The sequence below is a fragment of the Marmota flaviventris genome, chromosome 1 (genome assembly GCF_047511675.1).
Source record: "Marmota flaviventris isolate mMarFla1 chromosome 1, mMarFla1.hap1, whole genome shotgun sequence".
Lineage (NCBI taxonomy): Eukaryota > Metazoa > Chordata > Mammalia > Rodentia > Sciuridae > Marmota > Marmota flaviventris.
Window position 1 is genome coordinate 133,510,119 of NC_092498.1, and position 72,089 is coordinate 133,582,207.

Here is a 72,089-nt window from a genome sequence, read left to right on the forward strand (position 1 = left end):
GGGCACGACTTGGTTTCACAGTCATGAAAGTTGGTGTCGCTAACATGTTAAGACTCAGGGATGGGCTGTAGTTATCACTGCTTGGCCTAAAATCCCTTCGAGAAATGCGTGCTCAGGAGAGAACCTGCGCAGGGTAGATGCATTCTGACCTCCTGCCTGCTCCGCTTCCCACCAGGGAGTAAAGTTATGTAGGTCCTTAAATTAAAATGGGTTTGGGGGATTCAGGCACTCACGGTACAAAGAATCAAACACCTTACTGAGTCTAGGCAGGAAACTAATACGTTAATAGATCTTTGCATTCATGTTTTCTCTTTTTTCTTCCCATTTCCATAAAAGCTTTAGTCACAAACAAACTATATTGACAAACACAATTAAAAAGAAAGAAAAAGAGTTTATATTTTGTCATCTTTTGAACTCCCAATGCTGAATTTCTCTATTTTATTGGCAATTAGATGGCACTAAAAACTGAGAATGGGTCATAATGGAATAATCAAGAAATTGATAATCATCATATGGAGCAGAAATTAAATTAAGAGCTTGAATTTTGAAGCCCATTATGTTGTCTACACAACATTAAGTTATTCAGATGGAATTTTTTAAATTCAGTGAATTCAGCATTTAGTGAGATGACAAATTAATCAGGTTTTCCTCCCTTGACTCTTTCCCAAACACGACTAAAACTCAAATATTGATTATATTTTGAGCCATAAACCCAAGAGACAAAGAGAAGGGAAGAAAATACAAAAGAAAAAGAAACAGGAACAACATGGAGAAGACGCTGAGCAGCAGGTCGGGAGCAGGAGGCACTCAGCTCCCTGCAGTAACCACGGGGAGGGGCCCCGGGGCACCCCTCATGGTGCTAGATTCTGCTCTACACAGTACAGCAGGGGCCTCAGGCTTGGCTGAGGTGGAGCCTTGGTGCTGCACCCATCAAACTAAGATCTGAGATCCTCAACCCACTCCTCAGCTGCACTCCTAAGGGGTGGCAGCCTGAGCCACACCCTTCTGATGCCCAGCCTACAGGACAGTCATATAACTCGGGCCTGGACAATCAGTGCACAGAGTGCCATTGAGCAAGTGACAGACTTCTGCACACAGAAATGTGTGCATGAATTTACATATGACAACAAGACTTCTGAAGACAGGGCTTGGCTTGGAGGCCAAGGGGTGCTGTCAACCTCACAGCCTGGCATGGGGATCCTAGAGTACTGTCAACCTCACAAAGTATTCGCTTACTCCAGGGACCTGTGGGGGATGCTTGGGAAGGGCAGAGTTTTGACCACCCTATGTCCTCGCCTAAGAGATGATTACATTCCTCCTGTTAGGACAAGGTCCCATCAGCTCCAGGAAGCCCAAGCTGGTTGGCCAAGACTCTGATTTCCCCAGCCACACCACCCTGAAATACCTGAAACCCTGACTGACCCCCTGACATGTCTAAATACTGCCCTTGGCTAGCCACTTTACCAGGCCTCATCTCCAGTCTGGGGCCCATTTTCCTCCTGCACCCCAGTATCATGGTTCCTGTGGACAGTGCACAGCAACACCATCAAAATCCCAGCTGGTCTGGATACATCTGAGGACACATCGACACATGCTCTCTGCTGAGGTTCTCGGAGAGCGGAGGTTGTGTTGGATCTGTCACATTAACCAGATTTGCAATTACAGAGCCTTCCAGTGTGTCAGGATCCCCAGGTCCACTAGGCAGAACTTGGCACAGAATCAACCCATTCCTATGATTATAGAAAAAAGTACACAGCAGAGATACAGGAGGAGAAGTTAAGAGGAAATCAGGAATGAGCTTCCAGAGCCCTCCCAGAGGGCCACACACCAGCTCTCAATTCCTCCTGCCTCACAACAGCACATCCGAAGTGCATCTACCATTACAGACGCAGTATCAGGGATTTGACTGTGAGCTGGTCACCAAGGCGGCCTCTTCCAGCACTTACCAAAATCCCAGACTCTCAAAAGAAAAACAGGAGGTCACCATAAACCACGGGGTGTGCATGAATAATTTTGACACAGTGAACCATTCTCAGGGAATGGAGGGAAATTCCTGAGATCCAAGTTCTAAGATGCCTTCCAAAGGAGAGCATATTAGGACACAATCACCACCACCATCAACACCATCATCACTATCACCATCATCGTCATCCTTTGGGTGCAGGGGGTTAAACCCATGGCTTCACATTTGCTAAACATGTGCTACACCATGCTATACCACATGCTATATCACTGTGCTACACCAGAACATTTCCAGACCACATATCACTCATGGTAGGACAATGTGGCTCATAGAAAACAGAAGAAGACTTTGGGGAAAGGTTTTACGGAAGAAATAGCCTAGGGAAGGGAGGGAGGGTCGGGGGCTTGTTAAGAGCAAGAGTGAGAGTGACAGTGAGAACTAGGGTTAATTGACTGCCCTATCTGAGAAATTGAGAGAGTTTACACAAGGAGCCTGGAAACTTCCACAGAGATATTATTTTTCTGCCCCAAAGGATGCCACCTGCAGAATAAAGACATCAAATATGCAGATATCAGAAGGGAGAGCACTGTCCCTAGTCTTCAAATGTCATCAGCAAGTGAAGGACTGTTAACGGGGTTGTCATGACATAAAGCAGTCAAGTTTGCTAAAGAAGCTGTTCTCATCAATACCCTTGGGAAATCACTTCTAAAAAAACACGAATAATGATATGGATTCCACCCTTCAGAGGACCCTTGGTAGAGGTCTGGTATTGGACATTGATAATCTTCACACGATGACTCACTTTTCAGACACTGGCCTCGATGCACAAGAGGAGAAAGAAAGAAGTGCCATAGCCCTATGCTCTGAGAAGTCGCTTTCAGAACAGCTCAAGGGCTGAGCTACTTGCTTTGGAATGTGTCAGTGATCAGAAAAAGGTGTGGAAAGAAATGGACACAACCTGCATGGTATTTCCCAAACTGAACCAATATGTGGCCCCCCACTGAGACATGAAATAATACCGTGATGTCCTTGGAACATAAATCACTGGTGTGGAAAAGCCCAAGTGACTGGTTGTAACATGAAAGTCAGGTGTCACGATGTCAAAAAGAGAGATGATGTCATAACTGAGGGTGCCTTTGAGGTCTCAGGGGTGTCATAGTATAGAACAGGAGAAGGCTGAGTCCCCAGGTGACCCTGCAAAGCAGAGCAGGTGGTGTCTGAGGACCCTGACTGATACCGTGAGTCCATGCTATTGCTGGTCAACTTGCCTTAATGACCACAGGTGCCGTGATGACACTCACAATACACAATCATAAGCCCAGAGTAGCGGGGAGCGTCCTGACATCATAGAGAGGGTGATCTCAAGGGAAATCACTAAGGCTTCAGAAGCCCCTCATTGTCTGCTATGGTGTCCTTCACATTTAAGATCACACTAGTGACGAAGTGAGGAGGTTCATCAGGAACAGGTTACAGGACCTAATGGAGCAAGAGCTTAACTGCTTCTGTAATCCATGTGCCTGTAAAAGCTTTGTGAAACTTCCATCAAGAAAAGGAAGTAAACTCCCTTTTTTCCCCAGGCTTTAATAGGCACTGTGTTGTTTGCATATTTACAACTTTTCTGATTGAAAAAAATATATATATATATATTTATTTTCTTTACAGGTCATTTACTTTCCTGTGTTAAACTAAGAAGATGCAAAATAAAAGCCTAAGATGCCATTCACTCTAATATGTACTCAATGCAAATAAACGTGCTTGAGCCGTCAGTGGTTTGTCTAATGGTGCAGGAGGAGGGAGCTCCAAAATGCCCCGTTCTTCAGGTCAGAAAATGTTTTGGGAGGCTTTGATAATTGACCTTTCCCTGAGATTGGCATTTCTAGTTCACTTGTCCAATTGTTCTCTGGGTACTAATCACTCATCCCTTCTCATGCATAAGGAAATGAGGTTGCAAAACTGTTAAATGTCACCAATGCAACTGAGCATTTACCGAGTGGGGATTTCCACAATGCAATGAGGCAACAGGGATCTGCTTAGTCCTAAACTGAGGTTCTCTGGCCCTTGTCCACTTACGGTCAGGGTGAGACCAGGCTCCTGCTGGAAGTCTTTCCATCAGCTTCACAGCTAGCACGTCCCCATGGTGAAACTCCACAGCCTGGATTTGGATGGTGTAGGTGTGGCTTGAGGCTCCAGATGTCGCTAGTGCATACATGTGAACTAACCACACACTGGCCCATGTTCAAGGAGATGCACTTTGGATCTTATCTCTCTGCAGAATGAGAGAAGAAAAGTGTGTCGCCATCTTTAACCTAACACAACGCCTGAAGGCACAGCCTGTTCCTCACGTATTCCTTCTCCTGGGTCCCCTATGCAATGAACAACTGCAAAATGTTTCTAGCTCTGAAAACTTTTAATGCACAAAGAAGCCTCTCACAGCTCACAAGCCTTGAACACTTTACGGTGCCTCTACAGTTTAACTTTCACATTGTAAGACCCTGTATGATAGACCCCAGAACTACTTCTGGGTCACTGTTCTTCCTTCAGAGTGCAGACTCCCACCTGGCCCCAGCTTTTCATGAAAACATCTCTGTGTCTTCTTTGTGTCTGTTTTTTCTTCATCTCCCATAACCCCTATTCGAGAATCCTTTGTTGATGCTGCACGGGTCATGATAAGAGCTAAAGATTTTTTTTTTTTTTATTCCAAGTGTGTCAAGGTTTAGAAACACTGGTCATTATTTAAAGAGTTTCACTTAAAGAATATTCCCCTGGTCCCCAGGAAATGTCATCTAATGAACCTGACAAAAGTCCAAGTTTCTGGCCACTCAATTCCATCTTTTTTCATGTGTTAATTCCAGTGGTGACTTTAAATCAGGCAGGAGAGACACCTGGGATAATTTTATCTAGATAGAATGATTCAATGGAGCTGGGCCCATGTGCACACATATAACCCCAACCGCTCGGGAGGCTTCGGAGGCCGAGGCAGGAAGATGGCAAGTTTGAGGTCAGCCTCAGCCACTCAGTAAAACCCTGATTCAACATTTTAAAAATTTAGAAAGGGCTGGTGGTATAGCTTAATGTTGGAGCAGCCCTGGATTCAATCTTAAGTATTTCAAAACAAACAAACAGACTGCTCAATGGACACTGCTTCATGACTGTTTGAGCAGTTCAGGAACATAAACTCAACAGTCACAGTCAGATACAGAGTGCCTGTGAGCACCTCACCTGGACAGACTGCAGCAGGTCTGGTCTTTGTCCCCTCAGTCCCAATTACTAGGGGGTTCATATTCTTGCTCTCCATGCTTCACCTAAAGTGGCAGTGGATATGCTTCCAGCAGGCAGGGATAAACCCTCCACTTCCAGAGCAGAAACATTGAAAGATCAGGATTGCTTCCAGATGCATTCCTTTGGATGTCAATCACACCGCAGCTGGAGCCGGTGCAGGGACACAGTTCCTCTAGCTAAATCTGATGTGCCATCTCCTGCTCAATAACTTTGAATATAAATGTCCTATTTATATAGAATGTTGTCTCTGAGCTGTGGGAAGCACGGTCCCTGCTGCTTTAGGAGATAGCTGATGCTCTCCAGGCTCTTGACAGCCTAATACACAAAAGCACCTATCACATGCATGTCCTGGGAGAGGAGAGCCCCACAGCAGGCAGGCCAGGAGGTTTGCTTCAAGTTTGGAACTGAACCGGCATAACTTCATTGTGACTTGGTCTCAGTGACGGATTAGGCAGATAGCCTAAGACAATCAGTGCTTAGCATTGCCCTGGACATAGAGACTAGTTCGAGGCTGCAGGTAACCCAACCTGGGTCAGCTGGTGAAGTCCAAACTTCCCCTGTCCTGGGGCAGGGATGGTCAGGACAGTGTGGTTCCAGGAGGGCTGTACTGCAGCAGACCTGAGCCTCAAAGGGAGGTGGGGAGGACAGGCTAAGAGAACTTCATGACACCCAACCTGACCTTGGGCTAGACTCCAGAGTCCTCTTTGTCCTTCAGTTTAAAAATAGAATAGTTGTGTCAGTTAAAACAAGTGACTGATGAAGCAGACAACCCCAGATCTCCTGGCTTAACACACAGAAGACCATGTGGTCACTCAAGGGCTTCTTCTGGGTTTAGGCCCTTCTGTGTGCTGTGGGCTACTCAGTGCTCTGATGAAGCTCCCGCAGCCAGCAGGAAGCTGGGCGAGCGGGAATGTGAAGGACCAAGTGCAAGGCCTCGTAAATCAACAATGATGGCCACAGCCTCACTCAATGCACGTCCCCTTGGCCAGAAATCAATCTTAGCAATGAGAAACATCCAGGCATGGTCCAGGAGGAAAAGGAAGAGAGTCCCCTTACTGTGAAGCCAGCCGTGCTAGGACAGTGTGACCCACTCACTGGTGTGGGGGTGTTGAGAGGATGTGAGGATATAATGTAGTCACGCAGGTGTTCCCTGGCCACCGGGGTGCTGTTACACAGGGCCAGTCGCTCTGCACAGTGGCATTTTCAATGGACACTCTGGAACTCGTCACTTGGTGCCAGCAGCATCTCTGCAGTCGTGCCATCCACATGGGCTCTAACTGTGGCCAAACATCTCCTTGGGGGCAAAGTTAACCTCACTAAGAACCACGGACACAGGCTAAGTGCTTACTCCTGTAACTTAGTGTACCCGAGGGCTGGGCTTAGTAAGTGCATTGTCGCCATTAGCTGTGAGAACTAGATTTGAAAGTGTTCCTAGGACTACTTGGGGCTTGGAATGACATATATCAATGTTTCCTGTGCTGGAAACATTGACGCCAACACCATGTACTCACACAGATTCATCTTTTTATAGATGAGCATTTGATGTAAGAGCAGGAGCCATAAATGGCAATAATGTAGCTATTTACTCATTTATTACATTTTTTCAAAGCAGTTCGGTATTCCTCTCTGGATGATGATGCCTCTCAGTGCAGTGTAGACATCGCAGTCATATTCGCTCTCTGATCATGTAACTGCCTAGAGAACCAATATTTGATTTCCCCCAAGTCCCTAAATTATTGTTCTAGGATTAATGTGCAGGTAGGAATAGATCATAGCCAGGTAGCAGACGGAGAGACAAGGAGATATATTAATATTTTTAGAGCATCATAGAAACTGGCTTCATTTTGACAAAATCATACATGCAAGGAAAACACAAATAGCCCAATCAATAAATGGTGAAAGACCTAAACAGACACTTTAATTTTTAAGGATAATAGACAGACTTGCTTCACTGAGTCAGAAAAGAGTGCACATATCATGACTCTTGTTTCAACATGGCACCTCTCCTCAGCTCCAAGTGGTAGGAGGATGTGAGCCGAGTAACTGTTCATGCAAGACTCTCACCCTCAAGTCCAGGACTGAGATCCTAACAGTGGAGGCGGGAAAATCTACCCATCCTTGAAGGTCCCCAGTTATATACCAAAAGACAGTGAGCCCTTCAAGGCCACCAAAGGCACCCGGAAGCCAGTCAGGGAAGCCCCCACTCCAGGGAAAATCTCCAAGAGCACTCACTCACCACCCAAGACTGTTCTGCAACGTGAGATCCCTCCTGCTCTGAAAGTCTCCTTTCACTTCCTGCCCGAGTCTCTGCCAGATGTGCTGCTCTGACTGGAAGGACCTGTCCACAGCTTTGAGAGACTGTGCAGGTGTCCTCGCCTTTAGATGCATCTTACAGAATAAACCATCTCAGAAGTCCAGAAGGGAGAACAGGAAATTCCCTTCAGATCTCAAAGGAGGAAACAGAATATATTTTTAAAAATCCTCAGTGCACAGGATTGTTCCCAGAGGAGAGTTTTGGGATAGTTTTAACTCATCAGCTTTGGTCTCAAAGCTCCAATGCAGAAAACAGTATTTTTCAGATGAAGATGCCTCAGGTGTCTCTCCTGATGACAACAGCAGCTCTCAACCCGTCTCTTCTAGGTCAGCGGCTCTCAGATTAAACACCTCTCAGTAACATCTGCTGCACTTCCTCTAAATCCCTGAGCAGCCTGGGCCCCACAAAAGCCACTTGCAGTATCCTTTGCTGCTGGACTAGAAAGCTACTGATGTCGGCTCCGCAGAGCTGGATCCCGTGAGGGGCGAGGCCCTACAGTGTGGGCAGGTAGTGCTCTTAGAACATGAGTCCTGAGTTTCCTTTAACCAAATTTCAGGACTTATGGTGCTGACTGGCCGCCCATGTGCTTGTGTGGGGACAGGTCAATTGCTGATTTTTATGACTGCCTGCCAAGGGCAGTCAGCTCTGCATGGAAAGCCAAGGGTGAGGACCAGGAGGAAAGGTTTTCCTGCTCAGGACTCGAGGTGCTGTAGGAACCAGGGGAGGAACCTGTTCTCCTAAGAATCAGACCTGCCACTAGTCTTCAGACCTCCCTGTTGGTGGGACTCAGGACTTCTGGGAAGAGTGGGCCCCATGCTAATGTCCCCTAACTGTATCCCCTGAGTGGACACTCAGACCATGTGCAGCTTTGACACCCTGCCAGGACCTGAACCTGGGCTGAGAGTCCTAGAAAGAGCCCACCCAGGTGGAAGCAACCCAGACACCCACTTCACCTTCACGTGCCCCCCCCCCAGCCCCAAGAAAGATTCCATCTCTTCTTTTCCCTGCCCTTCCCTTCCATGTCTGTCTGCCCTTTCTCTCTCATCCAGGGCACTTGGGCTGCTTATATCTCCCTCTCTCTTGCTTTGCAATCAAGGTTTCATTTAAAAATGCTTATTTTTAATTTGTTAATCATATTTTAACTTTCTTTTTAAATTTTGTTTTTGTGGTTCTGAGTATCAAATCCAGGACCTCAGGTGCTCCAGGCAACCACTGAGCCCCAGCCCCAGCACTAACTTTACTTTTTGATGAATACATTATTTTTATATATATTTAGGAAGTATAATGTGATATTTAATTGGAAAATGATGGACTCAGAATAGTATATTTTTCACCTAAGTTTTTATCATTTCTTAATGGTGACTACATTCAAAGTCTTCTATTTTGAGATTCATATCGTGTCACCCTCCCATGCCATAAGCACAGGGTTGCTTACTCCCCTTTAACTCTTGACTAACCCCCTCCTCCTCGTCCACTCTCTTTTCCTTACAATCTCTGAAAATTACTATTCTACTCGAAGCTTCTATGATCCCACTTTTTTAGATTCCACTTTTTTTTAGAGATGAGGTGGTGCTCGTCTTTCTGGACCTGCCTTATTTCATTTAATGTAACGTCCTCCAGGTCCATCCATGCTGTCACTTGTGCCACAATTTCATGGTTTTTATGGCTGAGTAGTATTCTATTCTGTGTATGCACCACGTATTCTGTATTCATTTGTCCACTGATGAATAGTAAGAGTCAGGCGATCCCTGTCAATGCACTGATGTCATTCTTCACAGAGCTAGGAAAACAATCCTGGTATGCTTATGGCACCCTACAGAAAACTCCAAATAGCCATAGAAACATTGAGCAAAATGAAAAATGTTGGAGGCATCAAACTACCTGGTTTCAAAATGTACTACAAAACCATACTAATCAAAACAGCATGGCACTACCATAAAAGCAGACCCACAGACCCACAAAACAGAGAAGGGATCCCAGAAATAATTCTACACATTTATAGTCAATTGATATTTTTATAAAGGAGCCAAGAATACAGATATGGTTTAGGTATAAGGCATCCCCCAAAAACTCATGTGTGAGGCAATGAAAGAAATTTTAGAGATGAAATAATTGGGTTGAGAGAGCCTTAACCAAATCCGTACCTTAATCCACTTAATGGATTAACTGGGTGGTAATGGGCAGAGTATGGGTGGAAGGAGTAGGTCACTTGGGGTGCGCCTTTGGGTATGTATTGTCCCTGGTGAGCACAGCTCTCTCTGCTTCTGAATCCCCAGGCCCTGAGCTGCTTTTCTCTGCATCTTTCTGCCATGACATCCTGATTCACCTCTGTCCCAGAGCAATGGAGGCAACCATCTAGGGACTGAGATCTCTGCAACTGTGAGTGTGAAATAAATTTCCTCCTCTAAAATCGTTCTTGTCAGGTCTTTTGATCACAGTGACGTAAAAGCTGACTATGCACAATGGAGGAAAGTCAGTCCTTAAATAATGGCTCTGTGGAAACTGAATATGCACAAGAAACAAATGAGACCCTCAGCTCTCCCCAGTTACAAAGATCAACTCAAAATGGGCTCAAAGCTTAAGTGCAAAACCTGTGAAACTGACAGAAGAAAACATGGAGAAATATTTAGGACACTGGTCTGGGAACAGGTTTTTTGGATATGACCTTGAAATCCTATCAAACCATTTGTATATCCATAAGACACTCATTAAAAAAAAACTATAATAAATAGCAGAAGATCAGTGGAGTAGAGAGAAGGGAACAGGAGTAGAGAGAAGGAGGAAAGGGGGCTGGGGGCTGAATTAGAGCAAATTATAATAATCCTAATAATCCATGCTTTGACAATCATGACAAAATGAATCCTAATATTATATATAACTAAAAAGAACCAATTTAAAAAAGAAAGAAAAAAGAAAAAAAGCAACAAAAGTAAAAATTGGCAAATGGGATTACATCAAACTCAAAAATTTTGACACTACAAAGAAAACAATCAACAGGATGAGAAGACAAGCTACAGAATGGGAAAATATTTAGAAAGTTAATTAGAAACTATACATTTGAGAAGTGGGTAATATATCCAAATATGTAAATGATTCAAACTCAATAACCAAATAAGCCAATTTAAAAACGGACTAAAGGGCTTAATAGACATTTCTCAAAAAAGACAACTGGCTAACAGAACTGTGAAATACTGCTCAAAAATTACTAATCATCAAGGAAGGAAATAAAAATCATGATGAAATGCCACCTCACTCCAAATGAAATGGCTATTATGACAGAGGACAGCATGCTACTGAGGACTTGGAGAAAAGGGGACTCTCACCCATGGTTGGTGGGAATGTGTGCTAGTCAGCGATTCCTTGCTGTGGCCAGCACCCCTGCTAAGAACAACCCAGAGGAGGAAAAGTTTATTCTGGGCTCAGTCCAGGTCAGCTGAGTCCACGGCTGTGGGTGGAGGTGAGGAAGAACATCATGGCGGGAGGGTGTGGGGAGAGAGCTGCTGAGCTCAGGGCAGCAGGAAGCAGAGAGGGGGCAAGGAGCCAGAGACAGATGTAATCCCAGTCATGGCTCCAGAGACCTGCTTCTCCAAGGCCCTCCTTGCCTGCCTACAGTTGCCGCCCAGCAGTTCCTTCAGATTATTAATCCATCACGTGGATCAAGGCCCTGGTGAGATCAGAGCTCATCCTCCGAGCCTCCCACCACGGAACACTCCTGCATGATGCATGAGCTTTTCAGGAATGTGACCCAGGTTCTGTTTTTCGGACATCCTGGTGACAGATGTATCTGTGAAAGGCTCTGCACAGACTGTTGTCCTGCTACAAACTTCCTCCAAATCCATTCAGCCATCAGATGCTCCTGGGCAAATAAACACAGGCCTACTATTGGTCCACGCTCTAACAACAAAACAGGATAATCCACATAAGTCAAAAAGTAAACAAATATAAACAAAAAGTAGTAAAACCTCTCAAACCCTGTGATCTGGAATTTTCAACATCCATAATTTTGTAAAATCCAAAATGATATCCTCAAAATATTGCTATTAAAAAGAACTCACTTAAATTAATGATTGAGATGATTATCGCATAAAATTAGCTTCTTCTTTCTTAGCCCAAAAAGATTCTTTTATCAGAAAATGTTGCTTTTTGCATGGGAGAATAACTTGCTGTTCAAACATGAAAACTTGTTTATGCATATCCTCATTGTCCTTCACAGGTCATTTATGCATAACAAGAGGAAATTTATGTTACTTAGCTGGATTTGTTAGTGGCGGTTTGGCAGTTAATTATGGTGCAATTGTGTTAGGAGCCAATAGTGGCTGTAATTGGAGGTCAAGTTTAACTGTGGCTTGAAACTGAAATGACATGTCCCAGGGGGCAGTATACCCTGGGACAGGGGTATCTGAATGTCACCTGCTACCTGCTCTTGGTGGCTGTTTTTCCTGCAAGACTTGGATGGTGTCTTGTACACCTAGTTCCATGGAAAGCAAGACAGCTCCACAGAGAGAGGTCAGCCTGAGCACAGAAGCAGACTGTGTCACTCAAAGTCAAGTTTAAAGAAGACTTCATCTGCTGCCAAGAAGACCAAAGCATGCAGATGAGGGGGAGCTGAGGAAGGCAACCCCAGGACCTTTGCAGTTCCATGTCTAAGCCCAGTGGCTGCTCTTTCGTGCTCTGCGGCATCCTGCTTCCACCACAGCCTTCCTGGGTCTTTGCTGAATGAGGTCATCTCTTTCACAGGCAACTATGAAGTGCAAGCTTCACAAGGGTCCAGCACATGCTGAGCTTGTGAACTGACCCATCTGGTCAATTGAAATGAAGCCCAAGGAGTCTAGAACTTGACACGGGTCAGCGTAGAGTGTTATTCTCTGAAAACAGTAGAGCTCGTCGAGATTCTTCTCCTAAGAGCTTGCTCCAGAACACTTTTTACTAAAGAATCTTAGACATAGAAAGATATTTCTAAGGTTGTCTGCTTTTACATATCACGCAATTCAGCAGTACTTTCTATAATGTCTCTAGGGACATTCCACCCACTTTGGGGACTGCCTTGGGTCAGGTCACGCTCTTCTGCTAGGCAGACAGCTCCTGTGAATCCCGAGGAAGGGGAGGTTCGACGTCCCTTGGAAGCTGGGAGGTGAGATCAGGAACTCCCTGCCTGTCTCCTGCCATCTCAGACTCAGGAAGAGGTGCTGGCCTTGGAATCTGGGAGCAGGGCCCTGAAGACAGCAGAGGGCTCCCACGCAGACCCACCCGCCTCCACTGGGCCTGCGGGCCCCCAGCCACCCTTTTACTCTTCTCCTGGCTTCTGGTGACTACCATTCACTTTGGGTAAAGCAATGTCTGCTAAGGCTGCATAGCCCTGTTGCTGCAGCAGTCAGAGTCCGCCAACCACTACCTCAGCGGGAGCTCCTCGTGTCCCTGTGTCCTGCAGGGAGCTCAGTGCTCAGGTAAGCCCAGCTCAGCCTGCGGGGTTCTGGTTAGGGAATCCTTTCTCGAGGGCTTCCGCCTGTGGTTTAGAGTTTTGCCATTTGCAAATTTAAAGTAAATGTGTGCCTCACTCACCTGCCAACTCCAAGTACATAGAGGTGCCAGAAATCAGATAGTCAGGTATATAGGATGAGTGAGAGAGAAAAGAAACAGAGAAATGATGGAAGGGGAGAAGTAAAGAGAAAGATGATAATCTAAATGGTTCAGGGCTGCCTTCGGTCCACACTGTGAGCAAAGGCACTTGATCAACACAGAGGATGAGTAATCCTGGTGCTCCTCTGTTGTGGCCCCCTGGAGTCGCTGAGAATCATGTCATCCTGAATACCACCCTCATGTAGTCATGTACCAGGGCCCTGAAGTGTCCATCCCTGGCACTGAGAAACTGATGTGACTCCATTTTTGAGAAATCAGCTTCTACTTCAAGGCCTGTCCAAAGGGAGGGGCCATGACCCTTGTCCTTGGAAAAAACCACAGAGTGCTCCTAGGCACATACCCACCCTGCTGAGTTGTTTGTCTGTAAATAACAGGAGAGATCTGCAGAGCCAGGTGTCCCTGACTCAGTTACACTAGGTGAGGACCCATAGCAACCCCCTAGCAACATCTATCTGCATGAGACAGAGAAAATATCTGAAATGCCAGGTGACCCTCCCAGTAGTTTTGGTGATTGATAACATATTAGGAAACCATGTAGTTTAGTGCATACACCTCTCATGCCCTAAACCAATCAGTTCAAACATATCCACCACTTGAACTAACCAATCACTCTTACCCAACTTGTTCCCGCCAATGAATGTAGTAATCAATGTTAAGAGTTGTTGTTTGATTTTCCCGTGGTATGAAATGATTTGCTGTGAGATGTTGTGATGCATAGAGTATCCCTAAAAAACCTATAAATCCTCAGTGAACTAAGGGTCAGGACTCACTTCTCTGGACAGCTGCATCAGAAACGGTTGTAAGTCCAGGTTTGAGCTTGCAATAAAGACTCTGTGTGATTGCATCGGATTCGGCTCCTGGAGGTCTATGGGGTCCCACGAATCTGGCATTACAGCACTCCCAGCTCAGCTGGAAAGACAGCCATCACTTCCTGCTGTGGAAGGGAATGGGCTGCCATCGACCCCCAGGGGCCCCCCATGTCCTGCAGTTTGGGTGTTTTGGGTAATGTCCGAGGACGCTGTTGGCTCCTGCCGTCAGTTCTGAACAGTGCTTTCCCTGCTGTAGCTGTATGAGCCCTTCCCTTGCTGCCTTCGGGTCTTTGCTCAGGTGACAGCTTATCCTCAGAGTCTGCTGAGGATGAGTTTGAAATAGCAACCCCACAGGCTGCTGGCTGATCACATGGCCCGTCCTGGGACACTGCCTTAACATCTGCCCCTCTTCCTCCCTCTACAAGAGTGTGAGCATTAAGGAGTCTTATCTCTTCTGTGGATGAGGACAGCCCCTGCCCCTGGAGTGCTGGTGGTCACAGAGCAGGTGTGCAGAGAACACCTGTGGAGCACATCAATAGGCAGCTACTGCACAGACTCTGCCCAGTGTGGCCTGGGGACCCTCCTTCCTTTCTCTCTCCTGCTTCTAGAGAGGATCCAGTACAGCTGGTATTTCTTCCTGAGAGTCCTGCTACTTTCCCACCCAACCTGCTGGAGAAAACCTTTGACACACCTAAGAACCTGCAGCTTCTGTGAGGAGCAAGATCTGTACAGGTGGGGGTGGGGCAGCTTGACAAAGGGGTTGCTAAGCAACTGGAAACATCTGTTCCCCTAAGTCACAATGGTTACAGGGATGCCTGGTTGTCTTCAGAGGCAGGGATGCCCCGAGAGAGAGTCCCTGGGTGGTCTTTAGAGGGTTCTGAGGATGGAAATAGATCCCCTGGGTCAAATCCCAGCTCTACCTCTTACTGTGTGATCAGAGCTTCCTGCTCAGTTTCCTTGTCTCCAAAATAGGAGTAAGAGGAGCTTCTACCACATGGACGTCAACCTCAGGATTATACTCATCCCATCGATACCTGTTTAGAGACTGCCGTCTCCCAACACTGTTCTGCTTATCAGAGAAATGGAGGAGGAGAAGGGCCACTGCTCTCCAGGAGAGGATGCCACAGGAGCAGGCCCACAGGTTGCCTTCCCCAGGAGAACCAGCACCCCTTCAAGTCGCCTCCTCGGGCTTCTAAGATGCAGTTGGCTTAGCAGCGCGGGGACCTCTTTCCAAAGCAACTCTTGCCTGCTTTGTCCAGGAAATTTTGATTGGTTAATTTCCTTTTTTTTGTTAAAGTTAAAAGGCTTTTTTTTTTTTTTTTGAGAGAGAGAGAGAGAGATTTTTTTTAATATTTATTTTTTAGTATTCGGTGGACACAACATCTTTGTTTGTATGTGGTGCTGAGGATCGAACCCGGGCCACACGCATGGCAGGCGAGCACGCTACCGCTTGAGCCACATCTCCAGCCCTAAAAGGCTTTATTGAAATAAATTTTACATATCATAAAATTTGCCCATTTCCAGGGCATAATTCAATGATTTTTAGTAACTGTACTGAGTGGTGCAACCCTGGTCCTAGATGAATCAGAACATTTCTGTACTTCACTATCTACTGCGCCCATTGGGTTTCCATGGCCCGGACCCTGGCCCAGGTAGATCGAAGACCTACTTTCTGGTGTACACTTTGCCTTTTCTGGACGTTTCATATCTGTCTGGTCACATGAGATGATTCTTCTGAGGCTGGCTTCTTCCATGTGACATAATGCTTTGAGGTCACGTGTTCCGTAGCATGAATCCGTGCTCTTTTAATTTCTGATGACATTCTGCTGCACGGTCGGCCAGGCTTGCTTATCCACAGCGTGGGGACAGGCAGCTTTACTGCCAGCTTAGTGTGCTGCAAGTGTCACTGCTGCCCTCGCACTCAGGAGGGCGTCTCTGTGGACCAAGGCTGGCCGCCAGGGGGATCATGAGTTCCAGGCCAGCCTCAACAACTCAGCAAGGCCTCAAGTGAGGCTCTGTCTCAACATAAAAAGTAAGAAGTGTTGGGGACGTGGCACAGGGGTGAAGTACCTCAGGGGAGGGTGCTGGGTGGACGCAGGGCTGCGAGACACACCCAGGATCAGCTTTCTGGGAGGCAGTTTAACCTGCATTTCCCCCAGCAGCTCCAGGGTCCTCTCCTCTCTGCAGCCTCCCTGCACCCTCTATCATCTCCCTGGTGAGGGTGTCACATGATACCTTGTTTGAGTTTTTTCTGCTTTGTGTTAATGACCGACCATGTCTTGCATCCTTTGTCTGAACATTTTGCCATTCATATAATTTATTTAACAAGTTTTTGCCCAATTTTTACAGGTGTGTCTTACTGTTGTGATATGAGTCATTTATAAATCGTAAATCCTTTTTAGGGATATATACTTGCAAATATTTTCTCCCAGTCTGTGGCTTGCTTTTGTTTCATTTTTAGATGATGTAGCTTACGGAACAACAGCTTTGAATTTGATGATGCCATTTGGCACTTCTGGCTATGTGTTTCTGTCCCCTGCCACCCCTGGCCCTCTGCCCCTGGGGTCTTTGTGTTGGGCCTCTGTGATACTAAACTGCAGCTCGTTATTTTCCTGGAGTTAGGGCTTTCCTGGGGAGTGAGCTTCAGGGCGAGTCCAAGTCAACTGATGTCAACGCCTCTGCATGGGCTTTTCCAGCAGGTCAAGCAGTGGCAGGCTCTGGGGATGGAGTGTTTTGAGCAGCTGCCCCCAAGGTCAGAATGCCACCAACCCTGCTTTTCCTCAGGCTCAGCAATTCTTTCCTGAACAAACCCTCTTCAGTCTGTGGGCAACCTTCAATTAACTTCCAGAGCTCCTTGCCAGGATTTCTCATGCTGGTTTGGCAGAGCAGGTTCATGGACTCACTACTCTGACAATACCTATGTTCTTAAGGTTGAACCTGACTCAGTGCTGCCATTAACCTTCCTGAGGGACAAGGAACTTTCTGTCCCCAAAGGGTCTCTAGCACACTCCTAAGTGCACACTGGGTGCCCAGGAGTGTGCTAGAGACCCTTGTGGTCAGACACTAGCAAGTGGCAGGAGTCAGAGCCAGTCCTGGCAGTGTCTCGTTTCTTCTTACTGTTGAGGACAATTCCACCGAGTGGTGGCCTGGCTGGTGTACTCACTAGGGACAAGCACCTGTTCTTCCTCCCTTGACTCATGAATCAGCCTGCCGTGGGGCTGGGACGTGGCTCAGGGGTAGAGTGCTTGCCTAGCATGTCCAAGGCCCTGCGCTCCACCCCCAGCACCAAGCCTACCATTGATAGGTCTCTCCTGCACAGCAATAGCCTATTCAGTTTCACATAGTGCAAGATTTTTAGTAAGGGATGCTCTCAGATTTTATTTATTTATTTATTTTTTGGGGAAAACAAAAAAAACCCCACCAAAACACTGCTCATTTCTCTACTGTTTGAAAAGTATTTTCGCTTCAACTTTTGAGTGTTTTCTTTTTCATAAATCATCTCGTGGCTTGCATAGCTTCTGATGGCCCTGCTGCTTTGCTCATTTATGTCCCTTAGATGTAACATCTCCATTTCCTGCAGTTGCCTTCTGAATTTTCTCTCAGGGGGCTGACAGGATATGTGCGGTGGGGTTTATCTGTGGACATGGCATTCTTTCAATTCCTTGCACCTGGGAGCTGTGACTTTTAAATATCAGACAGTACCTTCAAACATTTTTTTTCTCCTGTCTTGTGCCTCCCTGACTAGGATTTCTTAGCACAGTTTGATATGGTCTCACAATTTTCAAATTCTTCATGAAGTTTTTCCTTTTATCTTCCCGTGTTTCGGTTTTGCTTTAGTAGTATAAATTTTGTTGCTTACTTTTGAGTTTGCTGATTTTTTCAGGCTGCTAGTGACTCTCTCAGAGGATGTTCTCCTGCCCCAATGCCGTCTTTTTCATTCTAACATTATTGGACTGTTTTTACAGTTTTTCTTTGCTGATATATCCCTATCCATTTTGCAGTGTTGCCAGTCTTCTCAAAAAAGATTCTTCAAGATATAAGCCAGGAAATCTAATTCCACTCCTTATGTAAATTCAAGATTTTTTAAAATTTAAACGCAATTTTATTGAGATATCCCTGCCATAAAAACCTGTACTACCTTGTACTCTATGTGTGTACATGCCACATGTAGCTGGTGTACAAAAAGCTGTTTTGATACAAGTCATGCAATGTCACAATACACCATCACCACAATGCTTATCATCTGCCTGCACGTGTGTGTAAGAAGATTAAATTAACATTCATCTCCCCAGCAAATTCCCAGTGTGCAGGGTGGTCACATAGCTATGCATTTAGGCCTCTGGACAGGCACCTTACACACCTGAAGCTGCATCCTGTGTTAGCGGCCCCTCCCCCCTGCCCACAAACCTCAGGCCTTGGAGATCTCTGTTCTCTCTGTTTTGCACACTTGACTAGTTTAGATTCCACATACATGGGATCGTGCAGTATTGGCCTTTCTGTCTCCTGCTTGTTTTGCTTACATGATGTGGTCATCGTCCTCTTTGGTGTTTTGTGTCTCTCATGATTCTGTATTGAATATCAGGCACTGTATGGAATGTGGCAGAAGAGAAAATGGCAGTCGCTATTGAGGCCTAGGAAGAGCCCTCCTCTTCATATTGCTGGCTGTGAGCGGGGTTGGGTGGATCTGGTAAGGAACTGGATGGGTTTTTGGTGGTTTTCCCAGAGACCTTCACAGCCCTCAGGTCTCGCAGCCACCCCATCGTGGAGCAGAAGACCTGGAGCGCCAGGAGCTTCTCTGTGCACCGCCACCATCTCAGCGTTCCTCAGCCCTCATCCCTGCCTGGGTCTGTGCCCACCCTTCCACATGGCTGGTACTTGTCACTGTTGCCTAGAGCAAAGCGAGCCATGCTGGTGTGGGCATTTCACATGCTACTGCTCAGGTCTCAGAAGCAGGCCATCCCTGTGCACTTTAGTCCCTGGGAGGAATTGCTCAGCCTTGCTGCCAGCTCCTTCCCAGGCACCAACATGGAACTCTTTTCTCATAGATGTCGGGTCTTGGTGCAACCCAAGGACCATTGGCTAGTCCTGCGCCACCAGCAATGACAATGTTCTCCTTCGCATCAGAGCAGTCTCTTGGGCCTGAGTGAATTCTCTGTCCCCAGCTGGACAGCAGATTCATTTCACCTACAGTCCATATGGAATTAAGGGATCAAATTTATTTAGTCAATAGCCCAAGCTGAGCTATTTTAAAAGGCAGGAGAACATTAATGTGCTGTTTCCCCTGTACTTCACACATTGCCATTGACGAGAAGAGCTGGAGACATGGGCAATTTAATTCCTGCCTGGTGATGGCAGTTGCTCACCTGCCAGTCTTTGCCTCCACTTGTTGTGGCTCAAAGAGAGACAAGATAGAAGAAACCCTAAGTCTAACCCTAAGAGGCCCCATCCCTCCTTTGGGCCCCAGCCTATTTTTCTCCTGATGTGGACTCCTGAGAGGCCTGTAAGCCTTGGAGCACTGTGAGTCCAGTCACTAATGCCTGCAGGCACTGCCAGAACAGAGCCAAAGGGGAGATGTTGGAGGAGCCACCATGTGGGTACCTTCCAAACCTTATCGCCTGGATGACATCCACCCAGATATCCCTAAGAGAACCACAGCACCGTGTCAGCCCTGTGCTCCTTGAGGAAGAGAACTGAGCCCACCAGGTGATGCCACCCACACATTTGACATGGTCACTAAGCACAAAGTTTCCCTTAATAGAAGAGCCCAAGGTCCTGAAAGCACTTATTCTCGAGATAGTGTCCACTTTCAGGCTGACCAAGTGCACATTTCTTATTTCCCAAATAAATCTCTGCTGTGCCTGTTTTGGACACATCCTGGATTTCTTTTCTGTGAGGTATGTCAAGACCCTGCAAGGGCCTGTCTTCTGGGAGACCTCCTGAGACCCCTCGCTAGTGCTAAAAGATGTTCCCAAGGAAGCCACGATGTCTGTTTGCAGCCATTTCAATTTATTTAATTGACAAACTGTCTCGTTCTCTTATTCGGAAGCTTGCTCTAACTCCATTTCATACCACTGTTTCAACTGCTGTTTATTTTTTCAAAAAGAATTGGAGACTCATTTTTTTTCTTCCTCCCCTTCTTTTTCTGACCCTTGATTTCCTGACAACTGTATCTTGAGGTTTAGAGTGGCCATTTATTTTTAATGACTGTATTGAGTGTGCTCATTGGTTTCCTACCTCAGGACACATTCTGTGATGTTTTCTCTTGGCCAGAAGCACAGATGTGATGTTTTCCTGGTCACTGAATAGATGGATTTCCATCCTGCTAAACAGAATCTCATCCGTGCTTTCTCTATTTTTCTTGAGTAAAATGGCAGTTTAGTCTATATCTGTTTTTAAGGAATCTTCTTTTTGCGAAAGTCCACACCAGTTTCATATTTGAGTCTAGTGAGTGAAATGTTTTCCACAAAATGTTTATGTGACTAGGTGTTTTAAGTGGGCCTTTTCCCCTTAGGAATGGACTCTATAATTTCCCACATGGATTTTCAGCTACTATGTATTTAAAACAAAAATTTTTTTGTGGTTCACAGATATTCCCCAATTTTTGCAAAATTCATGTGAATCCTTTTCATTGAATATTAATTTTTTTAAAGAGAGAGAGAGAGATTTTTTTTTAATATTTATTTTTTAGTTTTCGGCGGACACAACATCTTTGTTTGTATGTGGTGCTGAGGATCGAACCCTGGCTGCACACATACCAGGCAAGCGCACTACCTCTTGAGCCACATCCCCAGCCCTGAATATTAATTTTTTTAAAAAAAATCTGCCATGCAATGCTGATTTAAGATGTGTCAATGAGAAAACAAGGGCTACAGAAAATGAGGATTCAGTTACTTTGTATCCATAAACAGTAGGGTGAAGCAGAGAAGGGCCCTGGGAATTCAATCTGGATGTGGCCAAGGCTGGTTCCAGGGAGCCCAACACCTGTCTCATCCAAGCAAATGTCAGTTAAATGAGAGAAACCATGTATGTTTCAAAAAGCCTCCCAGAAGTCAAAAACAAAACAATAAACAACTCTCCCCCAAAACAAAACAACAAGCATTGGTATAAATGTGCATACAAACAATGTGGAGCACATCACCAAAGGGTGGCCACATTCACTCACCTGTCACAGAAGAGTTCTCAGGCCCAGAGTAAGACTTGTCCATGCACCCGACTGATGTCAAACTATAGGAAAATTAACCATCAAACTCCTCCCAATTCTAAACATCTGTTTGTCCTGAGCTGACGGATAAAGTCCTTGGTGGAAAACTTGGTGCACTGGTAATGAGCGAGTACCAGGTGGTGTGCGACTGCTGACCCAGTGCTGCAGCAGTACTACAGGGGCCATGCCAGGTGCTCATCCTGGCTTACACACAAGCTGCACTAACTCTTCAGGCCAGTTCCATGTGCTTAGAAGAGGACCCTGCCCCTGCCCCCCCCGCCCCCACACACCAGGCTTCAACAAATAAATCCTTATTGAATCACCCTCTGTTGCTGAACAAGCTCACGGCTCCAGCTGTTTGAAAAACAGAAGGCACATCAGTGAATTCAATTATAACACAGTATTTCAAGTCTGTGAGTCCCCCAGCCCCATGTCCTGGTAGACAACTTGATGCTGTCATCACTGTCAAAGAGGATGGAGTTGGTGTACGGGCCCCCATCCTCGGGGAGGATCGTGGTGTAGGAAGTAAACTTGACCCTCTTCCTCTTTGGGCCAGAAGAGTTTACAGGTTCGTTTTTCATCTTTCTCATAGACATAGTCAGAAGGTCTGAGCAGCTGACTGGGGAAGGGCTTCTGGGAATCTCCATTCAACAGGAAGTTCCTCTACTGGAACTGCAGCCCCCTGTCTATCATGGTAGTGCACTCCTCCGAGGGGAGCGTGATGTCCACTGGGTTCTCAAAAGCTCCACCTCGTTCCCAAGCCAGACCCAGTCGTGGGAGTGGGGGATGTTGCCCTGCTTGCTCACCGCAAGCCTTTTGTGTCTGTACTTCCAGGCAAACGCCACGCAGTTGATCAGGAAGACCAGGATGGCCAGGCAGAAGACACAGAGCAGGGCGTACATGCCGATCTCCAAGTCCATCAAGCCCCTGGAGGCCACTGTAAGGTCACTAGGGTTACTGGATTCTGGAAACTTCCCCTGGGTGGGGAAGCTGGTGAAGGCGTCTGCACCACCACTCTTGAGTAGCTTCTTGTCCTTCCCCTCCACAGGCAGCGGCAGGGTTGTGCTCCTGTTGGTCCTGTCCTCTGGGCCAGCAGGGTCCCCATACTGGAGCCACTCCTGGACTGCTCGCTCCTGGCTCCCCTCCCGCTCTATGGAGTTGCTCAGGTGATCTTTGTATTCCTGGTACAGGAATTCCTTGGTGCTCCTCTTTGATGCCCTGTGCAAACCTGACCTTGGCGCTTCCTTTACCCACAGCAAGAACACTCTTCCTCTTGGTCTTCTGGCAAGGCTCGCTGATCATCATCTCCAACTTGATCAGGGGCCCTTGTCCTTCGCCCTCTGCAACCACAACCAGCCACTGGGACTGCAGGTTTGGCTGGACAGACACCACCATTTCATCCAATGATGAGACAGTTATGGAAAAATCCTTGGAATCATAAATGTCTAAGTGTTACTTACTGAATTGAACAAAATTCAAAGAAAAAAAAATCAAAATATTTGTTGTGATAACTCTTCTTCACATTTGCAAATTTTTATCACAGAAATGTTAATTCCAAAGCATTCTTTAAGTGTATATTATTAGAAAAAATAAGCCCCAGTGCTCTGTAACCTTAATTCATACTTGCGATACACTGGACTGTCATTAATAATGATCTATACCCCAGAAACATGACAAATAAACAATACAGTTTAAAAAGGGCAGGAAAATACACATTCGTTTATTTCATGTCCTATAACTGAATTTTGCTGTGACCCTTCTTAAAGCTTTTTGAAAAATTAGGCCATGCATCCAAGTCATTTCCATGGGCAACTAATCAGCCATCACCCAAGACATCATTTGAACTATGATACGTTAGAAATTCAATGCAGATAAAGCCACACAGTGCTGGATGAAGGTACTTGGGGGAAAATGCATTATAATCCCATCCCACTAGAGAGACACAATGCCCTTGATATCTTCTTAAAATGATTCACTAAAACTCTGAAAATGTGTGAAAGTTTTAGAATTGTCCATAATTACAGTAAGTAGACAGCAATTTGGTGCCTACTTACAGTAGCTGAAATGGAATTTCAAAGTGTCAAAAGCTGCCTGCTTTCATAAAAATGGAAAAATACAATTCTCTGTCATGGTCTATGGTAGACAGTCAATTGCACAGATGAACTTGCTGCCGAGCAAATGGCACAGGGACCTGTGATGGACATTTAAAGAGCATCTGAGAAGAAGTGTTCCCCATGCATTGGGGGCAGACTGGGGAAGAGGCAGGGAGACATGTCAGGGTGCCATCTCAGCTGCACATGCCCTCTGCTGATCACTTTTGGGACATGAAGACTGAGAGGGACAAGCTCTCTCCGTTAGCCAGGGTCTTAAAGGTCTCTGGGAATCTCATCTCTTTAGGAACTTGAAGAACCTCCCAGGGAACCATTCTCTTATCTCTGGTGGAGACTGGAGAAGAGAGTGAGAGGGGAGAATCAGTCCATGCCTGTCATTTGCTGTGGACCAGACACACTGGAAATTCACTGTCTTTTCTGTCTAGATGGAGGACATTCTAAAGTGACACCAAGAACTCTTGTCTCTGCTCATTAAGGTGCCACCAAGTAAAAAGCAACAAAGGTGAAACAGGCGTAAGAAAAATGAACCTCTAAATTACAAGCATGTTTTATTTTTAATTGTAATTTTATCACAATCACTTAAAACACTATAATTAATGTTTATACCAAAATACTTCCTAATTCACTTTCAAAAGAAACGTTTGCTTAAATGATCTTTAAAACTTTCAATAATTGCTTGATTTCACCTTCCAATTAAAACATTCCTAAAAAGAACAACTTACAGCATTTTTTCTTTGACTCAAAGAATAAATTTATTTTAAAAAGTAGTAACTGTGTGTATGCTTTAAAAGAGATTTTGGTTGATTTAGCAGTAAAGATTATTTCAAAAATGATGCAGATCTTGGTGCTCAATATTCAGAGTAAAGAATCATGACATTAAAAAATTAATCTGTGCTCAGAGAGCGGTGCAAAGATAGGAAAGCTGTTGAGAAGATGGCTCCGTCATTCCCTCTACCCCATAACCCTCCAAGTATGGCCTCCACGTTCATGCACAGAGGTTGGCAGTCCCTATGAAAGATCTGAGGGCCCAAGGAAAGCACAGCAGGAAAGGGGGTTTTATGGCCTAAAACTATCAATTCATCCAATTTACCTTCTATTTGCAATTTAGTTCTAGAGGACATATCGCATTAAAGCTGCATGTATTAAACAGACATTAGAAAACAACTCAAGTAGAGTAACACTTTACAGTGAGAATTTATAGTTTTATTGAGAATATCTGTTGCTCAATTTCCAAAATATCATTTCATTGGTATTAGCTAGAAAATACCACAGGTGCATGAAGAAAGATACAAGATCTGGTAATTTCATATTTTCAGCAAGAAAGCATTTTTTTCCATTTTTTAAAAATGTTCTTAACCACTGCCCATGTCCAAACAGTTAAATAATTCAATTCCAAGTTTAGAAAATAAAATCCTCATGTTTTCCCTGTCTTCAATTAGTAACATAGAAAGTGGAGGCTTATATTTGTAGGAAAACAGCTTTCATTCATTTTTCAGCTTAGCTTTTTCTACTAAGAGAGGTCACATTGATGATGTTCATTTATTTTTTCTCAGCATCATCTTGTGAGAGAGAAAAAATGCAGATCATTGTTTTCATCTCAAAGACTATGACGTGCTGGGAGAGGTTAGGGATCCTGCCTATGCTACTCATACACCAAATGGCCTCAGAGAAGCTTCCACTCCCCAATCTTTCAGTCCACACCTTCAGCCACCTGAGCTATCATGACATTCCTGAAGGGCACTCATTTCCCTTGAGTCCAAGGAGCTTTGGGAATGTGACTGGATGCCGCAGTCCACATTCCATGGGCAGCTGAGTGCCTCTAAAGTCTTCTTGTTACCGCTGTTGACCGGTGAGGGGCATCAAGCCTGGGTCCACAGGTCAATCATAGTGAACTGTACTGCTGTAAACACGCGTATCCATGTCCCAATATAGTGTGCTGACTCTAACTCTTCTGCATGCTTACAGAGGAGCTGGACAGCTGGATCATATGGTGGCTCCATTCCTAATCTTTTGAGGAATGTCCTCAAAATGATTGCAGTAATTTACAGTCCAACCAACAGTGTGTTGGTGTTCCTTTTTTTCCTCAAATCCTGCTAATGTTTATTAAAATTTGTATTCTTGATGACTGTCATTCTAACTGGAAGATAGTTTTGAGAAGTATCAGCTCAGATGAAGTGTGATCACTTTTATTTTAATAATCCTTGTCAAGCACCAGATGACTGTCGCTGAGGGTTTGTTTCTGTGTCTTCTGGTGTATTCTATTAGTCTGCACGGCTGGTTTTAGGCTGCACGGTGTTGGTTGTTACTAAGGCTCTGTGGTGAGCGTGAAGCCAGGTATTGGGAGCTTCTAGTGCTCAGGACTGCTTTGGCTCTTCTGGGTTTTTTATTCTGGCATATGAATTGCAGGACTGTTTCTTCAGTTCTGTGAAGAATGCCATTGGTATCTTGAAAGGATTGCTTTGAATCTGCAGATCATTTTTGGTAACATGGCCCTGTTAACAGTATTAATTCTGCCTTTCCGAGAGCAGGGAGCTCTTTTTGAACTTCCATCTCTCTCTTCTCAGCTCTGGGAAATGCCAGGCTCTGCGGGGATTCCCTACCTGTGCTGGGCCCTGAAACGTTCTCCAGGAAGTGCACCAGGACATGGGTCAGAGAGCCCAATTAATGTGCTTTCCCTGGTCGAGTGACCAGCACAGGGTCCTGCCTACAGCAATGTCTAAAAACAATTGTTTTATGTACTTGGTCTATTTTTGTTTCCTTTGGGATGTAAATTTTGGTTCCTATTATTCCATCTTGGCCAGTTACGGATCACATTTCATGAGCTATTTCATTTCAAACATTTTATGCCTGACTTTTGGAGATTAAAAAATGGCACTAACACATGTAGGCTTAGGACAGGATCCAGGCAATACTAATGCATCAAACGATGGCCCAGAAGGGACTAAGACCTCTTTGCCTGGTTAAAGCTGGACATATGGAGCTAGGCAGCTTTCTCCACCTCTGGATTCACTGAACCATGGGCACACATGCTGGAACAAGCTTAGGTATTTGGGATTTGCATAGGAAATTAATCACAGGAATAAGGAGATCTACAGCATTGCTTTCCAGACTTCTATGGAAGAGAAGGACCAAGTCAAAAACACCTGGGGAAGCCTGGTAATGTTGGCTGCAGCCAAGACACTGAATTTCCAATTTTACACTCTAGTGAATACTTCCAGAAAGACTGAGCAATTGAAAGCAGAGCCAGTCTCCAATGGCTCCTGGAGGCAGGCTTGGTGCCCAAGGACCCAAAGTATCAAGAAATAAGTCCATGGAATGTGTTCTCTTATTTGACTTTGAGTTCATTCCACCGTGGGGAAGGTTATTTGCAACTTCTGGGAATAAAATTCTTGTCCTGAACAATATGGGAAGTAAAACCCACAACACTCACCAGTGTTATGGAGAATTATAATTGTTCCATACTCTCAATCTCCCATATGAGAAATCTAGATTTACACCAGTAATAGATCACCATAACTCTGATGATTGTGTGCAGGTAGAATTTAACTAACAGCAGTGTAACGCAGGAATAATGTTCAAGATCATTATATGCACAGAGTATTCTATGAAGTGCTGGTAGAAACAGATAAGCAGGAGCTAAAAACAAAAGCCTCTGTAGGGACAGAACAGGAAACATCAATCAGAGAAACAGACATGGTGCTATTTAATTGAGAGTATCAGGATTCCACCTATTAGTCCAAAGACTAATGTCCCTTGCCCAGGACATCTTTGTAAGATTAACCTCCATCAAAAACACAGTTCCTCCCCTTTAAGTCCCCAAGATCTTCATGTGACCATCAGCTTGCTGCCTGAGACTAGATTGGGAATTACTTTACTCCCTTATATATCCCCCTAGTCTTACAATAATTATTAAAATTGAAACAATCAAACTTGATCCAAACTGATACTTCTCAAAAGAATTTCACAAACAGTAATTTTCTAGTTGTAGCATTTTAAGTGTTTGGCACTATTTCTTTCTTTATAACAATAATTTAGACTCTTATCACTCCTAGTTAGAGATTGTCTAATTTCCTGATGGCCAGGTATGACTAATTCTCCATTTGTTCTTATTTGTGTTGTGTATATGTAAGTTGTACCACATGATGTTTTGATGCACATGTACACAGTGACTATGCAGTCAAGCAAATTAACAGATCTGTCACCTCACCTGGTTGTCTTTCTTTCCTTCATATATCTAGAATACTAAAATATTATCTCTCAGCACGTTTCTAGCATGGAATACAATGTCATTAATTATAGTCCTCATGCTAAATGTTAGATTTCTGGAGAGAATTTCTAGCCTTTTGTTACTATCAGGGACTTTGGGTTTCACTACTAATTTGTGTATCCCTTTCTCTTCCTGGCATCCTCCATGACGTTCTTATGTTCTGGGAACATCCTTGCACACAGGAGTCCTCTAATGTGGCACCCGGGGTCAGCTTCTTTCCCCTCCAAGGGCATGTGGCCATGGCTGCTTCTTTCCTCTCCTGGCTGCTGCCTGCTGGTCATCTGCACTCACGCCCAGCTTCCTTCTAAGGTAATGATTCCTCAGGGATCTGGGCCAACAAATGGACCTCAGCTTTCACTCCTTGTGAATGACCACTTGGGCTGGGTTCTCCTGAAGATCTATTTATGTTAAGGTCAGTAAGCAGGAAGACCATTCTGGGATTAGAATTAGAATTAGATTAGATGTGATTGGCTTTAACCCTGAGCTGAATGCATCCTCTAATCCTGGCTATGAACAACGTGCTCAGGTTCCCACAGCCCTTCCTTCTTGGTCTCTGCTTCACATTTGTTAGACTCTCCATGGAGTCCTGTCTCCCCTGGTGGTTCCTTGGCAGCCTCTGAATCAGTACATGTCAAGCCAGAAATCCATTGCCTTAGAATTTTAGCAATGTCTTTGCAAAGTCTTTGGATGGTAAGACCTGGTTTGCATTCCACTTTTTTTGATCACTTTGGTCAGAGACCTGGAGTGCTGACTGGCCAGACTGGACCCATCTCCACAAGGACAGTGGAAGGTTTGTTCCCAATGAGAAATGTGGCTAGAGAGGGGGAAGACATGAGGCTAGACAGGCAAACCTCACTTTACCAAGTCTAATCACTCTGAAAAAGCCATCAGACAGGGGAGAAGCTGCCGGCAAAGAGCAAGTGCCCATGTCTGCAGAAAACTTATTATATACCACTGTTGCTCAATCTTTTCTTTTAGATTTCATTTTATGATGATGATGATGATGATTTTTATTTGTTCTACTTAGTTGTACATGACAGCAGAATGCATTACAATTCATTGTACATAAATAGAGTGCCACATATCACTTCTCTGGTTGTACATGGTATAGAAATGCACGATTCGTACAATCATATATGGACCTAGGGTAATTATGTCCATCTCACTCCACCATCTTTCCTACCCCCCTAACCCCTCCTTCACCCTCCCCTTTGCCCAATCCAATGTTCCTCCATTCCTCCCATGCCTCCCCACATCATAGATCAACATCCATTTATCAGAGAAAATATTTGGCCTTTGGTTTTTGGGCTTGGCTTACTTTGCTTAGCATGATATTCTCCAACTCCATACATTTACCTGAAAATGCCATAATTTCATTATCTTTTAATGCTGAGTAATATTCCATCGTGAATGTATACCACAGTTTCTTTGTCCATTCATCTATTGATGGGCATCTAGGTTGGTTCCACAGTTTAGCTATTGTGAATTCAAGCTGCTATAAACATTGGTGTGGCTATGTCACTATAGTGTACTGATTTTAAGTATAGATGCTCAAGTGGGATTACTGGGTCAAATGGTGGTTTCATTCCCAGGTTTCTGAGGAATCGCCATACTGCTTTCCAAAGTGGTTGCACCAATTTCATTGCCACCAGCAATGATGAGTGTACCCATTCCCCAAATCCTTGCCAACATTTATTATTGCTTGTATTCTTGATAACTGCCCTTCTGACTAGGGTGAGATTAAATTTTAGAGTAGTCTTCATTTGCATTTCTCTAATTAATAGAGATGTTGAACACTTTTTCATATATTTGTTGATCACTTGTATATCTTCTTCTGAGAAGTGTCTGTTCAGTAGGAACAGAACAGGAAACATCAATCAGAGAAGCAGACTTAGTGCTATTTAATTGAGAGTATTGGGATTCCACCTATTAGTCCAAAGACCATTCCCTTGCCCAATGATTGACTGGGTTGTTGCATGGTTCTCTGTGTCTATATATGTTAGCTCATTAATCCTCACACAGAGGAGGCAGGTGACATCACCACCCTCAGGTGACAGGCAAGGACACTGATGAATGCCAAGGGTGAACAACTCAACATAGATGATGTGTGCACTGGGAGGTCTGTACTCAGTCACATGGCTCCAGAATCAACTCCTGAAGCCACCTCAGCCTCTGCATTCAGCATGGGGGCCCTGGTTCCAGGAGTGGTCACTAACTCTGGGGCCTGCACAGTCACCCACTCAGCCACAAAGTCCTCTTAAGATACCAGTAGTGTTCATTCCACCAGCTTCACAGGACTGCTATAGAGGACAACAAACTCTGTACACTCAGTTGATCAGTGAGTCAAGTCACCAGGCTATGGCCCAGCACTGGATGTCCAGGTGGATGAGCAAGCCAGTGGGTGTAATGTCATTCATAGTAGGACATGAGGCCTTCATCAGGCTGCTCAGATGCCAGGATGAAAGGTCCGTTCACTGCACCAGGGGAAATTTTCCAAAGTGATTTGAAGAAAGCAACTTTTCTCCTCACCACTGGGTAGGGGTCAGGACTGAGCTGGTTCAGATATCCCTGGGCTCCTTTACACACTGTTGTAAGGGGCTACTGGCCTCTTCTACGGAAATGTCAAACCTCTCTTGACCATCGCACTGGCACAGAATGGCACACGGGCACTGAAGGAAGCTGCAGAGCAGACACTTGAAGGGCACACTTCAGGTGGCCATGGAGCAGCAAGGTGGCAGGCCAGCCCCTCAGAACAGTGCCTGGGTGTTCGTGGATTCTGTTAGGAGACTTTTGTTTTCAATAGGGAGATTATTTTTACAAAGGTGAGAGAAACGTGTATTTAGGGAGTATGCAGGAAGCTCACTTTGGCCTGTCTTGAGACTCAGCTTTAGCTGACATTTGACAGAGCCAGACCTGCTCTTTGTGGTGTGCATCTGTAGTACCCGTGGGCTTGAGATGCAACTGGTGGGCACCCTGCAGGCTGGAAGCCCAGGGGCATTTGTGCACTTTTTCCAACTTTAGCAGAATCTGATACTTCCTTCACTCTGCTTGCCCCTGGAATTCCAAAGACTTCTTATGTCATCTCCTTGTGACATGCAGAATAATGCCCTCCTGCCCCCACCCAGAGGTTTTTATCTCCTGTCTTGTGAGCTGTGAATGCTGTTTCCAGGCCCTGAGGGTTGAGACTGCAGACTAAACCGAGGTTCCTCATCAGCAGACACTGATCCTGCCTTTTTCAGGTGGGCTCAGTGCAGTCGCAGGTGTCTTTCAAGTGGGCTAAAGAGGGGGAAGATGACAAGCAGAGGGCCAGAGGCAGGAGCAAGAAGCCCCAGGCTGTGCTGCTCTAGAGGTGGGGAAAGGCCTGATGAGCCAGGAAATCTGGGCTGCTACCAAAGGGAGGAAAGATGAGGAAATACATTTCCCCAAACAGCCCAGGGAAGGAGCGGGCTGCAGACAACTTAATATGAGGCCAATGTGACTAACTTTCAGACCCACGACCTCTGGGACTATCCAGAATTACTTGGCCAGTCATCTCTCCACCTGACAAATGTGAATGATGTTAGAGTCTGACCCACAGATGGATGGATTTGAAGGGTCAAGTGAGATACAAGGGGAAATACTGAATGGAGTTCTTGCCATAAGGAAATGTCAAAGTAGAATGATCTGCTTGAAAGGAAGTAAGGAAATAGTTTATTCTGAGCCAAAAGCGAGTAACCATGTCCCAGAACATGATCCCAGTTACCACGGGTTCAAGTCATGACATTTTCCCCCAGGGAAACTTTTGCAGTCTGTGAGAAAAGAAAGTCAATCAAGATACTTGCTAAGGACACTGGAGGGGGGCCAGGTAGGCAGCTAGGGCAAGACAGGGAGAGCTCTTCTCCAGGTTGCAGATGGGAGCAGACAGCACCCCTGGCCTCAGGGCTTGTGGCAGCTGGAGGTGTACTAAGCTTAGTGACGCTTGCCAAGAAGTTTATTCAGGCATCTGAAGAGAGGTTATCAGTGCAGATACAGGAGCTACCAGGAATGGCTATCATGGGCCTGAGATACCCAGATAGCAAGGCCTGAGACAGGACCTTGACCTACAACATCAGGTCTCCCTAAAATCACACCATGCTCAGGAGATTTTGAATTATGGGTCCATCACACCACTGTCTGAAGTGTTTATATCAGTCCAGGGCCAATGAAGTCTTCCAGTCATAGCAGCTTGTGAATTTATGGGCTGAAGTTCACACCCAAGAGACAGAGTGCAGACAAGTTTTCTGTGATGCCAGAGAGCTGGGGACAGAGGACTGCTCAGGGCTTGTCTCCTGGGGGCCCAAGAAGCAGGAGCCCCTGGTAGCTGTGCATATTTGCATAGGAGCAGCACATAGGTGGATGGGGAAAGTCCTTTTCCAACTGTGAGCAAGTTTCCAGAACAAAGACTTTTTTCCTGGCATGACAGAAAGTCGAGCTAAAGGCCCCTCCTCCTCTCCATCACTCCTGGCCACCCCACTCCTGCTCAGTTTATTAAACTCTAGTACCAGAGCAGGGTGTGTGTGCATGTCTCCTGTGATACAGCCAGGAAGTTGTATAGAATGAGGTCTACCTTCTCACTCATTTCTCTTTTTATTTGTACCATTCAGGAATGGTATTTGTCTGCTTCACTTGAAGGTAATTCTTAAATTACCTTCTAGTTATTTAACAATAACAATCACCACAATGATACGATAGCAATTCAGAGAGACACTTGGACCTTCTGGGGAGCCTGGGTTCTCTCTCTCTCACGCCAATACCCTCCAAAGCATCTGTCGAGTGACCTGAACATTCTTAGAAAACATGCACTGACGACCTGTGTGGAGGACACCCTCCCAGCCAAAACGGCAGTGCTCAGGGGCCCGGGGTGCTCAGGCTTCCTTCCCCAAGATCTGCCTCTTCCGGCCCAGTTCTAGCCCATGGGCGGCGGTGGACTCTGCCAGGCTCTGCTGCTCTCACCCAGGTAGGGGTGCTCATTGATTACTCTGCTGATCTCTCCTTATCCTAAAAATGGCAGGTCTAGGAGACCAGGACCTTGTCCATCAACTGCCACCCCACATGGCACTTAGAACATAATCTATGCATACTCAATTAAGCACCATCAGAGGTGAAGGCATGTGTTCCCAACCCCTACAGGATCCATCTGTGAGCATACGGGTGCCAGTGGATGGTGCCATTCATCATGGAAGAGTTGGGAGTCAGGTGGAGTTGGATTCCAACACTGGCTCAGCTTCAGCTCTCTAGCAGATCTTCTCTATAAATTCAACCCTTAAAAAACAACTTGGTACCAAGTCTCTTTCTTAAAGCCGCTACAGGTTAACCCAGGAAATCCACTGCTACCTCAAAGCCAGTGATGCTTTTCCAAAGGCCACATGAAGTCTCCTTCCAGCCCACAGCAAGCAACTTCAGATGTCCTCTGACAGCACATCCATCAGAAGACACCTGCCTCCCCTCACCTGTCACAGACGGAGCTGGAAACAAGCAGCTTTCCTGGGGCTGGATGGCCTGAAGATGCCAAAGCTCGTTATGGGCCCTTGAGCACCTCATTACTGCCTCGTCCGGCTGATCGTGAAGGCTGAGAAAGTGAGTTACTGCAGAAATAAACTGGCAGACACCATTGCCAAGGTGAGCAGGAGTGGGCTTCTCTCACTCCATTAGAATGAAAGAGAGTGTCCCCAGCTAATGAGGGATGATAAGCTTCTGAGACTCTGAAAGCCATGATTTGCTGATAAACACTACGATTGCCAATACATGAACACATGAGCGCTCCTCTTGGTCAGAAAGTCCATGTTCATATATCACATTGTCATCACACTACGGAAGTCAGGATCCTGCTCCTTCTTCTTGTAAAGACAAGGAAGCCATCAATCACCTGCTTCGGAATGCCCAGCTGGGGAAAGACAAGCATTTTGCTGTGAGCTCCTTTGGAACTAGACACTGGGTTCCTGTTTCATAAGAACAAGGCCTGTGCTCTATAAGTGGCACTTCATTAATACCTAGTGGTCAAGAATGTTGGCTCTGGAGCCAGCAAAGCAGGCTGTGTGACGATGTTAGCCTCTTGGTGGCTCTATTCCTTCACTATAAACAGTGTGATAAGTAGTATTAGGTCCTTTAATAGCTTGTTAGATGGTTTAATTCAGTCAGTATGGTTATAATAGTGCCTGGCACATAATAAATGCTCAATAAATACTAGTCTATTAAAATCATGAGTTAGATGATAGCTGGATTGGGACGAAGCCATAGATATTCCATAATAGCTCCCAAAGCCCCATACACATTGCTCTGTACAGAGAAAGCCATCTCCTATCTACCTACCTACCTACCTTAATGTGAAATCACCTCTATTCACTGAATTCCTAAGACAAGTGTGTGTCTGGTAACCCCATTAACAGGGACCGTCCGATGCCATGCACTCCTCAGCTGCCCAGTTCCATACGCGCTCACCTGCAGCGGCTCAGCCACACCTCCACCTTCTCACACTGCAAAGGCGTTCTCTTTGGACATGCTTCCTGAATTTTACATTCTCTCCTTCTGATTTTACTACATTAGGCTCAACAGCCCAGACTGTTGAATCTTTTTTTTCCAAATTGTGGATTCTTAAAAATGTCTTTCTCTGTCACCCCAAAGGATTACAATCCTGGGCCACACAAAAGATGCGCTTTTCATATTACTGCTATTGACATGGGCATTGTTGAGGCTTTCTCCCTGAGTAATGTGCAAATCTCCACTGCATGCAGCCTCTCCTTATTGTGTGCTCCGCAGGGACATTCAGCCTCTAGAACCCTCCCTGGGAGGGGAACAGTTGCTGCACTTTTGAAGAGCGGACCTTCTGAAGGACACAGAGTCCTGGAGGAGCCCAAGATGGGGCCAGAGAGCTTCAAAGAAGAACACAGCTCCACCCAATGCTCAGGTCATCATGGTATAATGTGCCACCAACGTGGACATTAAAGTGTTGACACTCGGCTCATTAATTATATCCTCTCCGTTGACACTGGCCCCTGGGTCTGCAATCTGGGGTCCTTCAGCAGAGTGTTCACATGCTCAGAACCTGATGGTCTGCGGACCAGGGGGTTTCCCTCTGAGCACCAGGCTGACTGCTGAGAAGAAAACCCCATTTTTATGCAGCGCACAGGGGAAGAGGCAAGAGCTGTTTGTTGTCTTCTGAAGTGAGGCATCTTCCAGGCTCCACAGGAGACAGTGAAGCACACTTGGACCTCAGCTCTTCAGGTTCCTGTCTGTGGATGTGAACAACTAGTGGATCCAAAGTATTTTTTTTTTTTTTTTTAGAAAAGCAAAAGCAAATAAATCAAACAAACCAATAAAAACCCATTTCCATACTGAACATAGTTTTTTTTTTCCCTTTTTATCCTCATCCCCTAACATATAGCATAACAAGGATCTATACAGCTTCTGCATCTTGTAGGTAGTGTAAGTAATGTAGAAATGATTTAAAATATGTGGGAGGATGCTCACGGATTATGTGCAAACATGACAATGTCTGATATAAGGACAGGAGAATTTGTAGATTTGGGTGTCTGTGGAGGTCCAGAAACCAATTCCCTATGGACACTGAGGGAGGACTATTATGAAAACAAGGTGTATTAGAGATAAATAAATAGATAAATAAAGATGCCCTTCATTTATAATGCAATTATGTCCACAAAATATGGACATAAAAATAACCTAAGTTGAGATGCCCTTGCTACACCTGACTTAGGGATCTCTATAGCTGGTAACACGATGCTCCATGGAGACTGCTGTGGACTCTCATGATTGTGCGGAGCTCTACACAGCTGCCCAGCACTGAGATACTACTGCCAGCCTGGGAAAGACCAAAATTCACAACCTGAAGTACAACTCCTACTGAATGAATATTCCTTTTATACCATCATAAAGTTGAAATATTGAGCCATCCTAAGTTGGGGACTGCCTGGGTATCAACAATTATAAATAGACACATATCTACACATACATATATACACATATATACATATATATATTTATATATATTTATAGATAGATAGATAGATAGATTATGAAGAATTTACTCATGTGATGACTATGGAGAATCTTTAACTGGAGACCTGGGAAGCTGGTGATGTAAATTCCAGTGCAGGGTAAAGGCCTGAGAAGGAGGAGTGCCAACGGCATCAGTCCAAGTCCAAGGGCAAGAGGTGATGTCAGAGCCCAAGCAGTCAGAGAAAGTCAGTGTGAACTCCTTTCATCTTTCTATTGTAGCCAACCAGGAAGGACTGAGGGTGCTCACCGTATGGGGAGGTCCATCTGCCCTACTCCATGGTTCCAGAGCAGTCTCCATGACCCACCTCCTCAGCCACACTTACCTGCCCTCAGATGCCACCCAGTCAGTCCACTCAGAGGAGGACGGACCGACGAGGCCACAGTTCTCCAAGACAGATCATTTTGTTACAGAGCAAGGGCCCAACGTGAAGCCACGGCTGCTGAGGCTGTCCTGACCCCAGTTCTGCTGAGCACACTGGGAACGCTTAGCTGTGGCACTCAGAGCTGTGGGCCTGAGAATTAGGTGGGAGAGGAAAAGGGACAGTCTCAAGGGAGACAGTGTATCCTCTTGGAGATGAAAGGGAAACCTTTTCTTCAGGTTTACTGGGGCCCAGGGAAGTTTCTGGAGAGTCCTGCTCAGGTCCACCTCTTGACTTCTGACTGACAACAGGACTGTCTCAGACTTTCAAGTCCCTACTGCACATGGCCATACCCCACAAGGGAGGATTTGACATGCTGAGGATCCAGGCAACTCTGGGTTACTGTGACCCACACTGACTGGTTCTAATTATTGTATCTGCCTGAATTCTGGAATCTGCTCTATGTAAAGGTCACAAAATATTCACCCCCTTGGGGCAACTTATGTTCCTCTTAATGGCAAGGAGGAGCTTTTCAGGCCTCAATTTCTTTTAGGAATTTTTTTTTTTTTTTTTTTTTTTTGCCACTGGGGACTGAACCTACTGTTCTGAGTAACAAGTCTAAAATTATTTCACTGAGCCTCATCCCCAGCCCTTTTTATTTTTTATATTGAGACAGGGTCTCACTGAAGTTAATTAGGCCTCACTAAGTTGCTGAGGTTGGTCTTGAAGTTGTGATCCTCCTGCCTCAGCCTCCTGAGTCAATGGGATGAGAGGTACATGCCAAAGCTCCGTCAGGCCTACTTTCTTCTGCAGATAGTATGTTTTTGCTGAGGAATTTAGTGTATCCTATTGACTTAGGATGGGCAGGGCTGCAGGTAAATCGATTTTTTGAAAGGAAGTCCCAGCACAGTAAGCCCAGTGTGTAGAACCTTCTCAACCTCAGGATCCCACTGCATCACCAAGGTCACTTCTGACATTAACATAGGAGCTTTAGGGGACACCTCAGGCTAACTCTAAGTTCCCATGGTGCTAAGAACAACTAGTTAACCATGGGTAGACAGGCTTCTGCACCTCTGCAGAGGGCCTCGCATAATCTGATGGAACCTGGTTCGTTTTCGCGCCCTTCCATTTGTGGAAGGCCAGTGATATGGCAACTGCATGGAGACTCCAGGAAGCTGGTGAGTTAGTTCACCTTTGTCCCATGACAAAGTTAAGTCACAACAACCAAGAAACATGTCATGCTCAATTGGGGTTTCCAAGTAAAATTATTCTTCAGTATTGATTGTGAAAGATCATTTTTTTCCTGTACCAAGACAACCTATTGTTTTGAGCCAGGCTGTACAGGCAATGACCAAACAGACTCCATCTTACCCATCTTACCCTGAGACTCCACGTCAGGTAAGAAATGCTTTTCCCGTGGGAAGGCCCGCCTCTCTGCCCACCTACAGTGGCTTAGCTCAGCAGGTTTGGTAACACAGAATGGCAATTCTTACACAATGTAAAAGTGTTCTCTCTTTGGTTCCCATTTTTCCTGGACAAGGTACCTTGTTTAGAGATGGATTGCCCCGACATTAGTAACCATTCTGTAACTTGTACTCAACTAGAGACATTTTGGCTCACTCCCTTTTCTGCTTGTGATTTCAGATCTCATGACATTTGTTTATGGTTTTGAATCATAGCAACAGCCACTTATGATTAATGTGGGTTTGGGCTATAATGGGTGTACTCAAATCCCAGGAGGGGGTCGAAGGGTGCAGACTTGCAGCCTGCCCCTTGGCCCACAAGCTGGTGGATCCAGACCACTGGCTGGTGGATTAAGTTTCCGTCTCCTGCTTTAAGATCAACTTGGTGATTTATTGCAATCTCACCTTAATACTATAGCTTAAGCAGCAGTCACCTTCCTAAGTCATCAGCCCTAACGTTAGACTATGGGTAGATCTCTTCTATGGAAGGAGAAACCTTTATGGCTTTTCTGCCTACCTTGAAGTCCTTGAGATGGAAGCAGACTTCAACTCGACCACTGCGCAGAGCAACAGAACTGGGTATATTTTCTTCTAAAGTGAATGACTAGATGGAGCCCAAGGGACTTTTTTAAATGTTGAAGGAGGAGGGCTGTTTCTGAGGACTCCACTCTGCACTGGAAGAGCTCATTTCTGAGTTCTCTGCTACACAAGGAAAAGACCAACCAGTGTGTTAAAAAATAGGCAGAAACACAATGTATCATGAATCAAACAGCGTTGAGAACCTGAGAGGACTGTGGACCGCCTGCTAATGAATTCACACACACGAACCGGGTCAGCCAGAATCAAGAAGCACCAGACGCTCTTATGGCAAGATGGAAATGTGTTAATATTCAAATTAATGTCAAGTGAGGACACGGATACCATTTCAATAAGCTGTCTCTTTTAACATATTAAGAAATCTAAGGAGTCTGATTCTGATTGTTCTAGGGATTTTGCAATTATGGAATTAAGTTAAAGATTGTTGTTAAGTTAAAAAGTTAAAGAAAACTAACAAGAAAGCAGACATGCACATCACCTATGGAAACGGCCCCAGGGTCTGGGGGCATGGCTGTGAACACAGGGTGGGCACTCTCCTCATCAGAAAGGCCTCACAGGAGGCTCCTGCTGCTCCAGATGAAGGGCCAGGGAACTCCCCCAGTGGCCACGATCTTCAGAGAGTCAAGTAGACTTTCCCTTGAGAGTTGACCCCGTTTGAAACCCCCATGTCCTGAAAAGAACAGAAAGGTGCACGGCAGTAGCCTAGCAGCCTTGGGGTTAGCAGGGAGAGGGTCGCTGATGCAGGGGCCACATGGGCTGCGCCCCACCTTGCATTTAAAGATCATCTGTGTGAAGTCCCTGAGTTCACAGCACACGACCAGCAACGGTCCCTGGATGGTGTCCCCCTGTGACCTGGGATGGCCGCAAGGGGCTGCTCTGTCTGGGTGATCACAGGGCACTCCCGGTTCCATGCTGCATGTACCCTCACCACGTCTGTGGAGCCCTGTGATCCTCACACACGCCCCAATCAGCACAATCAGCCTGGGTTTGTTTATTGCTTAACACTTTTCAAAATGGATCCAGAACATTTGTTTTGGAAATGACCATCTGCTCGGCTAAGCTTACAATAGAGTAGAATGTAGCACTGTTTTGGCTCAGACTTAAAAGCACAGACGCACAAACAAACAAAAACAAAATAAAGGAAGGCCAATCACAGAATATAAACATCTCCAACTCAGGATTCCCCACCAGATTCCAGCAATCTCCTCTCCCCCCGCCAGACACAGTCCAAACCAGGGAACTGTAGAAAGTTAACCATCTCAGTCTGTCCTTGCCAAATGTCCCCCAAATTAGTCTCCTAGCATCCAGTCTTTCCCTACACGGCACTTGCAGAATTTGCAATTCTAAATAGAGCATATTTGTTATCATTTTAAACATTTAAAAACATGGGCCTGCAAGCTTCACCAGAACACACATGTGCATTTCTGGTCCCCAGTGACTCCCGGGCCCTGGAATCACATCTGACACTTCAGCAGAAGATCAGAAGGGTGGTGAAGCACATGGCCTTGGGGCCAGACTGGCTGGTGGAGTTGAGGCTCAGCCTGTGTGACAGGGGCTTGATTGGGTGCATTAAACCAGGAACTGCAGCAGCCTCTTCTTCCTCCCACCAGCACAGCAGTGTGGAGGAGGGACAGGCGGGCCTTGGTTCAGTGCCACGGGGCCAGGACAGCAGCTTGCCACCAGCCTGGGGATGGTCTATGGTGAGGTGGCAGCCACCATGCCCAGTGCTTGTGCCTAGTCACAGGAGGAGGAATGGGGGGGCAGAGGGGTGCAACATGCCCATCCTACTAGTTCCCTCTGCCTAGAATGGCACAGCTTCCCCTAGACTGTTCTCTCCCAAATCCCACTCTGTCTCTTGCACTTCCCTAGGTCTCATGACTCCCAGGTGCAGTGGAGTCTGAGAGGTGGAACCCCTGGGGAGGAGCTGGGCTGGCACAGCTCGTGCACTGTCGGCCAGTGCCCATGTGGCCGCCAGCTGCAAGTCGAGCCCTGTAAAGTGTGCTTTTTAGGTCCCTGAGTCTCGATTTCCTCATCTTGGAAATGGGGATCACAATAGCGCCCCTCCTCCAGGGGTGCTCTGGGTCCTGAGGGGCGACTTGGTGCCCATTGTGTTCAGCTCGGCTAGCGCACAGGGAACACACTCAATTTTAGCTACTGTCATTATCACAGGCACTCAGAAAGACTGCTCCAGACCCAGAGTTATGGAAAAGGTTCCAAAGGGCTGGGTGCAGCTGTGCCTGCCAGTGCCTGTTTCTGTGGGGAAGAGCAAGGGCCAGAGCAGCTGGCACACCCAGGGCAGTGCAGACCTCGTTTGACAGGGCATAAACACCCACAGGTCTTCTCTCCTGGCTCTGTGGAACAGGTAGATGTCCAACACATCTGCGTTGACCCAGGGGCCAAGCATGCCCCCCACACCACTTTCCAAATCAGTACGCATTCCCCTCGTCCTCCCATCCCAGCCCTAAGGAAAGAAAATGAAGGTGCTGACAGCACAGATAATGATATTATCTATAATACCTAGGACGCTCTGTACCCGTGTGCTCACAGCTTTGCCACTCTGAAGACACCATAGATCTGCCTCGAGGTCTGCTGGATATATTTAGATTCATCTCATCATTCTTACAGTGATCCTGAAGAGGTAAATACTATCACTGACTAATTCTACAAACCACCTGTTGATTTTAAATGTTGATTTTAAAGGTGCAATCAATAGCTCCTTGTCAACAGTGAATAGCAATTTTGAAATCAGTGTTTGAAAACAATGACAAGCTAGAAGGGAGAGATACAGGCAGAGGAAGCCCACTTGCCCATGGATCTGCCCACTTCCCCGTGCACTCAGTATTGCTCACTGAATGCATCTCCTTCCAGGGTCCCCCCACCCCGGGGCATGCAGGGAGCAAACACAAAAGAAATACAAAAATGGCCTAAACCGATCCATTTCCAGTCTCCCCAGGGAAACATTGGCTGCAATGCGAATGCTGAGGTGGAGAGGAAGCCATGGAGGTGGAGAGGAAGCAGGAAGGTGAGGCAGAGGAGAATGCCATCACTGTGGTACCCTTACCTCCGTGGGGCAGTGCGCACTTTGTGCACAGGCAACTGAGGTGTAGCGATGGCCTCCTGACCTCAGCCTCAGCCACGCTGTTGGCAGTGACTGCCGAGCTCCTGCCAGGCTGCCCTCTATGTCCTTAGCAGCAGGGTGGTGCTCCTCCATCAGGTGCTGTTCTTCTTCCACTGTCACTTGTGTGTGCAAGCTAGGTGGGACAGCCCCTGCCATCGACACAGACATGGTGCATGACCACAGGCTGCTGGATCCTAAATCAGGGGTTCTACTCTCTTGACCAAGTGGCAGGTTCTGGTGTGATCATGTGACCCAAGACACACCAGCTATGTTGAATCCCAGAACTTTGGCTGGAATTGTTTGAGAAAAGACATAAAATTATCTCCCCACTGGGCTTTCTAAACTAAGGGCACAGGTTGAGAGATGCTAGGAACATTTCCAGGCAAAGAACTTCCTGGGAGTGAATTCCAAGCGAGGAAAAGCAGGCTTAAGAGGAGGAGAGAGTCACTCCCTGTGAACACCCAAGTTGATGGATCACACTGTACCTGAACCTGCTGCCCTAGGCATGTTAGCTTCAGGAGTTGCTTTGTTTAAATCAGCCTGAAATGAGGTTTCTGTCATTTGCAACTTAAAGTACCTTGACTAGTAAGTTCTATGCAAAAGCACTCGCACTGAGCTTTACAGAACAGAAAAATACAAATATTAGGTTTTTCCCCCTAGAAGTTTCCAGTCAATATAGAAAAGCTGCATTAATTATCACAAACTCCAAGTTTCAAGTTCATGTTTTTCAGGGCATCTGGTAAAATACTCGGAAGAGAATTGCCTTACTAACAGAGGATAATTATCCTTAGACGTAGAGCTGCCTTTGCCCAAAAAATGTATAAGATCCAAAATGGTCAACTTTTCCCCTTGTAACTTAACCTTGCCCCAGAACAAATCATAAGACTATTTATAGGAATCCAAAAATATCTAACACAAGGTGAATCTACAATGTTCTACATCCAATTAAAAATTACCAGACATGTGAAAAAGAAAGAAATTACCACCACCACCCCCCCCAAAGAGGAGAAAACTCAGTCACTAGCAATCAACTGAGAATTGACACAGATGTAGGCAACAGGACACCATGACATCAAACTTCTAGGAATGAAAACTAAAAAAAAGCATGTGGGATTAGCAGCTGATTAGACAAGATAAAAGAAAATATGAGTGAACGCAGATATGTCAAACTAGAACAGAAGGGAGCCGGGACTTATAGGTATTGGCAAGGCAGAGGAGGAGGAGGAGGGAGCACGTGGGCGCCACAGCCCACTTTGCACACTCCGGTGCACGTGCAATTGCATGTCTAGAAGAAGAGAGGGAGACAGAGAGAGAGAAGGCAAAAACTTGGAAAAGTAAAGCTTAGAGTTGTTTCTCTCTTGCTCTAGGCGCCCCACTCGCCCAGGCCCTGCTGTCCTCTCAAGGGGGCTGCAACATAAAGGGGTGATTCTGAGCACTTACCCCCAATCACTCCCATGGAGAAAGCCATGAGAGCATTTCAGAGAACCTCTGCTTAATTTCGCCTGCAACCCCCACCTCCCCGATAAAGTGTTCTCTTGTCATCTGGAAGAATCTTCTTATCCAGTCCAGGCTGAATTAAAATTTAATGTAACATCGAGTGGCCACAGAGCTAGCAAGCAAAGCACTGCTGTTTAATTACAACTCAACCCGGATCAACCAGCACAGCTGAGGTAAATACTCTGGAGGAAATCTGTAAGATGGTTAGAATCCAAGGCAGCAATGAGTACTCTGGAATATGAATTAACCTTCCTGTATGGTTGTCATGAAGCTCTGGAGACCTTACTGACAATGAGATCCTTGGCGAGCAGTTCAGACTGGTTCTCAGTAGCAAGAAAAACTAGTGACTTAGGAATGAGGCAAAAGATCTGAGTAGACATATCTCTAAGGAAGACATGGGAAGATGTTCAGTGTGCTTAATGATGAAGAAAATGCACAGCAAAACCAGAAAGGGATATTTTATATATATGTAAATATAAAGGGTTGGGTGCCATCAAGCAAGCCTGTAATCCCAGCGGCTGGGGAGGCTGAGACAGGAGGATTGAGTTCAAAGTGAGCCTCAGCAATGGCAAGGTGCTTAGCAACTCAGTGAGACCCTGTCTCTGAATATAACACAAAATAGAGATGGATATGTGGCTCAGTGGTCCAATGCCCCTGTGTTCAATCCCCGGGTTAAAAAAAAAAATCAAATAAAGAAACAAATAATAAAAGTATAAAGGGTTTTCTAGGCTACAAGGGCACAGGATGGGAGGCGCTAGGGGCCTTTGCAGGTTTATATATGGCGTTGCAATTTTGTAAAGATGTGGAGAAAATGGAACCCTTGCACACTGTCGGTACACTACAGGATGGTGAGCCGCTGCAGGAGACAGCACAGGAGCTCTCCTGAAAACTCAAGAGAGCCAGCAAATGAGCCAACAATGTCACTTATGGGTATTTCTCCCAATGAACTGAGATGAGGATGCAAAGAGATGGCTACGCTTCCAGGTTCCTTGCTGTCCACTGTAGTCAAAAGACGGAGACAACCTGGTATCCATTGCAGATGAATGATAAAGCAAATGTGGTACATGCATACCATACAGTACTAAGCCAGTCAAAAAAGGGAATGCACAACAGGGGGATAAACCTCAAGGACATCATACTATCAGTCTAGTTGGAGACACGCAGATCCTGCACAACTCCACTAATGTGAGCTGAGTAAAGCAGCAGTTGTGGAAACAGAGGCTGGAAGCTGGCTACCAGGGCCTGAGGGGGAAGAGGGGGCTTCAGAATCGGGCGGTGGAAAGTTTCAGCCAAGCAAGGGAAGAAAGCTCTGGAACCTGTGATAAAATGTGGACATTATAGTCAATGGCACTTAAAATTAGTTAAGAAAGTAGATTTCACAGTTAATCAAACAAAGAAAACATAACAGATAAAAAGTGCAGCAGTCTGACTGTCCACCCCCGTGGCTGTGCCGGCTGAAGCCCAGGCAACCGGGGCAGAGCCGCTGGGTCTCACAGGAGCTGCTGGCCTCAGCCCCACTCCTGCTCCCACCCCTCCAGGCAGTACTCATCAGGCCCCACTCCAGGCCATCTCTCCTTTGCCCCCACAGGTGATAGGCTTCCTCAGGGATGGGCCCATGCCAGGGGCTCACACAACAGCTCATGTGGCTGCCTCTGCAGCACTGAGAGCTCCCCGTGTGCACGGGAGAGTATGATTTAATTGGGATTTCTAAAAGAGGCCTCAATCAGTAGGGTGTGTGAGGTAATTAGCAAGCTCCACACTATCGGGAGCTCCCCTCAGTTGACCTGGGTGATATTGCCAAGTGTGGGTGTGTTTAGGGGACAAGGAACGGGGACACCAGCGGGGGAAAGAGACAGTTTGGAGGCCTCCCTGGGTCCTTTGAACTGGGCCTGCAATGATCCACCCCAAGCCCCAGGAACTAGAGCTCCCCTCAGCAGGACTTCTTTGGGGTAAAATTTCCATAGAAGTGTGAACATAATTAAAACAGGGTTAATTTATTTATGGATCAATATGACAGAAAAAAAGAGATGATGCTTTTCTGGTTTCCCCCTACCTACTTGTGTGACTACTCATTTCAGAGAAGGCTGGGGAGGCTCAGCAAGGCTCAGGAAGAGCCTCTGATGGTGTTGTCCTTTCTCTGGCTCCTGCCTCATGTTGCATCTTGCAAAGGAGGCACCATGAGGTCTTAGGAAGGGCTCAAAAGATTCATCCACTGATAAGCCCAGCCATTCAGCTTAAAAATGAGCTAGGTGCTTTGTTCAGTTATTATAACAACTTAGCAAGTAATAACTCTGCATCCTGACACGCGTGGAGCATTTCAGGACCCACAAATGAAACTGGTGGCTTCAAAGGTGTTTCCTTCACAATGTGAGACATTCAACTCTCTTGTTCTATCACCATCATCCACACAGGTGGACTGTCCTCCTTGCTCATAAAGCAAGGCAAGAAGGGCCAGCCCTTACTCAGCTTGGCAGGAAAACACAGAACAAATTTCATGGCCCCAGCTTTATTAAGAACAGCCTCAACCTCACCCACCCTTTAATAAAGATGTCACTAGTTTGGGGAAACAGTTTGCTTTCCTGTTTTATGATGATTTCCTGCACTGCAGGGCATCCCCATCCTCTGTGCCTCCTGATCTCCAATGGCATCCACACTCAGGTCACTTGTTTTTACTTTTTAAAGTTTTCATTGACAAATAATAATTGTAGATGTTCGTGGAACAGAATGAAACATGCGGATGTGGGTTGACACTGTTGTGTGATAAACAATGAAGCAATGCAGCCATCAGCCCACATGCTCATCAGTTTTGGGAAATCATTTAAAATTTACTCTTAGCAATTCCAAAACATGCAGTCCTCTGAGGCTGCACAGCAGTCTCAAAAATGTCTCTCCTCTGCCTAGTTGAAATTCTGTAACTCTGTTCAGGACACTCTTAAGGGGTCAACTTTGCTCTCTAAAGACCTGTCCCAGTGATGGGGCCCGCCTGGCATTTCCGGCAGAGTAACCCTCTTTTCTCACAGGCTGCTGGTCAGCGCCCTGCTTGGATGCATGCCACCTGTGGGACTCAGGCAGGAAAAGAATGTCCAATTGGAGTTCCTTTCTGATGACACCTCTCAGCACCATATCCAGAGGATTACTAGATGGCATTTAATAACAGCAATATTAACTTTACTGAACTCTAGGGAGAAGGAAAACAAGAATATCTGTGGTTAAATGGCAGTAGGTCAGCAAATTCCGTTTGGCAAATTCTTGCCCATTAATTCAGTTTAAAATACATATTACGGGGTTTTATTTTTTCCCTAATGTGAGAATTGAAGCTCACAGACATAAACTCTAGATTCTATTTGCAGGGGAGACTTAGAGGCAGTGGGGGCATCTGGGTGCAGCTCACCTGCTGTGAGGCAGGAAGGAAAGGTGCCCGGCCCTGGGGCACTTCACCTGCAGGAGCTGTTTCCTGTGCTGAGGAGACCAAGTGAGGACTCCAGAAGAGAGACCAAGGAGTTGTTCCCACTCCTCAGGCTGCACGGTCCTGGGCTCTATCAGGCACTCACAAGGTCCAATTTACACATTCATTTGTCACGATAGAAGCTGGAACTAGATTTTAAAGGTCATAAACCACAAAGACAGCAAGAAAGCAGGGTGTCATTATTTCAGCAGAGGGAGACTGTCCACACCCAGATGAACACGGCCACGCCACATAAACCTGTCTGTCTGAGTCCTTCAGCCTGAAGACTTGCCCACAACTGACCAGCCCCGCAGGTTCAGTGTGGGACCAACCCAAAACAATCGGTCCCTGGGATTTTCCCAGCCCTTCGATCGGTTCAAGAATGGCATGAGACACAAGTGACCCCATCAGGATGAGTGTCCCAACCCCTGCTACTCAAACATCCTCTCCTACTTACAAGCCTCCCAGGGACCCCACCTCCCTGTGTCTCTGATTCTACCATAGAGCCCACGGCTACATTTCATATGTGACAATGCCAAAAATCAGAGCTGCTGAGTCTCGTGCCTAAGGACAGAGAGCCAGGGAGTGTCAGGGCTGGAATCACCGGGAGCTTCCTCCTGGCTCTGCACCATCAATGACTCTAAGTGTCAAAGGAACTGAATGCATCAACCTCTCATCCAATTTGCAGGAGATGCAGGGAAACCTTCAATAAGCACTGGCAGCAGTTCAGCTCTGCCTAATTTACGTGGGAGCTTCATTTAGAAACTCAGTTTCATTTTCAGGCAGGAACACTTCCCTGGATTTGCTGTAGCTTCAAACCAGCCACTTCCAAGCACCAGCAGCTATAGCTCTTTTGACGTTAAGTGTGCTGCTGCCCACCTCCCAGGTCCTGTAAGAATCTGCCTCCTTCTCCCAATATAGCACACCTCCCACCTATGGGAGCCATAAAAACCCTGGGAGGCAGGCAGGGAAGGGGTACTGTCATTTAACAGATGAAGACACCAAGGTTCAAAGAGGTCCCCTGGCTTAGACAAAGTCACATAGCACATTAAGGGTGATCCTGGCAAAGTCCTGAGCACCCAAGTCACCCACTGTCTCTTCTTCCCCGAGCACTCACCCTCTCCTGCAATAAAGGACCTCCTACAAACACACGTGCCTTTCTGTCCTATCGTTCTTCTCACCAAACACCCTCTCACTTGCTAATCCTTGTATCTGCTCAGGATGCACACACATGTCCTCACCCATCACAGCTGCCATGGTGGGGCACAGCTGGGCAGGACTTCCTTGCACAGCATCTAAAATATCAACTTCAGAGCCTCAAGGAGGTGCCCTGTCCTCCTGCCCCCATGGTCCAGCACCAGAGTTTCTAAGCTGACACCTTCTCTGGGGGTGGGCACACCCAGGGCTTCGGAATGTTTGTGGTCCTGATTATCAGCAGAGACCTGCCTGTGCCCCTGGTGCCAGCCAAGGTGGATGGGAAGTGGAAACATCTCAGCTTTTTATAAGAATGGTGTGTATTTGCAGCTGGAATGTGACCTCACCCAGTGATCCAGCCCCAGTGTGCCTGCTGCAGGCCTAGCCAGTGACAGCCACGCTCACAGGCACACCTCCTGCACACTGCATTCCCTGCCGGGCCACAAATTTTTCCACAAGAAATGGAAGGAATCCTTGAGCTCTCCACAGAGCCGCCGCCTGGAAGCTCCTTTTGCTGCGTGAACAGAGGTTCATGGCCACAGCCCACAGGATGGGCCACGATCTGCCCCTGCCCACCTTACTGCTTGCACACTGCTCTCCTGCCTGGGCCTGAGCCATGTGGGCCTGCCCCCGTCCCCACCCCAGGAATGTGAGCACTGCAGGACTTCTGCCCTGGCTGTGTGCACAGCCTGAACACTCTCCAGATTGCAGGTTATGGTTTGGCTGGATTTTTCTCATTTGGGTTTTGATTTACTCAACTTTCAGAGGGGTTATGCCTGACCACTTAACTAACCAACCTCACGTGGCAAGCCATTATTCTCTCTTTTTCATCAGATTGTTTATCACTATGTGAAATATTTTGTTTATGTGGTGCCTTACTCACTTTCTACAGCCTTCTCTAGAGCAGGCATAAGAGGGTACAAACCTCTCTTGCTTAACTGTTGTGTCCTCTTCTCTTACAGCAGTGCTTAGCTGAGACCAGCACTTGAAACCTGAAAGACAGATGCTTGCATGGAGGGATGAATGGATGGGAAGATGCATGGGAGGATGGATGAATGGACGGGTAGATGGATGGGTGGATGGATGGGTGGGCAGATGGATGGGTGGATGGAGGGATGGATGGGTAGATGGATGGGTGGATGAACAGATGGGTAGATGGATGAGTGGATGGATGGATTGATGATGGGTGGGTGGATGGATGGATGGGTAAATGGTTGGATGGGTGGATGGGTGGGTGGATAGGTGGATGGATGGATGGGTGGATGGGTAGATGGATGGGTGGATGGGTGGGTGAATGGATGGATGGGTGGATAGATGAGTGGCTGAACAGATAGGTGGATGAATGGATACAGAGATGAATAGGTTGATGAGTGAATGAATTTTCTAGTGGATAAATCAGTGGATGAAGTAATTAATGGATTGCTTATTTTCTGCCTATAATACCTTGATCTTTAGGCCAGGTTTTTCTAATAACAAAGTCCTTTGGACATAATGATGCTTTTCTAACGATTCATTTTTTGTAAGGATAACTAAAGCTTTCTTCCTTCTTTCAATCTCCCTGAAAGGTGGAATGGATTTATATGCTACTAAAATAAGTGAGTGGGTAAATAACTAAATGAATTTGAAAATTAAAAGAACAGCACAACCCTTCTGACAGTTTCCCAGGCACTGTGTTGAATGAACGGCTTCCATCTGTGTTGTGAATGTCACACCCTGGCTGTTGAGTGGTATTTGCATTTTCCTTTCCCCATGTCACAAACGTCTGCCTCCCCAAGTCTCTCACAATTGGCCATGAGATCTCAGTGGCTTCTGGAGACCAGAATCCCCCACCTGCCAATCCCCATTCTCACCCAGGCCAGACTCAAAGGGCTTGATGACATCCCCCTGTAAAACCTTCCTCTTAAATCTTGTTTATCTTCCGAATGACTGATCTGCCTCAGGCCAGACTGTCTAGTTCTGTCCACATCACAGACTTTATACAGAAAACATGGATTTTTAAGCTCCGGGTTCACCTGTTACCTCTCTTGAGGGGAAGGAGAGATCAAAAGGCATGCCTCAGGTCACCTGAAAGATCCAAGAATCTCTGACAGCTTCTGATGCCAACTCCAGAGACAAGAAAAACAGGTGGGCAGGCACAGGAGGGTCAGGGGATGTGTGTCCATGTATATGTGTCTGTGAGAAAGAGAGAGTATACAGACACAGGTAGGCAGGTGCAGGAGGGTAGGGGGACGCATGTCCATGTGTACGTGTCTGTGAGAAACAGACTGCAGACAGTACATGAAATCATCTGTCCCAGGAAAGAAAACCCCTCCCCAAACTGCTCACAAAGAAGAGGAAGAAGAGATCACTGGACACTGGTCACAGGCAGTCTCAATCATCTGATAACTGTCCAGTCTGTGAATCAACCCTGGTCACCTCACGAGCCAGAGTCCCGGGCTGGCACAAGACTGCAGGACACCTATACCAGGGCCTGCTGTCAATGACCTGTCTGGATTCTCAGTGTCTGCCTGGTCCTAGTCTCTTTGATCCCCTCCAAGGACCTGCCCCATGGCATTCCTATTAGAGATCACAAAGCTAGAGGAGGGAACATGCCCTGTCCCCTGCCTCCTGATGGGCATGCCACCCTAAACTTTATCAGGGTGCATCTCAAGAGCCTTGTCACGACCTGGGGCAGCAGGGAGAGCGCAATCACAATGTCCTCTTGACTTGGCCACAATGCTGCATCACTGGTTTCAGCCACAGATTCAAAAGTCTGAGAAGCTGGAAATCAGCTCAGATGCCCAACAAGCAGCTTGTGAAACCAGAGGACTTCCCACCACTCACCTCTCTCTGCCTCAGAGGCCTCCCACAGCACTCAGCCCCTCCACCCATGTACACATGGAACTCTCCTTCACCTCCTGTGGCCAATGGTTACCAAGTGTGTCCGTGGTTATCTGGTCTCCCTGTCCCTGGGGAGTTCAGGGACTGCATGCTTCATGGTGACCAGGTGTGTCCATGGTTATCTGGTCTCCCTGTCACTGGGGAGTTCAGGGACTGCGTGCTTCGTTGCTTTGTTCTCCTTATCTCCAGAGAGCCCTGCAGAGTTGCTGGCACCCAGTAGGCCTTCAGCAGATGGGTGCTGTTACTGCATGAATTGCTACTCTGGGCCAATCCAGAGAAGGTTCCACCCCCAGTTCAGTGCCAGTGTGGACAGCGACAACTCTTCTATGCACTTGAGAAAAGGGACCCTTTCTAGAGATGCCTCTGTCTGACTGAAAGGTGTCATAAACTGCTGATCCAGCTGAACAGGACACTGGACTGCCATCTGCTGTAACTGTAAACTACTGACATCTCAAACTACAGGCTCCGTGATGTGAAGGGGCCATTCAGATGTGGTTCCTTGTGCTACACCCAAATCCCCAAGTATGCCCAGCAGCCCAGCAGGTCCAGACACACGCAGAGCTAAAGCTCACTTGGTGGGAGAGAGGCTGACACCTCTGGCTGGAGTCTGGACCCCGTGGTCTTGAGCTGCCTTCCTACTGAGCCTGGTTTACTCCAGCAAAATCCTCCTTCTGCCCAGGGAGCTATCCATGGGCAGACTCTGGCCTCTGTCCAGTGCTAAGGTTACGGTCATTATTTTCCTTCTTTGTATCTGGGAAGAAATTTATATAGACTATTCTGTCACACGGTATTTTAAATGAGCTTGTTGTTAGTCAGCTTTTTGGCCTCTGTGATCACAATACCTAACAAGAACAATTTGCAGAAGGAAACGTTTATTTTGGGCTCATGGTTACAGACGTCTCAGTCCATATAGTTGGCTGACTCCATGGCTCTAGGTCTGAGGTGAGGCAGAACATCATGGCGGAAAGGTGTGGGGGAAAGAGCTGCTCAGTTCATGGTGGCCAAGAAGGCAAGAGAGAGGCAGGCATCGGGGTCAAAACAAGGACACCCTAGTGACCTACTTCCTCTCCTCACACCTGACCTGCTCCCCCGTTACTACCCAGTGCACTAGTCCTTTCAAATGATTAATTCTTCAAGTGAATTCATCCGCTGATTAGGTTACTGCTCTCACAATCAGTCCACCTCTGAACATTCCTACGTCGTCTCACACAAGGCTTTCTGGGGACACCTCATATCCAAACCCTAACTCTTGGGTATTCATACATACCGTAAAGGGACAAGAACTGTTATGGAGACTCTGGGGAAAAGAAGTCAGGTTGCTGATGACAAAGACAAGGCACGGAGTGGCATTCAAGGAAAGGTGTGGAATTGGAGGCCATAGACATGGGCTTGCTTCCTGTCTCCATCATCTGCCTAGAGCTCCCTCCAAGCCACAGGGGAGCAAAGTGAAGATCATGCACCAAATAATGCTGTGAGCTGCCAGGGCCCTTGGGCATGTTCTGGGGTCCATGGGACACTCATCTGGGGACTCCAACACCACCGCTGAGTCCAAGGACACACGCAGACCCCAAATCATTCTCTAGATGCTGGTGGCCCAGGATTCTGCATTCCAAGCCAGAACACCTGCCTTGGTGCTGCATTTCAATGATGCTAAAAGCTAAAAACCACCACCCTGAACTAGCAGTTTCCAGGGTCGGTTCTCCTTGTGAGCCTCTAATAATTGACAGACTATAAAGAAAGATCCCTTTTACTCATTAAAAATGGAGTCCACTAAAGGCCTGGGTGATTTGTATATTTCAAGCAGTTTAAATAAGAGTTGGATGTGAGAGAATGGAAGCCATTTGGGGATGCCTAAGTATGTGGTCCTGAAGTGCTCTGGGAAGTCCAAGCTCTGTCCTTGGTGTCTGCCCAGCCTGCTGCAACATGACATACGCATTCGCTGCCACTTCCTCTTCTGTCTGCGCTTCCTCTGTGGATGAAGGAGCCCTGCTCTGTTTGAAAGGGTTTGCTAAGTGGAGATGGAAATCCAGTTCGGGGACCTGCTTCTGTGGTTAGAAGACTCTGAGCAGCCTCACTCCCGCGTCCTGGAGCCCGGAGGCAGGCGCAGGAGCACTCTCCTCCTCAGCAACGGAGACTAGCCTCCAGGTTCCGGCAGCTGTTTCAACAGACTGCTGGCTGTCACAAGGAGTGCTTTTTGTTAAGATACACAATGACAAACAATATGTCACAACAGCTGCCAAAAGTCTGAGACGAGACTTTCCATATGGAGCAGGAACAGCTTCTTCCTAGGGTCTTCCCAGGGCCACATGCATCCTGCGTGCTGGAAAGGGGAACCCGGTAGCAGGGTGCCTTGTTCCTAATGCACGGGGCATCCCAGCCTGCAGACACCATCCTGCCAACCAGGGTGCTGAGACCTGAGCCGGCACACCGGGGCTCACCTGGAGAGAGGTCTACACAGAAGCCCCTGTTGGAACTTCTGCTGCCTCCTGCTAGGACCAGCAGCCCCAGCTCACCAGCATGATTACTGAAGCCACACCTGGGTCTCCAGCCACTCTCCCGCCACCTGCTCGGTTGCTGATTTATTTATTTTTAACAGGAATCAGAGCATCCTTCTCCTTTGCCTGGGAGTCTTCAGTTAAATGAGCCAGATGCAGAAAAGCAAAATATTACATGATCTCTCTTACATGTGGAGTCTATGAACAGCTAGATGAAATGGATTCAGGGGAGGGGGAGGGGAGGAGGTGGCAAAGGCACAGCAGGTGTGTCTACATAGAATGGGTGCATCTACAGGTCCAGGGCACTGCACAGTGACAATAGTTAGCAGTTCTGTGGTGCAGAGTGGAGATTTTCAGGGTCAGTTGACTTGAGGTGCCCCTCCCAAGAAAACAGTAAAATGGTAAGGATGTGTTGTATGCATATTTTAGTTTGTTTGATGGTAGTGATATTTCGTTATGTTTATCAAAACATTATCTATTTCAAATGCATACAATTATAAAAAAAACTTGAGTACCTTCTCACTGATCCTAAAGGAGCATCCTGAGCCCTCTCAGCACCCTGAGGAACCTGCATGCTTGAGCTCCCACCTTCCTAACTTACGTGACTCTGTCTTGAGCTCTGGTCAGCATCCTCAATCCTGGCAAGCACCCAGCCTTTCCTGTCTCTAGGGTCTCCACACCTGTTCCCATTGCTGTGAGCTCTTCCTCCTCACAGAATATTTCCATCTCCTGGGCCTTCAATTTCCCATAAATTTCAGGGAGGAAGGTTCATGCTACAGGGTGAAGCCATAAGGAGGAGTGAAATCAAGTCCTCTGGACCAATGAGAATGTTTAACACAGAAGGGAGAGTGATGTCAGGCATGGTCACATGGACATCTGGGTTTGTAGATATGACATGTGGCATACAGAGCTCACCTGGAAGTACACAGTGAGCTGGCTGCAAGCATGCTGAGGGACCAAGTCACACCCCATCCTCACCTGTCCCCCTGCAGGGACTTCCCAGAAAAGTGCTCATCTCCTCCAGCGAAGCCATCAGATTTGGAAAATTCACAGATTTTTTCAGGCAGTTTTTCCTCTGTCCCTCATATATTCTTCCCTCGTTGAACAGAAAATAAACCCTAGGAAAAGGTTCTCTGTAAACCCAAACCACAGAGAATCACCTCTACTGGACATCCCTGTCAACTCCCCAGAGAAGCCCCACTCCTAGGGTTTGGCCGGATTTGCTGGCTGCATTCTCTCAGTGAAGAAGTCCTACATCAGCAGGAATGGGGACGGGCACTCTTACCTCCAGAGTGGCTATTTTCTTCAACAGTAAAACCAGCATTTATACATGCCAGCTGTGCCCACTCGGAACATGAAGTGAAGGGGTTGGGGACAGAGCTCAGAGGAGAGTGCTCCCCTGGCACGCACAAGACACTGGGTCCAATTCCCAGTACCAAAAAAAAAAAAAAAGAAAGAAAGAAAAGAAAAATGAAATTAGGAGAATAATTCCATTTAGAATGGCAACAAGACATAGGCATCAATTTAACAAAAGATGTGCAAAATTTTATACTGAAAACTAGAAAACATTGTTGAAAGAAATGAAAATGTAAATAAATGGAAAGGCCCATGCTCATGTATAGAAGACTTGATGTTGTGAGAGACAACAATCCTTAAAAAAATAATCTATATATTTAATGTAATCCTTATTAAAATTCCAGCTGAATTTGTTACAGAGATTGGCAAGTCTATCAAGACTCCTCTAGAAACTTCTAAAACAATCACCATGTGACACCTCTCTCACAGTCAGCTTTATGCTGAGCAGTATTAAAAGGTGACCAGATCTTTTCTCAGGAAGAAATGATACAGGGTTTCCATCTAGAGTGCCCTTTCCCTCTGAGGAGATGAGGTCTTGGCAGAAAGATCCTTGCTCACCACAGGAGATGTGTGCCCTTGGGCAGGGCACCACACACTTCCCGTTACTGCCACACAGCCTTCCTGTTGCTCTCAATTGCTCAGAGTACGTACAAGTCATATCTCCACATAGGACTGGAGGGTGGATAGGAGCCCACCCTGTAACAGTGACCAGGACACCACCACCATCACCACAGTGCTCCCCAGACTCCAGGAGGTTTACTTCTCACAGCTCTAGAGCCTGCAAGCCCAGACCAGGGTGCTAGCAGCCTCTGTCTCTGGTGTGTGGGCTGCCCCCTTGCTGTGTCTCAGCCGGCAGCCCCTGTGCACACACCTGGTGGCCCTCTGTGTCTCCCCACTTCCTCTGTAAAAGGATGCAAGCAGGACTGTGTTGCAGCCCACTGTAATTACCTCACCTTAAATAACACAGACACCTATTTCCAAATACAGTGGCATTCTGAGGTGTGTGAGTTAGGACTTCAGCCCTGGAAAAGAAAGAAGTGCCACCTCCAGAAAGAAGTGGCCTCCTTGTGGCTCGCCAGGAGAGTTTACCCTCAGTATGCTGATGCATGGCAGTAGCTCAGTCATCCATTCCACACGGCAGTCCACGCTGAGACACAGCAGTCCATGCTGGGATGTGCTGAATGAGCCTCCCTCACTCTATCAGTGCTTCTCGTGGGTGGCCTGGAGCATTTGCACTTGAACCAAGAACAAAATGATGGATTAGCTAGTGAGCAGCAAACTAGCACAGTGTGTGGCTAGATCTGGTGGCCAAAATGCACAAGACCTCAAGTAGAAAAGTAGCAGTTCTATGGTGGTGACAGAAGAGGGGCCATATCATCCTGAGCTCTTAGGTGACTTAACATGGTGGTCATCAGGGACAGACAGCAGGAAACAGGACCAACGAGATGGTCCAAAATCATGGAGGTAGCTCATGGGGCCACTTCAGAGGGCTGGCTGCAGAGGTCAGGCAGCCTCAGACCTGCTTCCTATAGAGAAGAGAGGAAGCAGAGGTTGGAAAGCAGGGCCAAGCATGGAAACAGCCTTGTGCGCATTCAGAAGTATTTATTAAGTATCTCTGATGTGCCAAGTCCTGGAAATGTAACAGTGACCAGGACACCACAGCCACCACCATCACAAGACCAAGCTAGGAAGCATGAATGCAGCATTTCAAGTACAGAAATAAATAAGTCTTTGTTGGCCAGAGAATGTCAGCTGCCATGAGCTCTTAGGATGGTTGCAACTAGGGTGGTCAAGCCTCATCCCGGATGACCGCGGAGAGAATGGTGAGATCCTGCAATGCATACAGGAGGTGGGGAAGGGGATTAGAGACACCTAGGATGAGACATGGAGCCTTGGGAGCAAGAGGAGACCCTCAGGAAGCTAGAGGAAAGTTCTGCATCCACAAGAAGAATGTGGTGTTCACAGCCAAAGCCATCTCCGCAAGATGATGGATGTTTGAGTTGTTCTGTTACATTTTGAAAAAAATGTGATTGGTGACATTCTCCTTAGGAAATGACCCATTTTGTGCCGATCTCTCTTACTCTGCAGCAGTCTGTCACCACCCTGTAATAAAGATGTATGCCAGTACAGCTGTTCCACGTGGGACACTGTCCTGAGGACCCTTTCCCCCTCCTTGGCAGGTCTGAGGGCCAGCAGTGGTCCTAGAGAGAGCTGACAAACAGGAAACAGGGACTGTCTTCTGCAGAGCCACTCCACCTTCCTGCAGGCGCGAGTTGGCTTTGTACATGACTACCTCTCTGCTGGGAATTCTGAATGCCCCCCAAGGGACCCACACCAGAAAATTCTATGTGGTTGTAAAATCAGCGTGGCTGCATAAATCTCCCTAGAATCAGACTGGGTTCTGTTCCATTAGGTTTCTTACTGCCTGGGCCGAGCACTGTGCTAAATCTCTGCCTGTCTCTCTGAGTGCCGGCCCTGAAGAGAGCAAGATTTCACAGTCACCATCTAAATGAGCTCCCTCCACAGCCACAGGTAAACATTTCTCAGAGGAAGGTGTGTGTCTGGTAAGACTGAAATGACCAGCAAATCCGAGGTCCTGAGGTTCCTGGCAAATACTCTTGCTGTTTTGCTTTTGTTCTTCTAAAAGCTTCTCATCCTTTTCCTAAGCTCTGGAAAGATCCCAGCTCTTCTCCCCTGGCCCTGAGAATGTGAAGGCAAATGACTTCCCCTTAGGGTAGCAGTGTTTTAAGCTCAATCTTTAATTATGAGATATTGTTTCATTTCTCATTAGAGAAATTTCTGCCAGAAAGTAGAATTCTGTTGCTGTGCAGAAGACACTTCCCAGGGCCTTCATGAGCTCGCCGGTACCAGCAGCTGAGACCAAATGCTCCTCCGGGCCCAGCTCCGGCCCAGAGCCTGGCACCCAGGCCATCCATCCATGATCACTGAACACAGGACTGGATGGAAATCCCTTGTAGTTACAGAGAAACTTCCTTTTTAAAAACATGTTGAGATTTCCCATCCAATACAGTAGAAAAACTGCACAATCTCCATTTTGTCCCCAGGGTCACACCAAAATCATGATGAAAAAAATGAATGTCTTATGCACCAGTGTCTCTAGGGTCACCGTACATTTATTTAAAGTATGTTGATTTCATTTTGGATCCTTCATCTTTTTTTTTTTTTTTTTTCTAATTCTATACATTTTAATTTCCGAACAAGTAAATATCACTCACTGTAACCACGGAAGCAAAAGCTTCTGGGGTCCTTTCTAATTCTTACTATGAAAGTCAAATAGGTCCTGGGAGCCAGGAAAAATGAGATGACCCCTGGGAGTTACGGCCAGGTGGGAATGGGCCTTCCTGCTCTGACCTCACAAGGAGCCATTGTGAAGGAATTTCACACATGGGCCACATAAGAAGTGGCCTATGGGTGGGCTTGTGCCCCTGAGTACAGGGAGCTCTTGATGGTGACCTGTCAGGTTCCCAGATACTCAGTGCATTTGAGGGTTGGTGGCTGGTGGTTGTAGTTTTTTGACCTTGGAGTTTCATTTTTTCTTTTCACCAGTATCCTTGGTTGGGGTTCCTCCTTAAGATGAGTAGGGAATGCAGTCCAAGTCGTGTAGCACTACAGGTGCCCAGCTCCTGTTAGGTGACCGTCTCCACAGACCATAAGCAGGTCCCGAGGGGCACCAGGCAGGGTGTCTTTGCTCAGGTGAAGCTTGCCCACCATCTTCTCACCAGGACAGAGGTGACAATGAAAGTCCTGCCAAAGGTCGAGTGGAACATCCCCATTATGTCAGATCTGAGGGTGGCCATGGGACACGGAAACATGACTCTTCCAGGTCATTGAGACCATCAGAAATATCAGCGTCGTCATGGAGCTTGTGGTGGGGGACAGCTGTGGCAATACACCCCTGAGGCTTATCACCTGCAGGAGGAGGCAGCCCAGAGACTGTTCTGGTAGATCCTCAGAGCCGTGGGCCACAGCCACAAGAAGGGTGTCACGCACTTAGGCCTGAGGTGGACAGCATCCTGGTGGACGGCAGAGGCAACTTCAAACTCATTGACTTCAGCCTGAGCACCAGGCCCACAGCTGGGCAGAAGCTGACCAAGTTGTACTTGAAGTCGTCCAGCGGAAAGAGTGTGAGGGCCCTGGTGGACATCTGGAGCCTGGGGGTCATTCTGCATTTGATGCTCACAGGGAGATGCCCTGTTATGGCGACCACCTCTAAGCAGCTGAAGAAGCGGATCGTGCAGGGAATGTACGGCATTCCCTGTGCATTTCCAAGGAGTGTGGAGCCTTGTCCATCAAAACAGATGGTGGCCCATGCGCAGTAGAGTCAGGGTGAGGAACACTCACCCAGTCATTCTAGAAAGCCACTCCCCAAACACCGGGACCCAGCAACTTTGACAATCACGTTGACATGCCTTATGACCCCTCTAACACCTGGGTGTCCCTGGCAAATCAAAAATACAATGAAGCAATGACTACACACCCGATATCCAGCACCACACCACCCAGGAGGAGCTGCACCCACCAGCAGAGGCCTGGGTGGGGGTTTGGACCTTCCCAGGCCCTGCAGATCCTTCTAAGCTCCCTGTCCACCCAAAGAGGAATCCCAGTGAGCCTGCCCTTCCCACCTTCCCTGGCCCTGAGAGCAGCAGCCTCCTCAGAAGGCCACTTAGCCCTGGCAGAAGGATGGTGGAAGTGCCAGCTGGCCTGCCATTCCTCCTCTTCCTGCACACAAGGACCCCTGCTCCCAGCACAGGCTCCCAGCATGACCCTGGGACCCACAGGCCCAACCCCTGGGTGCTCTTCAGTTGGTGGGTCTCAGAACACAGCAGCAATTCCTCCCGAGGTACCACCACAAAGGCACCTCATGACAACAGTGAGGGCTGGAGTGATGACCAGGAGGACTGCCACCTGCACTCGACTACCGTGTTGTGGCAGACGCGCCTCCGTGCGCCAGCATTCAGAAAAACACGGCTCTAGAGAGAAGGGGGCAGCCAGAACCCATGGCAGCCAGAGGAGCTGAGCTCTGTGGAACCTGACGTCCTGGCACGGGCTCCCGTCAGGCATGGAGTCCAATAGCCATGGGAGCGAGGTGTCAGATGTCTGCGGATTCTCCACATGGATTCCAGCCAGGAGCACGTCTGCATCCATCTGGAGTCCCCTCTGCCCCCACCTTGAGCCAACCAGACAAGGACTCGCTCTCCTTGAAACCCTGGAGATGGCCACCCACTTGCCTTGAGGCCTTGTAGATGGAGGCTTGATCCCTTCAACCTGGAGTAGATGGAGATTCTCCCCTTGATCCAGTGTAGACATGATTCAGATCCTTGTCTTCGTGTATAAAAATGAATCCTGTAATTTTATCAAGAACCTTATGCAGAAAGTACTGAGAGTAGATTATGTCCCCTACTGTATGCATTTGTAAATCTCCTTATGGAGAAATGTTCTCATACGAAGGTCTTCTAATTCTCACAGTTGTTTTAAGATGCTCTTATCTGAGGGAGCTTTTGCTCTCATCTTTCTATGTTGTTTGGACATTTTACAATGAGGATTATTTTCAGAAAGGTGTTAGATTCAGAAACAGAGTGGCTCCAGTGAAGATGCTGAGTGATGGATGATAGCTGAACCTGCCACGTGAACCCTGGCATCAGAGCTGTGCTAAGTCTAATCACAGGGTTCAGATACTCAGCAGCACTCACCTCAGGTGGCTAAATCTCCTGGGCAGGGGGCCATTACAAGTGTGGCTGCTCACTCTCCAGCCATCCTGTGAGGGGACAGTTGGAAAGCACAGGGTGTCGAGTCTGGTCAGACAAGGATGACTGCTCCTGGTTACCTGCAGAGTGCACCCAGTGGACGCACATTCCCCTTGTCAGTCACTCCCTTCAGGAGGGTGACCCTTGGTGACAACTCTGGTGACAGCAGCTGGAGGACACCTGGACATCCGGGTCCTAAGAGAACACAAAGGTGCCGTCTGCCTGGAGACAGATCTGGAAAGCCCAGCACCAAACAGCAGGTGGGCCATGTGATTACATGTGGGCTCAGAGGAATCCTGACGAGCCTGCTGTGGGGGAGAGATGGAAGCTGCACCTCCGTGGCCTTCTGGAGCGGGGGCTAAACCAAAGTCAATTCCAAGTGTACCTAAGACCTGAGTTCCTGTCCTCATAAACGACCCAGTGATGCCACTAAAGACACAGGTTTCTTGTGGAGCTGGAGCTGCAGACCTCATGGTCTGTGGAGTCAGGATTCAGAACAGTGGTTCTCACTGGAGATGGGTTCCAAGGGATGATCCACCATGCAAGGTAGAAATGGGATGCAAGACCTTCGAGGGCAATGTGGACGTCTCTCCTCCTGAAGCTGCAGCTAGGATGCTCATCAATCCCATACCCCTTCCTGGGAGCCTCCCACTCTGCCCTCCAGTCTGTCCCAGCCCTGCCCTTCAAAATACCACCAGCTGGCAGATTTCCCACCCCCATGAGATGAGATTTAACAGGACTGCATTGAGGCAGCAAAACACTGATGATGGAAATAAATTAACTGTCCAGAAATAGGAGAAAAGTCAATATAAGCTGTTGTGTCTGTATTTTAAATACTACACAGCAGTTTAAATAATGAGGTGAGGTCATTTACACTGGGAAGAAAATTCCTCAAGATATATTGTATGCAAAGAGTAACTCATCAAGAATACTGACTTTTATTTTAAAAGTCACCCCATGCCCCAAACACACCATGTATGAGTTGTCCAGCTACATAAGTATGTAAATACGTCAAGAAAGATCCGGAAGAAAGACTCCAACAATATAGCACTGCCAACTTTAGACTGGGGACTGGAAAATGAAATGGGTGGCCAGAGGAGCTGGCAGTGTCTGCATAGCTTCTCCTTCACCATGGGAGAATGTAGGCATTGATTATTCTCATAATTAAATTTTTCATTAAAAACTTGAACATCATAAATAAAATGTGGGACGAACCACCAGCCTTACAAGTTGCTCATGGCAGGGTAGCGTTTCGTCTCACATCCCAATCTGCAGAAGATCTAAATGTGTTCCTGCCTCACATGGCAAAGGGGATTTTGCAGATGGAATACCATTAAGGGTCTTGATGGAGGAGATTATCCTGGATTATCCAGTCAAGCCCAACAGAACCCCATGAATCCTTACAAGTGGAGAATCTCCCCAGCCATAGTCAGAGAGAGGCACATCTGTACGAGAAGGATCAGAGATGCTAACCTTGAGGGCAGAGGAAAGGGCTATGGGTCCCTCATTGCTGGCAGCTGCTGGAAGCTACAGAGAAGAAGTTCTCTCCAGAGGGCCACGGAGAACCATGGCTCTGTCTACACCCTGATTGTAACCAATGAGACATGTGCCAGAATCCTGTCCTCTAACTATAAGATAACAAATACATTTTTTTTAACAGCAGGAGTGGAAAATTAATACACACCTCTTCAAGTTTTCAGGAATGCCCAGTGTCTGATCAAGATTCCCCAGAGCTGTGACAAACTGGGGGAGTGGTGTGCTGCCCCTGCCTTCTTCAGAGTAAATGGTCCTTGCCCAAGGTGGCTCAATGCAGGCTGTTTCCATGGGCAGAGGCCATGAAACAGACCCAAGAGGTCAGTCCTGAAGGTCAGAAGGGGAAACCAGACCCCAGGAACAGAAAATGAGGACTTCACAGCAGGGAGGTCACCTAGTGGTCTTTCTAGACCACCACGATCAGATGGGAATGGAAGAAGGACCTGCCTGAAATACCAGGCGTGTCTACGGTCAAGAACTTTCAGTCTCTCCTGCCCGGCAGCCCCAGATCCTAAATCCACTTTTAATAACTGGAAACAATGTGCCAACAAATTGAGCAGAAGCAGACTGCTTCAGGGCTGTGCCACATGCAGAGGGGTTGCCTCTGCCCCATCTCTGCAGGAAGCACCCAGCAGGAACAAGGACAGAGGAAAAGGAAAAGTGACTTTCAGGGATTGGCATGCAAACCCCAACCAGACAGAGTGCTCTGTGGCCCAGGATGCTCTGTCTCCCATGTGATCTATGCCCTGGCCTAGAGCACACCTCCCACTAAACCCCATACACCTCCTTGCCCTGCATTTGGGTTCTGGAATGTTCCATCCCAATGCAGCTTCTTGAGTGCCATTAAAATGACTCTGTTCTACATACCAACGTGCTGTTTGTCCCTGGCCAGGTCCTAACCTGGAAGCTGCTGGCTTTTGTCACTGCCCCTCTGCTGTGCTGGCCTTGGTGTTCACTTGGGGTGTGGGCTCTGCTGCCCTCACCTCATGGGGAAGTAGCCTGGAATGGGCTGCCAGTGATTTCTCCAGGTCTGCCTCTAAACAAGCGTATGGAGGCCCCTGAAAGATGGAGGGGTCTCCTCTGAGGCAGGGGCAGGAGGCTCCCTCAAAGGCTATCTTCAGGAGGCTGGTGGAATTTGGGAGGCAACCAAACAAGAGAGGTCTACCGGGTATGGAAATGTAATCAGCCTTGGTCCCTTGACATCGTTTCAGAGGCGGTTTTCATCGTGGGCCAGGAGGCCAGCAACAGCACAGGCACCGCCAGCCTGGACAGCTTCCGATGCTGATTAAACTCTCCATACTTCAGTCCTTAAGTGAGAGACATTTGGGGACCAATGAGCCCAGCAGGGGAGACTGAAGGCCAGGGCGATGCCATGGGAAAAGCCCACAATGAGCAACACGAGAACCTACTCCAGAACCAAAAGCAGCAAGCGGGAGACCTGAGAGGCAGGACACACACAGCCAGGGGAACCACCATGGGGCCACTAGGGCCAGAAGCCCCGGGGGCAGACTCAGTCCTTGTCCCTGCGTGACTCCGTTCCCCGAACTATGAAAGGTTCTTGCCCCTTGAGGAACCAAGACCGGACCAAAGAAGCCCCTGGCTGGGGAACTGCTGACCACAGTGGATATACGGGTGGCACTGGCCAGCATTTCTACCTCACTCTGAATGTCACCGTCACCTGCTCCACTGGGAACAGACCACACTGTGATTCATTCTCTGGAGGATTTTGTAAGCTTGGCCTCTCCCACCCTGTCCTCCCGCCTGTGCAACTCAAGTACCGTGACCCGAACAACAGCACATGAGCTCCCAAACACTAAGGAACCCCTGTCTGAACGAGAGCCCCCCTGGGGACGTTAGGTCATGGGTAGCCTTGAAGAGCATACCATAGCTCTCAGTGCAGGTTTGGGCATCTGTGACCCAGGTCTCTACCACCAGAAGATTCTCCAACTCATGGTAACAACAAATGGTAACACAGCCAACATGTCCCAGTTGCCGGATGCCTATATGTGCCAGACACTCTGTAGTTTTACTAGAAGTTAACTAGAAATTTAAACTGCAATTTTGGCCAAAAGACCAATATAAATACCTGCTGCTGTTCAGAGAAGGTATCAGACCACATAGAGGACTTATAAAGTGGCCACAAAAACCAAGGACACAAGTAAGCACCCTATGAAACACCTGCCTCCAGAGAGCACCTGGGTGCTTGCTGACACTATCCCCACCACGTCTGCTTGGTCTCTCCTGGCTCTTCCCACGTCTTTGTCTCCCTATGTCTGGTCTGCAGACTCAGAACCTTCAGTAGCAGATGACTGTAGGGGACATGGAAGCTAATGTTGTGGACAAGAGGACAGGCAGGACATGACCATGTCTCCCACAGAAGCTCCACCTGGGAGTGGAAGAACTTGTCCTTGGAATTGGGAGTTGGGATGCACATGGGATTGGTTATTAGACCAAGAAGGTTTTTAATCCAAAGATATGGATCTGCCATTTTCACCCACAGGCAAGAAAAAATGACCGAGCTCAGCAAGTCAAAGGGAAATGGGAATCCAAATGAACTGATCTGGGGATTACCCCTCGGACCTCTCTTTAACAAGGTCCTTCACAGCCTTCTCCAGGTGCCAGGGGCTCAAGGAGCTCCTTGGCAGGTCCCAGCATCACTCCAGCCTCTGCTTCCATGGCCACAAGGACTTCTGTTCCCTGTGTCCCTATGTCTTCTCTCCTCTTATTAGAGCACCAGTCCCTGGATTAAGAACCACACTAAAGCCAGGATGGTATTGTCACAGACACTAAAATTGTTAGATCTGAAGAACCTCTGTTTCCAAATAAAGTCATATCTGAGCTTCCAGGTGGACATAAACTTGGGGAGATGACTGTTAATACCCTATGGGTAGATGGGGAATGCCCTGAAAGGTTCCCTTAGGATAACTTAGTTGTGTACCCCATTCTGTGGTTCCAAATTACAGAGTAAACCATGACAGAAGAGATCAGAACATTTTCCAGGAGCACTGAAAAGAGAAGACCCAGGGCGCACCTCTGGGTCCACCATCCTTGTGAACCACAGCCCCATGCATCTTGGATCCTGAAGCCTCGTTCATCACTCTGCTCTCAGATACAGCCTGAATCTGCTTATGAGCCGAGTTTCCACTAAGCCCAAGGGAGGGAGGAGGTCTGGCCACCTCCAAGCCAATGGAAAGAACCAAGGCAGATGTCTGGGCTCTGGGGCCCTCACCATCAGCCGCTGGTCACCTACCCACACAGCTCTTTAATGACACTGACATTTCTAAACTCTTCCAGTCCTCAATACACTGGGAGATTCTCAGAGCTAAGCTGATTTCCAAGGGGCTCACTGCCTGACTTAAGAAGCAGCTGCATCTGCCACATGCCATGGATATGCCTCCATGAAACTATCTTCACGTAGAAATTGATCCCAATGTGCACACAGAAAACAAAGGCTCTGCAGGATCCAGTTCAATAAGGTTTAGAAATGAAAAAGGTACAAAGCAAATCACCTAGCAGCACCCCAGGAGCTCTCATGGGGCAACCAGTAAAGAGGAGGGTATCAAAATGTAGCTTTTCTGATTAAATAGCTTCCATTAGGTCCATGGGAATTAGCAAACTAAAACCACCTAGTGTTCCTCTTAATAATAAGAAGTGAAAAAAATCCTGCTGTAGCACCAGCTTTTTAAAGCTAAAATGTCTTACCATTTCAAAAGGGACAGTGCCCACAGAGGCTGTCTAACTGATCACAGCACAAGCCAACCAGCTCATTCGCCAAGTCCTCTGCCAGCCAGCAAGTTGCTGGGCCCAGACCAAGCCACTGCCACTGTCAGCTCCAAAGCTCACTAGATTGTGGAAGGAACCACTTGTCCTGGAGGACAGCATCACGGGTCCCCAAGACTGCCCCCATGTTCAGAGATCCACTAGAACCACACACGGTAACCTTGCAAGAAAGGCTGTCTAAGGATTACAGGTCTTTCTCAGCTTATGATGAGAACTTTGTTCTTCACACAAAACTTAAGATCAAACCGAATGAAACACATGTCCAAGTCACTCCATCCCAGTGAGGATAATTAGAGTCAAGTTCAGCCAAGCACAGAGCAGCATGAGGAAAGCCTAATTCATAGAGTCCTTTGAAAGCCTGTAGGATGAGCTGTTACTGCAGGGCTTTATGGCAAAAGGTCTCCTCTCCATTAAATGAGGAATTTCTGCTTTCTAAGGCTGGACCCACAGTGCACAAGGGCAGCCTTGTCCACACACACACACACACACACACACACACACACACATGCTAACACCCAAGGACCCCACATGTGAAGTGCCCCCATACTATGTTATTGCATGTCACCATCCCGAGTCCTCAGGCACATCCTGAGTAACGGCTGCACCACTTCCAACTATCTGGGTAGCAAGACCAACCATGTGACCACCTGCAGGCTGGGATGTGGGTAGCAGTCCTGAACTCAGATTAGCCTCAATCTTTAATGGCTCACAGGTCTTGAGAAGGATATGCTCTGTGTTAGGGAAAGGGTGGGAGGAGGAAACATGGAGTGGAAAGTACAGAGAGGCTCTGAGTAGCCTCATGGGAGAATTCTTATCAGACAGGACTTGTAAACTGGTGGCTGAGCTTCACCTTGACAAGTGATAGAAATGAAGAGAGGGGAATTTAAAAAAAAAGACATTCAGCACCATATTTGTGAAAAATGCAGCAAGAGAGTAAATGGAGCATGACTTTTTCGATATTGTTCATTTAATCCTGCTAAATCCACACTGTGGGCACTTCCTTCTACTCTTTGACTTTTCAGTTAAGCCAATGACAGGAACTCTGCCAAAACACAGTGTGCAAGGACAATCAGATTAGGCTGGGATTACTTTTTATGTATTTTAAAGTTATATTCTAGGAGCCAGAGAAAAGAGACCTTTTAAAATTTTGGCAGCTAGCATGCTTGCTAGAAGTCCATTTCCATGTAATTGAGTCTATAAATATTAATTTTGTTTGTTTCTGACCTGTTTTTGAGAAGTCTTTTAGATTTAGGGAAGTGTTTCATGATACTCAAACTTTAAGAATTACCAGTACCCTTTGATGAAGCCAGAATACCATTTCTGCCATTAGATCTTTTTTCTGTAGAGTAGGGAAGTGGTTTGTGTGTGTGTGTGTGTGTGTGTGTGTGTGTGTTGTGTAGGGACATCCCTCTGTGCTTGAATTTTGGAGAGCTGACATTTGGAGTGGGGTGGTAGCACAGCTTGCCCCACTAGGCCTTTTTCCAAAGGTCCTGCTTCCTCAAAGCCCATCTCTGTGAAAAACACCTCTTCAGGGAACAGGGTCCTGACAGACCCCAAGGTGGCCCTGCAGAAGCACTATCTGCTTACACATGGCAGTGAGAGGGAGGAGGGCTGGGGGTAGAGGGGCAGGAACTGTCTCCCAGGACACCCGCAGCCATCTCTTGGCTCAGAACTCAAGCTGATGACCACAGCTCTATTCCAGGGAGGGATAAAGGTCTTGCTATGTTTTACAGAAAGATGTGCCAAGGATAAGGACTTTTGTCCTTCCCCAAATTTCCATGCAGTGCTGAGATGCCAAGCTGGTAGAGCCAAGCCTTGCCCACACAGGAGGCTTGGGAACTTGGAGAAGAAGCACAGTCTCTGCATTCCAAACCTTCCATTTCCCCACAGGGGTCCTCTGGCAATTGATTAAAGGGAGGATAGAAATAGAAGAACTCCTAGTAAAGGACAGGACCAGGACAGCAAAGGGGGGGCCAAGGCCAGAGCACCCTCTGAAGGTCAGGACACTAGCTTCTGCCCTGGCTCGCTCAGGAACATGCTTTGGTGCCCAAAGAAGGCACCTGGCTTAGGAAATTGCTGTTATCCTCATTAATGGTAAAAACATGAGTCTCAGCTATTTTCTTAAGCTAAAGATCCTTTCTTCAAGTGAAATGTTACATAAAATAAATGTATGTCTACCCTACAAACATTTACCCTAAGCAAGGGAGGAAGAGAGAAGGAAGAGGAGGAAAAAAGAGAAGGAGGGAGGAAAGCAAGAGGTGGAAAAAGGGAGGTGACGGAAAACTGCAGATAATGATTTAAGCGGCGTGGGACGGCCAGCCACGATCTCAGGCAAACGATGGGTCCCAGATGGAGTGAGAGGGAGGATGGTCTGTGGTTCCCATAATCCACTCAGTTTCCAGGTATTTCTCATGGAGTAGGATCCCAGTGCACTGAGTGTGAGCCTGATGTTCAAAGCTGTGTGTGTGCGTGAATGTTGTAATATGGTGCACCAGGCAACTATTGCACTAACCCAACAAATTTTGAAACACTTGCAGGAAAACTGGCTGTGTTGACTTAGGGAAGGGGGACGTGTCTTCTAAGGGAACTTCTGACTGCCTCTGGGCCCTCTTCACAGGCCACTGTTGACACTGCTCCCACAGAGGAGAGGAAGAGACATGCTCGTCTGAGGAGCCCACTCCTCACTCCCAGAGGTTTGGGAAGCACGGAGGTCCAATGTGAAACTTGAGTTTGGAGCATTATTTTATATTCTGGATCCTAGGAAGATGTCAGATTTGACCTTTGCAAACTTATTCCCCCATTCCACAGATTGTCTTTCCATTCTCTTTATGTCTTTGCAAAGCAAAATTTATTAACTTTCCAAAAGCTAAATTTATCAATTTTCTTTTTATGGGTCATGTTTTCTGTGTCATATCTAAGAATTATTTGTCCAATTTGAGATCCGAAGCTCTTTCTCTTGTGTTCTCATGTTCACTCACAAAATATGTGTAGTTTCGGGTACTGGATCTAAAGCCTGTGATAAAATGGGAGTGAATTTTTGGAAAGGGAATGTGTTTGGAATACGCATCAAGACTCACTTTTTGTATATTTTTATATGTAGCTCTTCCAGCACCATTTGGTGCAAAGACTATATTTTGTCCATGAGATTACTTTGGTACCTTTGTTGGAAGTCAAGTAACCATATGTGTAGGCTTATTTTTAAGTGCATTTTTAAACCATCAGTCTATGTGTCTATCTTTTTTACCAATACTACTAGTTTGATTTTTGACATATTATACAAATAATTGACATATTATATTATACCAATAATATTATACCAATAATTCAGAAAGTTTAAGACTTGAGACCTCCAAATTCATTGTTCTTCAAAATCATTTCAGGTAGTCAAGACAATAGATAAATCTCTCTCTCTCTCTCTCTCTCTTATGTAAATATGTACATTTATATTCAAAGTGAAATTGGTCTTCAGTGTTCTGGTCTTGTAACTCCTGCCTTTGTCTGGCCTGGGGACCAGGACAATTTGGTCATGTCAAGTGGGCCCCTCTCCCATTAGCTGCAAGATTCTGTACTGCGGGGAGTGCCGCTTTCCTATATGTAGGGCAGCATTCACTGTCAAAGTTGCTTGACTCTGGGTGGTTCTTTTCCTGGAGTGCTTAAAACTATGAATTCAGTTAAAATACAGGACTATCCAGTTGATCCTCTGCATGAGATTTGGTGTTGTTTCGATGTATCTGTCCCTCCCTCTAGGTGACAAGCTGTGGGTGGGAAGTTGTTCATAACATCTTCTAACTACTGCATCATTACCTGTGACTGTTAGCAACGCTTCCCCTGTCATTCCTGATTTGGGTAGCGTATCTCTTACTACTGTTCAGTCTGGATAGAGTTTTATCAATGTTATTGATCCTTTCAAAGTAGAAGCTTTGGGCTTCCTTTACTGTCTCTATTTGTTTTCTATAAAAATGTCATTGATTTTTGCTTTTTTCTTTATTATTCATTTATTTATGCATGTTGCAGGTTTAAATTCCATTACTCTTCTTACTCTCTTTGACTGTCACAGATCAAAACCCTATGTAGGTGATTTTCCTATATAAGAGTGACCTTGACCTTGAGCACAGGTTCTCTTACTGATTGGGTTAACACTGTCTTAGCAGAACACCTGAAACACAGTAGGGCCCTAATGAAAGTCTGGTAAGTGAATGGGTGAGTGGCTGGATGGATGGACAGGCCTAGAACACATGCTCTGCACCACCTCAGTCCTCATCAGTGACACGGAGATGATGGCAGTGCCTTGGTCACAGTGTGGATGTAGGCACTAAGTGAGGTACTTTGACAAAGATCAGCACTCATTGCTTCAAAGATAGAGGCAATTATATTTTTTTAAATTTTAATATTGCATAATGTTAGAACCACATCACTTCATGAAACTGAAAAGACATCAATCAAAAGGAAAATGAAAATTACACAGCAGAAGTTATCTGTCACTCACAGAACACAAGGGCATCGTATGTGTAGTACGTAATGAATAGAAGCAAAGCAAAACATAACACAGCAACAATCCAAAGGAAGGGCCAGTGGACAACACAGACAGGTGGACTCACAGAGATTCACATGGCAACAGGCACAGAGCAGTGGCTGCCATATCACCAGTCAGCTGCATGTACATTAAAACAAGGAAGCACCCAGGACACCTACCACATGGCACACCATTTAAAATCTGGCTATACCAAACACTTTAAAGATATAAGGAGACCAGAACTTCCATCCATTGTTACGGAATGTAAGTCAGTGCAAGCACCTTGGAAAGTCAATTCTATAACATCTAGTAAAACTGAAGGTACATGTCATAGAAAGCAGTCATTCCATTCTGTCACATGATGCAATTGGCAGAATTTATATATGAACCTTTATATATGAAGGTTTGCCTGTGTGCATGATGCTTGTATGCACAGGTCTATACACACGTAGAAGTGTTTTATGTAATAGAGGTGCACCTTACACACACTTCATGAACATGAATGTGTGTCAAATCTGCCATCATCATCCTGAGCCATCTCCCTCAGGCTCATTTGATTTTATCAATGTCTTTCATCAAAACCAGAGAGCTAACTGCTTGCCAACGTTCTCTTTGCCCGTTTCTCTGACCTCTCAAAGCCATCTCCAGAAGATGACAGCACACACTGATTCACACTGTTCCTCAAACACAAGTTCCAGGAATCGTCCACCTCTGCCTCTTCCTGTTCCGCACACTCTGGATGTGGAGCTGCATGGACTGGCAGGCTCAGGCGTTTCTCTGCAGGCCTCTCTAGGGTAGCCAAGAGCACCCTGATGAACTTGGGCTGCGCTATGACACAGCCTGTCAACAGGTGAGCGGGCAGCAGTCACACCTGGTAAGCCCTCCCTGGGGTACAAGAGGTGCATGTTCATGGGTCTGGCTGGGAGTGGAGCCAGGACATTGTGACCTGGATGTCATTATGCATCTCCACTGGTTACTAGAGACGTTCTATGCTTTCGTCATGCATTTCACACATATAATCCATATTAACCACATCATTCCCAAACCGGGTTATTCAGTTTGGGGCTTGAGGGGAAAGGAGATATCTTCAGGTTCAGCCACTAGGGTCAAAGTGGTTAGGTCTAGAGTGACATGGCTGGCTTCTATGAGGGATCCACTGGCAAGACCCAGTAACAAGACCCTCTCTGATGTTTGGGAGGCCAGCAAACACAATCCTCCCATACACGTACTAGACAGAGTGACCAAGGCATAATCAGGTCACAGAGCCATGAAGTGAGGCAGCAGCATCACCATCTGATCAGCATAATTCTGGGTCTCATGATGGCCAGCACCTGTGTGCCACAAATCCACTTATTAACTGGCCCTACATTCATTCCTCTGTCCCTGGCATGCTGCTTGGCATATGTGCATGTCCAGTGGGAAATCCTAACACGGAATCATACACAGGACTTTTAGTCACTTTACCAGCAGGTTATCAAAGTGCAAAACATTCCCCATCGACCTGTGAGATCACCTTGCTTTTGTGCTGCGTCAGCCTGACTCACTTGGGACACTTCTACCTCTTCAAGGATAAACTGGCTTGTCCAGGAGAGAGTAGTCTATTGAGGCCATGGCCATATGTTCATGCCCTGTTAATGCTGACTGGCAAAGATTTCACTGGTGACCAAGAGGGCACTTGTCATCTGAGCCCCTGTAGGTCATACTAGTCTCCAGTGGAGAAGTGGCAACGGGGATTAGACTCTCCTGGCAATTGCCCAGGTGACATCTCAGCAATAACATTGTCACCTCTGAAGAACAGCACTGCAGGTGCAGCTCATGGAGTGGGGCTGTGGGCCAGCAGCCACACAGCAAAGTTCTCATCCATGACCAAGGTGGCAGAGACTGGGCCCGCATCATGCTCACCACCAGAGGCTCAAATCTACCCAAGCCAATGAACACAAAGAGGCCTCAGACACTGCTGAGAACTGCATGTGTAGATTCATTGATTTGGGACAATAATACATAGTTTACATGCATAGGGATTGTAGGGTTTATATCTCCTGCATGAGGTTTCTCCTAACACCAAGACTCCTTTATCAATGACTTAGGCATCATCTCCCCTTGGACAGCACATACACCTCTCTACAGTGGTCCGTTCATAGGTAAGCTCCCGTGCCTCAGCCCACCATCAATGCCCACCACACCCTCCCTCATCTCAGACAAGGGCAGCTCCATCCTTCCATTTGAAAAGCAGAAATCTTGATTATTCCTGTCTTTCATTTCCCTAACAGCCCAGATGCAACCCACCAAGACATCTGTCAGTCTCACCTGGAAGTAATACACACCCTGTCACTTCCTCGCCACCAAACCTCCACTGCATTGGCCGAACATGTCACCACCTCTTTCTGTTCCACACCTGTGACATGTTTGCTCTTCATTCGTGTTAAATCCAGAGTCCTTGCAAACAACCTTACACTACCTGGCCTTGACTGTCATGCCCCTT

General features: G+C 46.8%; 1 pseudogene; it reads right to left on the reverse strand.

Annotated features, from left to right (window-relative positions):
- Positions 1-21,608: 21,608 nt before the first annotated feature.
- LOC114079900 (transmembrane protein 132B-like) lies at positions 21,609-58,289 on the reverse strand (annotated as a pseudogene).
- Between the last annotated feature and the right edge of the window lie 13,800 nt (positions 58,290-72,089).